The sequence below is a fragment of the Phyllobates terribilis genome, unplaced genomic scaffold (assembly GCF_046119375.1).
Source record: "Phyllobates terribilis strain yellow unplaced genomic scaffold, ASM4611937v1 Scaffold_11__3_contigs__length_659146591, whole genome shotgun sequence".
Taxonomy (NCBI): Eukaryota; Metazoa; Chordata; class Amphibia; order Anura; family Dendrobatidae; genus Phyllobates; species Phyllobates terribilis.
The window spans coordinates 576,637,410-576,709,498 of NW_027362771.1; the positions used below are offsets into that span (position 1 = coordinate 576,637,410).

At 48.4% G+C, this 72,089-nt stretch overlaps 1 long non-coding RNA gene across 1 annotated transcript; it reads right to left on the reverse strand.

The window, feature by feature from the left end:
• Positions 1-8,188: 8,188 nt before the first annotated feature.
• Positions 8,189-44,479, reverse strand: LOC141165346 (uncharacterized). Its single transcript, XR_012251147.1, has 3 exons — positions 44,425-44,479; positions 9,667-9,729; positions 8,189-8,221 (listed from the first exon to the last, which is right to left on the reverse strand). It is a non-coding gene; the product is annotated as an uncharacterized lncRNA (long non-coding RNA).
• Between the last annotated feature and the right edge of the window lie 27,610 nt (positions 44,480-72,089).

The following is a 72,089-nucleotide window of genomic DNA, read 5'->3' on the forward strand; positions in this document are numbered from 1 at the left end:
ACTAAGTAAAAAAATTTTTTTAAAAATTGTAAAAATATTTAAAAAGAAATCACAAAATAATAAAAATATATGTATACAGTGCCTACAAGTAGTATTCAACCCCCTGCAGATTTAGCTGGTTTGATAAGATGCAAATAAGTTAGAGCCTTCAAACTGCATTCGAGAGTAGGTTTTATGAACAGAAGCATAAATCTTACAAACCAAAAAGTTATGTTGCTCAGTTGAATTTTATTAAATTTTAAACATAAAAGTGTGGGTCAATTATTATTCAACCCCTATGTTTAATATTTTGTGGAATAACCCTTGTTTGCAATTACAGCTAATAATCGTCTTTTATAAGACCTGATCAGGCCGGCACAGGTCTGTGGCGTTATCTTGGCCCACTCCTCCATGCAGATCTTCTCCAAGTTATCTAGGTTCTTTGGGTGTCTCATGTGGACTTTATTCTTGAGCTCCTTCCACAAGTTTTCAATTGGGTTAAGGTCAGGAGACTGACTAGGCCACTCCAACACCTTGACTTTTTCCCTATTGAACCAGGCCTTGGTTTTCTTGGCTGTGTGCTTTGGGTCGTTGTCTTGTTGGAAGATGAAATTATGACCTATCTTAAGATCCTTGATGGAGGAGCGGAGGTTCTTGGCCAAAATCTCCAGGTAGGCCGTGCTATCCATCTTCCCATGGATGCGGACCAGATGGCCAGGCCCCTTGGCTGAGAAACAGCCCCACAGCATGATGCTGCCACCACCATGCTTGACTGTAGGGATGGTATTCTTGGGGTCGTATGCAGTGCTATCCAGTCTCCAAACGTCACGTGTGTGGTTGGCACCAAAGATCTCGATCTTGGTCTCATCAGACCATAGAACCTTGAACCAGTCTGTCTCAGAGTCCTCCAAATGATCATGAGCAAACTGTAGACGAGCCTTGACATGACGCTTTGAAAGTAAAGGTACCATACAGGCTCGTCTGGAACGGAGACCATTGCGGTGGAGTACGTTACTTATGGTATTGACTGAAACCAATGTCCCCACTGCCATGAGATCTTCCCGGAGCTCCTTCCTTGTTGTCCTTGGGTTAGCCTTGACTCTTCGGACAAGCCTGGCCTCGGCACGGGAGGACACTTTCAAAGGCTGTCCAGGCCGTGGAAGGCTAACAGTAGTTCCATAAGCCTTCCACTTACGGATGATGCTCCCAACAGTGGAGACAGGTAGGCCCAACTCCTTGGAAAGGGTTTTGTACCCCTTGCCAGCCTTGTGACCCTCCACGATCTTGTGTCTGATGGCCTTGGAATGCTTCTTTGTCTTTCCCATGTTGACCATGTCTGAGTGCTGTTCACAAGTTTGGGGAGGGTCTTAAATAGTCAGAAAAGGCTGGCAAAAGAGATCTTTAATCCACACATGTGAAGCTCATTATTCTTGGTGCCTGAACTACTTCTTAATACTTTAGGGGGACCAAACAGAATTCTTGTGGTTTGAGGGGTTGAATAATAAATGACACTCTGAATTAACTTTTAAAGTTTTTAAAAAAAAAATAAAAAAAAACAAAAACAAAATTTGCTGCAGTGCATTTCCCACTTCCAGGCTGATCTACAGTACAAATGTCACAATGCCAAGTTAATTCCGCATGTGTCAACCAGCTAAATCTGCAGGGGGTTGAATACTACTTGTAGGCACTGTATATTGTATCCATAAATTTGTATTTTTATATTAAAAAAAAGTACAAATGTTTGGTATCGCCACCTCTAGAACGACCTGCCTCATAAAACTGTCACACTAGTTAACCCCTTCAGTGAACATTGTAAAAATAAAAAACAGGACAAAAAAACTGTGTTTTCAGCAAACCGCTGAACAAAAATTGGAATAAAACGCTATCAAAAAGACGAATGTAAATAAAAATTGTATACATGAAAACGTAATCTTGTCCCGCAAAAAAACAAGCCACCACACAGCTCCATCAGTGGAAAAATAGAAAAGCTATAGCTCTCAAAATACAGAGATGCAAAAATTATAATTTTTTCTATAAAATAGTTTTTATTGTGCAAAAGCGGCAAAACATAAGAAAATAATATAAATTTAGTATCGCTGTAATAATGCTGACCCAAAAAATAAAGCTGCCTTATCAATTTTACCACATGCGAAGCGGCATGAAAAAAAAATCAATTCCTGAATTGCTGGTCTTTGTTCATTCTGACTCCCAAAAATTGGAATAAAGTAATTAAAAAACTTTGTGTTCCCAAAAATGTTACCAATAAAAACATTAACTCGTCCCGCAAAAAACAAGCCCTCACATGACTTTGTCGGCCGAAATATGGAAAAATTATAGCTCTCAAAATATGACGATGCCAAGTTTTTGCAATAAAAAGCATCTTTTAGTGTGTGACAACGGCCAAACATAAAAAAATTATATAAATCTGGTATCGCTGTAATCGCACCGACCCAAAGAACAAAGTTGTCTAATCACTTATACCGCATGAGAAACGGCATAAAAAATAAATAAAAACAATTCTTCACCTGCTATTCATTTGTTTCCTTTCCCAAAGATCGCAGTAAGGCTTGGCCCTCATCTATCCTGTGCTCTGCGCTGAGCGCTTACACCACCCCAGTGTAAATCTCTGAAATACGTGATTCAGACAGAACCCCCGGCAGAAGATTCCCTATAATGAGGCAAATGGAGGTACTCTGGATGACGTCTGGCCTATGATCCGACCATTTCCATCTTTTTAGGCATGTATAAAGTGCTGTCAGCCACAGTTTTGTGCACTTCTGAATAGAAGGACAATGCTGAACAGAGGCCAGATGGAGTCCAGAGTAACTCTGCTGCCTCCTTATAGTAAATGGATCCCTCAGGGGTTTTATGTGAATCACGTCACTCGGAAATTTAGATGGAAACCCTGACGTAAGTGCTCTGCGTAGAGCACAGGATAAATGTGATCCAAAATGTTATGTAAAATGTTTCCAATAAAAGCTTCAACTAAATCCACAAAAAAAGCAAGTCCCCACTCAGGTCCGTCATCTGTTATCGGACATATAGGGGGCTTTTACGTTACCGGTAGTACAAGGGCTCTGGAAAAGCTAAATGGCTTCTCGCCCTCCAAAAGAAATTCAGCAAATTCTGCGCTCCCAAATCCAAATGCCCTCCTCCCTTCTGAGCCCTAGTGTGCCTAAACCACATTTAGCGTCCACATGTTTGACATTTCTGTAACGATGAGAGCCCACCTAATTTACGGGTACACGTCTCCAGAAGCAAGAGCTGGGAACTACAACGTACCTGGGACTACAACATACTGGGCACTACAATGGCAGTTTGCAATTTTCACTCAGCAACATTCACTGCTGCTTGTTTCTGGAAAACACCTATGGAGTCAAAATCGTCACTACACTTGTAGATAAATTCCCAGAGGGGTGCAATTTCCAAAATGGAGTCAATTGAGGGGGGATTCTGCTCTTTCAGCACTTAAGGGCTTAGTATATGGAATCTGTTAAGTATTCTAGGAAAATCTGTACTCCAGGAGGCAAATAACGGTCTGTCCCTCCCGATTCTCGCTGTATAGCTCAGCAGTGCTGTACAGCCACATTTGGGGTGTTTCTACATTCAGCAGAAATTGTGAGAAAAATTTAGTGCTATTTTTACCCATTTCCCAGTGTGAAAATGTAAAATCTGGGGCTAAAATAAAATTTTGGTGGTAAAAATGTAATTATTTTTTCTTCACTGCCCAATGGTATAAAATACTGTGACACACCTGTGGTGTCAATATGATCACTGAACTCCTAGATGAATTCATTAGGGGGTGTAGTTTTTAAAATGAGTTCACGTATGGGGGGGGTTTGCTGTTCTTGCACCTCAGGGACTCGGCCAATGAGACATGGCACCCACAAACCATTCCAGCTAAATCTGATCTCCAATATGGTGTTTCTTCTCTTCTGAGCTTTGCACTGTGCCTCAAAAGTAGTTTTTGACCACATATGGGCGTACTCAGGAGAAAATGCAAAACAAATTTTGGGGTCCATTTCATTTTCTGCTATTTTTGTGAAAATGAAAAAAATTGGGTCTAAAACAACATTTTTGTGGGAAAAATATTTTTTCTTCATTTTAACAGATCAAAGTTGTAAAATTCTGTGAAGCACCTGTGGGCTCAACGTGTTAACCACACATCTAGATACATTCCTTGAGGGGTCTAGTTTCCAAAACGCAGTTACTTGGGGTTTTCCACTTTTTAGGCACAACAGGGGCTCTCCAAATGTGACATGGTGTCCGCTAATGACTCCAGCCAATTTTGAACTACAAAAGTCAAATGGCGCTCTTTCCCTTCCGAGCCCTGCCGTGCTTCCAAACAGTAGTTTTCTCTGACATATGGGGTATCGGTGTACTCAGGAGAAATTGCACAAAATATTTTGGGTTCCATTTTCTCTTATCACCCTTGTGAAAATAAAAAATATTTGGAGCTAAATTTTGGGAATTTTTTTTGTGGGAAAAATTAGATTTTTTATTTTCACGGCTCTACATTATAAACTTCTGTGAAGCACCTGGGGGTTCAAAGTACTCACCACACATCTAGACACATTCCTTGAAGGGTCCAGTTTCCAAAATGGGGTCACTTGTGGTGGGGTTTCCACTGCTTAGGCACATCAAGGGCTCTCCAAATGTGACATAGCGTCTGCTCTCGATTCCAGACGATTTTGTGTTCAAAAAGCCAAATGGTGCTCCTTCCCTTCCAAGCCTGCCATGCACCCAAACAGTAGTTTTCCCCCACATATGGGGTATCAGCGCACTCAGGAGAATTTTTTGGATCTATTTTCTCCTGTTACCCTTTGCGAAAATAAAAAAATTGGGGTCTAAAGTAAAATGTTGTGAAAAAAAATGAAATGTTAATTTTTTTCCTTACACATTGCTTCAGTTCCTGTGAAGCACCTGAAGGGTTAATAAACTTCTTGAATGTGGTTTTGAGCACCTTGAGGGGTGCAGATTTTAGAATGGTGTCACTTTGGGGCATTTTCCGTCATATACGCCCATTAAAGTCACTTCAAATGTAAGGTGGTCTCTACAAAAAATGGTTTTATAAATTTTGCTAGAAAAATGAGAAATTGCTGGTCACCTTTTAACCCTTCTAACCTCCTAGCAAAAAAATGATGTTTAAAAAACTGTGCTGATGTAAAGTAGACATGTGGGAAATGTTATTTATTAATTATTTTGTGTGACGTAACTCTGGTTTAAGAGCATAAAAATTAAAAGTTTGAAAATTGCGGAATTTTTAAAATTTTCACCAAATTTCAAATTTTTTTCACAAATAAACACAAGTGATATCGAACAAATTTTACCACTATCATGATATACAATATGTCACAAAAAATAACCTCAGAATCACTGGTATCCATTGAAGAGTTCCAGAGTTATTACCTCATAAAGTGACAGTGGTCAGAAGTGTAAAATTTGGCCTGGTCATGAAGGTGAAAACAAGCTTGGGGATGAAGGGGTTAAATCAGAGCTGGGACGAAGGGTAGGCACATCCCTAGGGTGCCAGTTTCAGCCTACCCGAGGGGGGCGCACTTTAAAAAAAATCGCTGTCTGCGGCTGCCCAGCACCTTCCTCCAGCCGCAGACATTCTGAACAGTGACGGCCGGGGCACAGGCACGGAGGCGAGCGATGTCAGTCAATGACACCCCTCACCCCTCTCTCTGCCTGTGCCCTGGCCGCCATTCCTTTCCTGTGTTCAATTGTATTCATGTCTGTCAGATGCGAATACAATTGCTATGTGCGCTGCCCGGCACAGGAGCAGAGGAGCTGTAATCTCTCCTACTCCACCGGGATCTCCAGTAAGAAGAAGGCCACTTCCTACCTGCACCTTATTGGAGAAGGCACACGCAGGGGATGTTGGATAGCGCGATAGAGTGGCGTCATCGCACCATCCAGCGTCCACTGCTGCATTTCACAGAAGAGGAGACGGTGGACGGGAGCCGGGATTATGTGAGTATAAACTTTTTTTATTATTATTCTTATGTTACTGTGTGGGGGGGAAATAAAATGAGGGAAGGGTCTGTGCTCATGGGGGGAATAAAATGCGTGGCTAGGCAAGGGGATAAAATGAGGGGCTGAGCAGAGGGGGGAATAAAATGAGGGGCTGTGCAGTGAGGGGGAATAAAATAAGGGTCTGTGCAGATGGGGAGGGATAAAATGAGGGGAGGGGCTGTGCTGATGGGGGGATAAAATGAGGTGCTGTGCAGAGTGGGAAGGAATATAATGAGGGGCTGTGCAGATGGGGGGGATAAACTGAGGGACTGTGTAGATGGTGAGTAATAAAATGAGGACCTGTGCTGATGGGAATAAAATGAGGGGCTGTGCAGAAGGAAGGGAATAAAATGAGGGGCTGTGCAGATGGAAGGGAATGAAATGAGGCTTTATTCATTTTCATAACTATCCTTGGGTTCTACATTTAAAATATAGGACGTCAGGGATGAATATAGCTATTTTTTCCCCTGTATTGTGCATATGGTCTGCAAAAAATGATTGATTCTGTATCTAACTTTGAAATAGCACTCCCCATGAAGTCACATTCCTAAAGTACATCACCTTTTTTACTTTTGATGACATTGTTTGGTGAAAAGGTTAAAAATTCTAGTGGAAGCGGACATCAGAGTTTGCTACCTAACCAATCGTTGGGGAAGGGGGGAGGTGCATAAGGGATCCTTTTACCTTAGTCTCTGAGCCATTCCTTTGCTTTGGGGTGGAGGGGGTGCCATTGGCTTCATGTGCCTAGGGCACCAAAATTCCTTGCCCTGGCCCTAGATTAAAGATTCATTTCTTACATTTACATCTAGACTTTTTTCCACCACTGCAGTGGTGATGAGCACTGCGAGAGATTTCACCAACATATTGCGGCTATGGAGAAAAGATATTGAAACTCCCAGGGGGATATGGGGGTTACTCGGTACCCGGGCCTTGACCTTCTGTGGGATGTCACTGCAGTCGGCTCCCGGGCCTGTACCCTGGGGTCACTCTTTAAAAGGGGTTTTGTTAACAGTTTTTGTCTCATGACGCCACATGTGGCTCCTGGTAATGGGTACCAGCGCTGCTGCAGACCTCCGGGGGTGATGGGATGGCAGCTGGGATGTTTCTGCTCCCCACAGGCGGAGCGGGTCCCCGGGGCAGGGTTGATGAAAGGGATGCAGGTGAGAGGTGGCCCGGTCGGGTCAGGAGGAATGATGGACACGCACACAGGGGATTCGCTTCAGTACCTTTACTGGTGTAACGGCAGGTATGGTCCAGGGTGCTTAGTAGGAAGGGTGCACTTCTGGACTCTCCCCAATGAGCGGGTAGTAGGCCTCCTGATCCGTTTCTTCCTCTCTCTAAGCTCCTGGCCAGCCTGGAACTAGGCCTAGCTTCTATGCTGTTTCACTCTCTCACCTGTCTGCTTGGTAATAGAACTTTTCTCCGGCTACCACTATCCCTGGACACTGGGGCCTTCGTGGTTCCTAGTTCTATAAAATGATGGTAGCTGTAACGGGTCTGGGAGGTGGAACCTCTGAGCAACTATACAAAGGGGCAGTCCTTGTAAGGAAGCGGGTGGCTCCCAGGGAGGGCGGGCAGGTAGTCATGGCTAGTGACGGGGACAGTCTCTGGGTAGAAGGGCAGGAGGTCACGGCAAGTGACGGGGACAGTCTCTGGGTAGAAGGGCAGGAGGTCACGGCAAGTGACGGGGACAGTCTCTTGACAGGCGGGTGGTCACGGCAAGTGACGGCTAAGCCTCCAGACAGGCTAGCAGGCGGGTAGCAGTTGGACGCTCCCAGGTGAGCGGGCAAGAGTCTCTGGACAGGCAGGTGGTCACAGCAAGTGACGGCTAAGCCTCCAGATAGGCTAGCAGGCAGGTAGCAGGTGGACGCTCCCAGGTGAGCGAGCAAGAGTCTCTGGACAGGCAGGTGGTCACAGCAAGTGACGGCTGAGCCTCTAGGTAGGCTAACAGGCAGATAGCAGGTGGACGCTCCCAGGTGAGCGAGCAAGAGTCTCTGGACAGGCAGGTGGTCACAGCACGTGACGGCAGAGCCTCCAGGTAGGCTAGCAGGCAGATAGCAGGTGGATGCTCCCAGGTGAGCGGGTAAGAGTCTCTGGACAGGCAGGTGGTCACAGCACGTGACGGCAGAGCCTCCAGGTAGGCTAGCAGGCAGGTAGCAGGCGGACGCTCCCAGGTGAGCGGGCAAACAGATCCGTAGACAGACTGGCAGGGCTGGTAGGCAGACTGTCGGACCGCAGGAATGTAAGCAGATAGACAAGTATCAGGCAGGTATCAAGCAGGATTCTGGCAGGTAACTGGCAGGTATCTGGTTACGGGACCTGAGGGCTGAAGCAGAGTGATAGGCTATGCAACAACATTGCTCGGGTACCTCCATTTTGGAGGAGGTGCCTTATATATGGTGAGGTCCTCCGGCCATTGGCCGGGGACTCCTTAGGATGGCGCGCGCGGCCCCTTTAAGAGAGGGGGAGCGCGCGCGCGCGCCCTAAGCGCAGTGGCCGGGAAGCAACGCGCGCTGCCAGCAGAGCGGGAGGAAAACGTCGGGCACGGAGCGGAGAGGTGAGGGGAACAGCGTCCCTGCCTAGCAGGAGGCAGGGACGCCGATGCTACAGTAGCTTCAGGTTGACCAGGGGTCTGGAATCCTCCTAGTATGCCGGTTGTCCCTACTGGATGTGGAAGACCCTGTAAGCGCGGACCCGGTGTCCGGCTTGTGTCCTGGGGTGAGCTTCAGATGCTCCTCTGCCCCCTTAACTTCTCTCACTCTCCTCTCCTTGCCTCGGCCACACTCGGGGCCCTCAACACAGCAGCTCACGTGCTGCTTCTTCACTGGTCTCAGTGCCAGCACACTCTGCTTACCTAACTCCACCCTCCAGTATATATATCCCTAACAGGGCTCCCTCCGGTGGTATGAGGTGGAAGGGTGGAGGTGTCTGTTATGTAATGAGGGCCTCTTGTGGAGAAGTCCATCCATGCACCCTTTTGGGTCCTGTGGCACCTGTGGTAGCAGGGTGCCACAACATCAAGAAACATGGAATCCATCAATGCTTGCAGATTACTGTTGGACAATTGTAAAAGATAATCCAATGCAGGAGTACAAGAGACAAGCAAAAAACAGTTGTCACTGAATGAGGACCTAATTCAGGAAAACGCTTTCATATCATTAAAACAAGAGCCAACTAAAAATTTTCATTGTCAGATTTGAATTTAGGAGGTAAAACTCATTGAGAAATGGCTCATTTAATAACTGAACCTGACAACTTTTGAAAATATGTAGAACAGTGTCACAGTATAGAGATTATAAACAAAGCGATGTCATAGTACAGGGATAATAAACACAGTGATGTCACAGTATAGGGATAATCAAGTGGTTAGCACTGCCGCCTGGCTCAGTGGTTAGCACTGGGGTGCTGGGTTTAAATCCCACCAAGGACAGCATCTGCAAGCAGTTTGTATGTTCTCCCCGTGTTTATGTGGGTTTCCTCCAGGTTCTCTGGTTTCCTCCCACTCTCCAAAGACTGATAGGGAAACTAGATTGTGAGCCCCAATGAGGACAGTGCCGATAATGTATGTAAAGCGCTGGGAAATTAATGGCGCTATATAAGTGAATAAAACAAATAAATAATTAGTGATGTCAAAGTGCAGAGATGGTAAATAGCTTGAAATTTATTTACCTGAAATTTTAATTTCCTGGAGTCCGTAGGCAGCACACAATGGGTTAACTTGTTAGCTCCCTACTTAGAAACAGAAGACATGTTACACAGCAGTAATAAATAAAACATGCAAATTGGCCTAATGAACCCAGGTGCCCTGCACACAATAAAAGAAGACAGACAACCCGAGGACACCGTATATATGTATGTGTAGCGCCCCAAGGGTTCGGTCGCTACAGAGGTATTGCATCTCACCCAGAGGTGTGATATCTCACTTCCAGGCAAGGATGGAGTGTGGCTCAGGACCCTAACACCCACATGCACTACACCACATTTCCGGGGGGCAGGGCGACAATGCTCCCAAGAGTGAGCACAACTGCCCCTGTCCCTGGCTGGAGTGGGGGGAGGGAACACCTAGAAAGGGGGAACCCAGTAGTGTGTGGGTGGGGAGAGTAGATTCTGGGTGCACTGAAAAGTAGGAGTATATAAGGTGGGCACCATCTTGGAGTCAGTGTAGAAAAAGAGAGAGAAGAAGACTGGGAGCAGGGGCTCTGTACGGGATCTGCTCCGCGGGCAGGCCAAGTCACAAGGTCTGGGCCTGGAGGAGAAGAAAGGAGAGGAACGGAGGAGGCTCCAGGAGTGGAGTGAAGGGACCCCAGGGGTGCGGACCGGCCAGTCGCCACCCTACGCCCGCCACTACCAGAGTAGGGGGGTCAGGCCAAGAAAGGGAACCGGATCACTTATCTAGTGGAGGAGAGCAACTACCCTCAGCTAGTAACCGGAGGACGTGGCATTGCACGTGTTACGGCCCCTCACTACACCTGTTAGGAAGGCACCATATAGGGCCCAGGGAAACGGAACATACGTTTGCCCGCCAAGGCCCGAGGCAGCTGGACAGAAATGTGGTCAATTGTGGGGTACGACAGGCCAGAGAAAGGACACACGAAGGGGGTCCTGAAAAGCATTCCAAAGGTACCTGGGAGTTGGCCGAGCCCCTCATCTGGTGAGCACAGTACGACGTGGGCAGCTATTACCTGCAGAAGTGGCTTGGAGTGTAAAACTGTGAGTAAAGACCCTGGACAGCATCACTGGACTCTGAGTCATTACTGTTGCTCCCACGCACCATCACCCCCACCATCTGCACTCACTGCCCTGAGGCTATACTCCTCCCGTGGGGAGTTATACTACCCTCTGCTGCGCAAACAACATCAGCCTCAGCGGTCTGCCCCGCAGTGGCGGTTCTCAGTGACCGTAATCCACGGGTGGCGTAGTCGGACATTTAAATGTGGCACCCCAGGGGTCTGGTTTCCACAGTAACGGCAATGTTATGTCTGAGAGCAGGTGGGAGGTCTCTTGGTCAGGGATCCTGTGCATGCGACACCTCCTGCCCAGTCCTGGGAGGGGAAGGACTTCCCCTATATAAACCTAGGGCTGAGGCAGGGTTAGTGAGTAGAGAAGAAGTAGAGACAGAGAAGAGAAGCAGATATAGGAAAGAACATCAGGAGCTCTGTGGGAGCAGTGCTACAAGGAGTCAGGGGCTGGCAGCTGCAGAGCTCGCCCTGACTGAGAAGTTATCAGCGGACCCGGAGTCCGAGGCTGTGGGGACTAACTCCTATCCAGCAGCAGAAACCGACCGGCAGGGGATTGCAGGTCCTCTGGCCCAGAAACCCGAAGGCACGGTCACACGCGTGGGACCAGCACCGCCGTCGTGGAGCGGAAGCTACTAGAAGGCCCCGAGTCACCGGCCATACGGGTGAGCACCACACGGTACACTCAGGGACGTGGGCTACTTATACCCGCTTCTAGCAAGGTAGCCAGAAGAGTATCGTTAGTTTGGGAGGCCTACAACTCCGCCTGGCCAGGGGAGATCCCATCTGCTCAAGGACTGACCAGGCCCCAATCGCTAGCCAGTACTCCGGGAGGGTCTATCGTTGTCACCAGTAAAGACCCTGAACTACACCGTACCGTCTCTGAGTGGTTCCTGCTACCCCCATCATCCACGTCGGCTGCCCTGAGGCCATACCCCTCCCGTTGGGGGTTATACTATCACGCTGCACAATCCTACCACCGGCCTCAGCGGTCTGCCCTGCAGCAGCAGCTCCTTAGCTGTACTCAACGGGTGGCGTAGTCGTCCAACATCTACCGCTAATACAGCGCCACTTAGTCTGACTCCCTGGGCACGGACCGGATCACCGCCACGAGACTACAACCCTCAAGAGATCCGGCTCCGGGTAAGCTCCCGCATGCGCAACGCAGCGCGACACAGGCCCAGGGGCGCGTCAACTTTTGGCGTAGTCGGCAGGATTTCGTGCCCGCAACCACCGGGTACTGCGTGCCTGAAAAAGACTGTTCAAACTTACCTGTGGTGAAGATTCCCGCCATCCGGCGCCATCTTCCGCTTCTTCCCGCCATACGTGGAGTTTTCCCGCCATTGGACGCCATCTTGAGGACGCCGCGCGGGAAGAAGAGGGGCGTGGACTCCGAAAGCGCGCGAGAACTGAAGCCCCGCCTCACGTCCGGACGTTGCGTAAGGTCCTGGAAGGAGCCCAGCAGACGCCGACGTCACAGGAGCGCGACGGAAGGTCCTCAACCCTGACGATCCACTGCGGAGCCGCGGCCTACGGAAGAGGATCATCGCAAGGTAGGCCACGGTCCACTAGGGGGGAGAAGGATGTCGGATACGGAGGAGAGCTTCACCGCTTCAACCCCCGCCAGCGCCACCGCTGTTGCGGTCATGCCTTTCACCATGCCCTATATCCCGGGGGCAGCCTGGCTACCCCAGTACTCAGGGGAGTCACATGCCCTGCATGACTTTAGAGAAAAGCTGGATAGCCTCTTCCAGGTGTACCCCCTCACAGAGGAGCAAAAAGTGAGCATCCTGGTGGCCCAATTAACCGGAGCAGCCCAAAGGGAGGTAAAGTCCTGGCCACCTGGGGGGAGGACTGTCGCAGGGATACTAACCCGGCTGAGGGACACCTTTGATACCCGCACCTCAGCCGAGATCAAGCTTAGATTCTACGGGTGCAAACAGCGGGCACATGAGAGTATAAGGGACTATGCCCTGAACCTACAAGAGGCCCTGAGAGCCATTAAGCAGACCGACCCTGACGGCGTGGGAGACGAGGACAGGCTGTTGACTGAACAATTTATAGAGGATTTATATTGCAATGCCCACCGAACCCAGTTGCGGGCAATGGCCTTACAGGACCCTCATCTGGGATTTGCACAGTTCAAGGACAGAGCCATCCGGGTGCTTCGAGAACCGGCACCAGGTGGCGTTGTGACCCCCAGACGCCCCACTACCACTTACCACCAGGAGGCGGCGCCCTTGTCGGCAGGGCCTGTGGGAGCTGATGCGCAGGCTTTGAACAATGACCCGGCTCCAGACCTGCACCATCAGGTCCAAGAGCTAGCTAAAAGCGTTGCTGCGCTAACCCGAACTGTGCAGTCTTTACAGGTTTCCACTCCAGGGAAGATCCAGCTGGCATCCGGACCGGAGGACATCCCGTGGCGTCGACCAAGGAGGACCCCACCGGCCAGAGGAAGACCCAGCGACCGATACAACGAGGACGGACGACCCATCTGCCGCCGCTGCAATCAACCCGGACATATGGCAAGGTACGGTCCTTTAAACTGGCACAACCTGGGGTAGAGGGCCAACCCCCAGGAAAAAGATCACCAGGCCCATCGAACTGGCGCGACAAATATGTGGGAGGACGTCCAGTCTTACCCGTGGTACTGGATGGCATTCCTATGAGTGCCCTACTGGACACCGGGTCACAGGTCACCACCATCCCGTACGTGCTCTTCAAGCAGTACTGGAATGACTCGGATATCACCCGCTACCCTGACGACGACTTGAGTATCATCGCCAGCAATGGTCAGCCCGTGCCACAGATTGGATTTAAAGAGGTGACCATTAAAATCGGTAGAGTCGAACTGGCAGCACAGGGACTGATCATTGTAGACATTGACAAACACGAGAGTCACCCAAAGATAACTCTAGGAACTAATGTAATTGAAAATTGTCTTGCAGAGGTGATTTTCCTTTTACAGCAGGTTGCCAAGAACGCCAGCTCCGGCCAGCAGTGAGTGCTCCAGAAAGAGATCCGGGCACTGATGCGACGGCAACAGCTAGAACTCTCCGGTGGTGAGATTGGTAGCGTGCGAATGTGTGACCCTTTCCCTATTGCCATGCCCCCGAAAAGTGAAATGATGATTTGGTGCCGGGCAGCTATTGGTCTGAGAGGTAAAGATTACCAGGCAATGGTAGAACCAGTTTACTCAGACAGTAGGCCCACCATTTTGACAGCACGGGGGGTGGTCAATGTACGCCATGGGAGGGTGCCCGTTCGCATAATAAATATCGGGAAGAGGGAAGTGTACCTGCCCCGGTATGCCACGCTAGCCAAATTGTATACCATCAATCAAGATTCCATACAGTCCATAGAACCCTTGCCTCCATCTTCCCCGGAGGAAGGTAACGGCTCTCAGAAAACAATGGAGGACTGGTGTCAGCAACTACATTTGGGTACTGACTCCACTCCCTCACACCAGAAACAGGGAGTCTATCAGGTGGTGCAAGAGTACGAGAGAGTGTTTAGTAAACACCCGTTAGACTTCGGGCGAGTCAAGGGGGTAGAACACCACATCCCCACGGGAGACCATCCTCCCATAAAAGAGAGGTATCGACCCGTACCCCCTGCACACTACCAACACGCCAAGGGGATGCTTAGAGACATGAAGGAGGCTGGGGTGATCAGGGATAGCTGTAGCCCCTGGGCAGCTCCACTAGTCTTAGTCAAAAAGAAAGACAACACCATGAGGATGTGTGTAGATTACCGGAAAATCAACCGTATCACACACAAGGATGCGTACCCCTTACCAAGGATAGAGGAGTCTTTGGCTGCTTTAAGATCTGCTAACTTCTTCTCTACCTTGGATCTCACTAGTGGGTACTGGCAGGTTCCTGTAGCAGAGGCGGACCGGGAAAAGACCGCATTCACCACCCCGATGGGACTTAGCAAGTTTACCTGCATGCCGTTCGGACTCTGCAATGCACCAGGAACCTTCCAACGATTAATGGAGTGTTGTCTGGGCCACAGAAACTTTGAGACGGTCCTGTTGTACCTGGACGATGTCATCGTATATTCCAAGACGTATGAGGACCACCTGAAACACCTGGCGGAAGTGTTCGAAGCTCTGGCAAGCTACGGCCTAAAGGTGAAACCCTCCAAGTGTCACCTCCTGAAACCAAAGGTGCAGTACCTGGGACACATGGTGAGCGCTGATGGAGTGGCTCCCGACCCTGATAAGATCACCGCAATTAAGGAATGGCCAAGTCCCTCCAGTGTAAAGGAAGTGCGGCAGTTCCTCGGGTTGGTAGGCTATTACCGCAGATTCATCCCCGGTTTCACCAAAAAGGCAGCTCCTATGCAGGACCTCCTGATAGGCCAGTCCCGGAAGGCCAAGAACCAGAAGCCATCCTTCAGATGGGAGAAGTTAGAAGAAGAGTCCTTCCGCCAGCTGAAGATGGCCCTCACGGGGGATGAAATCCTGGCGTACCCTGATTACAGCCAGCCCTTTATCCTCTACACCGACGCAAGTAACAGCGGGCTAGGAGCCGTGCTGTCCCAGATCCAGCAGGGGAAAGAACGAGTAATCGCTTACGCCAGCCGAAAACTGCGACCCACCGAAAGAAACCCTGAGAATTATAGCTCATTTAAGCTAGAGTTCCTGGCAGTGGTGTGGGCAGTCACCGAACGCTTTAAGCACTACCTCGCTTCTTCCCGGTTCACCGTGTACACGGATAACAACCCGTTGACACACCTGGACACTGCAAGACTCGGTGCCCTAGAGCAGAGATGGATGGCCCGTCTGTCCAACTACGAGTTCACAATCAAATACCGGGCAGGACGCTCCAATACCAACGCGGACGCCCTGTCCAGGATGCCAAACCTACCGGACGTAGGAGAAGATCCAGAGGGACTGGAAGAAGTCGAACTCCCCGCGTTCCACCGTCATGGGACTATCCAGTATTCCCATCGGGTAAGGAGTAAGCAAGCCGCTACGTTTAACCCCTTGCCTCACTACAACTGGGAGGAAACGCAAGACAGTGACCCTGCCGTCCGGCTGGTGAAGGAGATGCTGACTCGGCCAGAGGCTCGCCTTGACCCAGACGCTCCGGAGGAAGCCAAGCAACTGTGGGCTGAGAAGAGTCGACTGTTCCTTTACAAGGGGAAGTTGTGCCGCAGAATGGTTAACTCCCGGACGCATGAACTAATCTGGCAAGTAGTGGTGCCACGGAGAGACGCAGCCATGGTGATGGAAGCATACCACGACGGGGCTGGACACTTCGGATGGAAGAAGCTGGAGTTCCTGCTGCGTGGGCGGTTCCACTGGGTAGGCATGAGGGGAACCATCGAGAGGTGGTGCAGAGACTGTGGCCCGTGCAACCTAAGAAGGAAGGACCGTGCCAGCCAGAAGACTCCCCTGCAGTCCATCGTCACCCGGCAGCCGTTGGAACTGGTAGCCTTGGATCATGTAAAACTGACCCCAAGCAGAAGTGGCTACATCTACGCGTTAACCATTGTGGATCATTACTCCCGGTTCTTGGTTGTCGTCCCCGTTAAGGACTTAACGGCTCAAACAGCAGCTAGAGCCTTCCAGCAGCACTTCTGCCGTCCACACGGGTACCCGGACCAAGTGCTGACGGACCAGGGACCTGCCTTTGAAGCGGAGGTCTTCCGGGAATTCTGCAATCTGTATGGCTGCCGGAAGATAAGGACGACACCCTATCATCCGCAAACTAATGGACTTTGTGAGAAATTGAACCAGGTGGTAATGGATCTCCTGAAAACGTTGCCCCTGGAAGAACGCAGTCTGTGGCCTGAGAAGCTGCCCGATCTAGTGGACCTATACAACCACATCCCGGTAGGTTCCACCAACTGTACCCCGGCTTACCTAATGAGGGCGAGACCTGGTAAGTTACCTGTTGACCTGGAAATGGGAGTCCTGACACCCGAGGACACTTCACCAGAAACAGACTGGGACACAGAGAGGCAGCGGCAGTACCGGAAAGTACAGGAGAGCGTGGAGCGAAGTCTCTGTCAGGCTAGGGAAAGACAAGAGAAAACTTACAACCAGTATGCTCCCGCTGTTCCCCTGGTACCCGGAGAGCAGGTCTTGAAGAGGAAAAGACGGCTCCACAAGTTGGACGACCAGTGGGAGAAGGACCCGTACACCGTACTGCCCTCAAGCCACGAGAACCCGAAAGTCTGTACCATCAGTAAAGACGGAGGGGAGACCATAGCCATTGTATCCCGGGATCACCTGAAGAAGTGTCCTGAACAGCTACGGAACCCTGAAGAGGAACAAGAAGACCATCGACCCGTAGAGGAAAGGGAAGATATGGTTAGTACTGTGCTCGGAGACTTCCCTCGGTCCTGGACTCAAGTCAATGGTGCAGTTGTGGTACCCGTCCTCACGTTCCTCCAACCAGCATCCCAAGTGCCTACGGAGCAACAGGTAGAGCTGGAAGAGCAGCCGGTCCAGGAGGCAGAAGACTCCACACAAGCAGAACAGGAGGATCAACCCTCTGCTTATAGTGAGCCTGCCGTACCCCTAGTGAGTCAAAGAGCCGGTAGACAGCTGCCCAGTTTACCCTTGACAGCTCCTACACCCTGTAGTTCAGGGCTAGACAGTCAGCTCCGTAGGTCCACTAGGGCCACTAGAGGCCAGTTACCCGCACGTTGGAGGATTTGAAGTGTATAAATTGTTTTATTTGTGGTTACCTGTTTTTCTTGTTGCTTGTGTATAATTATGTGTTTCTAGTTATTTATAGGAGTCCTTGGTGGATTTACCGGGAATCCTTTGTGTATAGTTGGAGCGTAACCCAGGACGGACTAAAGACTGTTAAGGACTCGGGGCAGGACAGACCCCTACCTGGTTACGTCTCCCTGTTTTGGTGAAATGGACACCTTGCTTTTCTTCAAAGACTGCACCCGGTTGCGGACACGCCGTAACCATCTTTATGTGTTTTTCTTATTGTATTATTATTGTTTATACCTTGTTATGTTTTTCTAAAAATATGTTTAGTCCCGGAGTACTAAATTTCACTAGGGGGGAATGTGGCACCCCAGGGGTCTGGTTTCCACAGTAACGGCAATGTTATGTCTGAGAGCAGGTGGGAGGTCTCTTGGTCAGGGATCCTGTGCATGCGACACCTCCTGCCCAGTCCTGGGAGGGGAAGGACTTCCCCTATATAAACCTAGGGCTGAGGCAGGGTTAGTGAGTAGAGAAGAAGTAGAGACAGAGAAGAGAAGCAGATATAGGAAAGAACATCAGGAGCTCTGTGGGAGCAGTGCTACAAGGAGTCAGGGGCTGGCAGCTGCAGAGCTCGCCCTGACTGAGAAGTTATCACCGGACCCGGAGTCCGAGGCTGTGGGGACTAACTCCTATCCAGCAGCAGAAACCGACCGGCAGGGGATTGCAGGTCCTCTGGCCCATAAACCCGAAGGCACGGTCACACGCGTGGGACCAGCACCGCCGTCGTGGAGCGGAAGCTACTAGAAGGCCCCGAGTCACCGGCCATACGGGTGAGCACCACACGGTACACTCAGGGACGTGGGCTACTTATACCCGCTTCTAGCAAGGTAGCCAGAAGAGTATCGTTAGTTTGGGAGGCCTACAACTCCGCCTGGCCAGGGGAGATCCCATCTGCTCAAGGACTGACCAGGCCCCAATCGCTAGCCAGTACTCCGGGAGGGTCTATCGTTGTCACCAGTAAAGACCCTGAACTACACCGTACCGTCTCTGAGTGGTTCCTGCTACCCCCATCATCCACGTCGGCTGCCCTGAGGCCATACCCCTCCCGTTGGGGGTTATACTATCACGCTGCACAATCCTACCACCGGCCTCAGCGGTCTGCCCTGCAGCAGCAGCTCCTTAGCTGTACTCAACGGGTGGCGTAGTCGTCCAACATCTACCGCTAATACAGCGCCACTTAGTCTGACTCCCTGGGCACGGACCGGATCACCGCCACGAGACTACAACCCTCAAGAGATCCGGCTCCGGGTAAGCTCCCGCATGCGCAACGCAGCACGACACAGGCCCAGGGGCGCGTCATAAACATTACAAAACAAAAGAAACAGATCCGCCACTGGTTTGACCACCCTGAGCCACGGGACCGGGTCGCCTCCACGGAGACTACAACCCCTAGCGTTACACAGAGACCCGGCTCCGGGTATTCCCCCACACACGGCCCAGGGGGCGCGTCATATGCAGGAAAGAAAAATGTATTAAAGGGAGGGAAGTCTGCGCTGCCTATGGACTCCAGGAAATGAAAATTACAGGTAAATTAATTTTAACAAAAATCCAGGTAACTATAATATAACTTTTACTTAGAATCTTTAACCCTTTTGCAACCCTGGGATTTTCTGTTTTTGCATTTTCGTTTTTTGCTCCCCTTGTTCCGAGAGCCATATTGTTTTTATTTTTTGGTCAATATGGTGGTGTGAGGGCTTATTTTTTGCGGAATGAGTTGTACTTTTCAACGCCATTACTAGTTTTACCATATTGTGTACGGGAAAACGGGAAAAAAATTCCAAGTGCGGTAAAATTGCAAAAAAAGTGCGATACCACAGATGTTTTGTTTTTTTTTACATGTTCAATGAATGCTAAAACTAACCTGCCATTATTATTCTCCAGGTCATTACGAGTTCGTAGACACCAAACATGTATAGGTTATTTTTTAAGTGGTGAAAAAAAATTACAAAGTTTGCTAAAAATAAAATAAAAATAAAAAAATGGCGCCATTTTCCAAGACCCGTAGCGTCTCTATTTTTCGGGCTCTGGGGCTGGATGAGGGCTTATTTTTGCGTGCCAAGCTGAAGTTTTTATTGATACCATTTTGGGGTAGATCCAATGTTTTGATCCTCAGTTATTGCATTTTATTGCAATGTTGTGGTGACCAAAAAACATAATTCTGGCATTTAGAATTTTTTTCTCGTTATGCCGTTTACTGATTGGATTAGTCCTTTTTTTATATTGATAGATCGGGCGATTCTGAATGCGGCGATACCAAATAAGTGTATGTGGGGGGGGGTATTTTATTTTGAATGGGGCGAAAGGGGGGAGATTTAAACTTTTATATTTTTTTAATTTTTTTAATATTTTTAAAAACATTTTTTTTCACTTTTTGCATGCTTCTATAGTCTTCATAGGAGACTAGAAGCAGCACTTGTCTGATCGCCTCTGCTACATAGAGATGATCAACAGATCAACTCTATGCAGCAAAAATGGTCCTGTGCTATGAGCACTGACCACTAGGTGGCGCTCATAGCGATCTGCACATGACAACCACTGGGGTCTGCTGCAGACCCAGGGTTATCATTGCCCACGCATTGGTGACCCGTGATCACATGACGGGGTCACCGATTGGTGGGGTAAGTGACGCGCTTCCGGCGTGGCGATGTTAAATGCCGCTGTCAGAGATTGACAGCGGCATTTAACATGTTAACAGCCGCGGATGGATCGCAATTCCACCTGCGGCTGTTGCGGGCACATGTCAGCTGATTCTTACACTGAACCGGGGGTTACAGCCTTGTGAGTACAAATATGGCACAGGCTGTAAAGGGGTTAAAAACTAGTAATTAAAATACAATTATATACCATTATCTGTGCACGAACAAGCTTGACATATATTGCACACCACCCTTACTTTGGTCCCAAAGCTATTTCAAAAGGTGTGTAAAACTAAGTGGAGAAAACACAGTTGCTTTTCTGCCCAAGATAGGAAAATGTCACATTCATTACTAAAGCAACACAAAGTGGTTTATTTATACTTTGTAAGAAAAGGGGACAATCATTCCCCTCCTACTAAGCTGCCTATACCCATAGAGACTATCCTGAATCAGCTGTGTGTATTATGCAGCACTATGTACATGTGTTCTATAGATCTCTTAGACAGTATACAAATGGTGGAGCTCATCTTTTCTACTCCACTCCACTGAAACCCTGTCCTGGATCATTTATAACATTGAGTGCCTTCATTTGTCTCTGCACTCAGGCCATTGCCTTATCAAAGTAAAGGAACGGTCTCACCCAAGAATTGCTCTCTTCAGGCTTGCGCTTAGGTCCTTATACCCCTCCTGCCAACCATGGGTAAGACCTTCCACAGGATCTCCCAACGCGTTTCATCATAAATATAGAATCATCAGGGGAGTTGTGATCCTGCTTGTGTCCTCATGCGGGCCTTTGCAATTCATCTACCAGCTTTCCTGGCTGCTGCAATCAGCAGAATAATGCTGCTTAGTTTGGGACCAAAGTAAGGGTGGTGTGCAATATATGTCAAGCTTGTTCGTCCACACATAATGGTGTGTTATCGTATTTTAATTACTAGTTTTTAAAGATTCTAAGTAAAAGTTATATTTTAGTTACCCGGATTTTTTCTATATATAGGCTGAAAATATTTCTGGAGAGTTTATTATTCCCTAACATGCTAGTAAATAAATTTTAAGCTTTCCTGGACGTCCTACGGCAGCACACAGTGGGACATGAGAAGCAATAAAAAGAAAGGGAGGGACTAACTGCTCCAAAATGTTTCAGTCAAAGGCCAATCTCTCCGATAACTGATGTTCAACCTGTAGTGTTTAGCTAATGTAGACATGGATGACCATGTAGCAGCTCTGCAGATCTGCTCGAGAGGTACTTACTCAAGTTCAGCTCATAAAACGGAGGCTGACAGAGTGGAATGGGCTCTAACTCCTATCGGCGGATTTTGCCCTTTCTGTAGATATCAGTCCTGAATTAGATTCTTAATTCACCTAGACAAGGACGCCTTGCTAGCTCTGTTCCCTGTTTTTGGTCCTGTAAACTGGAGAAACAAGTTTTCAGCTTGTCTAAAGGCCTGAGTTTTCTGGAGATAAAGGAGACCCATTCTCCTAACATATAGAAGGTGAGCCTGCTCTGGCGCCCCTGAGGGTTCGACCGCCACAGGAATGCTGCACTTCTTCAATGGAGTGTGGTGTCCCTCCTCTGAGGTAAGAACAGTGTGATGGTGGTGACCTAGCCTTTTACATCCAACACCACATTTCCACCAGAGGGAGCTATTATGCACTAGGTGCTGCTCCCCTGGTTACAGGGAGACTGGGGAACACAAAGTGGTAGGAACCAGTTAGTGGGTGTGGGTGGAGGAACAACTAGATAGTGACACTTTAGATTTCATATTTAATAGAATGCCATCTTTGATCTTGGTCCTTCTGTCCTTTTCTGTCTCTTTGGTCGGTCTTTAGTCTAGCCTTTGCTAGTCTGTCGGCTGTCACTGTGCTGTCAAACTACTGTGTGTAATGTGACTTCCCTCCGGGAGCGCAGATCCTATGTGGGCCTGCAGCGGCATGGGACACAGCCCTCGTACCCCGTTCTATGGGACAAGAGGTAGGTTGCAGACAAGGAATATCTCAACCCGGCCGAGGACCAGGATCAAGAAGGCCCGGGAGCTTTAGAGTTTGGCTTCCCAGCAAATGGGTCCCGGGGAGGATGCAGACGAAGCGGGGCACGCCACCTGTCCTCGCCTACCTGATCTATTCAGAGGGATTCCGGCTGCAAGAGGGGTACCGGCCCCCGATACCCGACCTCGTACTCTACGTCCATGACGGGAAAGCCCGGTTAGGCCCTGAGGATCTCATCGGGCGTCGGATGGAGAGGAATTGCCACCCGAGCCCTACACCTGAGAGGAGCTCAGAGGGAGACCCGGCCTATCCACACACGCACAGATGGGAAAGGGTGGAGTCTGTAGTGCAGGAACACTCTGGTGCAGGGTCGCTACCGAACACTGGACTTCCTCGGAGGTAGTGGGACCCTCGTCCCTGGTGGCCGCAGGACTCCGCGAGGAGCAGGGAGTCGCCTTCCCGCTAACATCTCTGAGTGAGTAAAGCTTTGGAAGTTCACCCCTAAGGCCTCCGGACTGTTCATTACGCGCCATACCACGCGACGCGGTGCCCATACTCTCCCGCGCTACTGCTACCCCCCTTCATCCTGTTTGCCTGCCCTGAGGCCTTGCTCCGTCTGTGGGGAGCAGTAATAACTTTAGCCGCCACGACACCGGCCCTCGGCGGACTGCAGCGGCGCTGGTGGCCCTTCACCAGACACCACAGGTGGCGTAGTCGTTAATCAGCCACTCAACCCGAACAAGCCCACACCATCTCTTTCTAATGTGATGGCCCTAAGCACGGGTCGGGCCCGGGCCACGACTGCATCCCATCTCTTCAACACAGGGCCCGACACCGAGTCCCCCAACACCCAGGGTAAAACACGGGCTTTCTGAGTAGAGGCGTCACAACCTGGCGTAGTCGGCAGGATATCGTGGCCGCAGCAACGCAGAAGAGTGCCCATTGCTATCGGGTACTGTGTGCCTTACACCTTGAACTGTTGTTTTACACTTAAAATGGCGCCCGCCCAAGAAGAACAGGCGCCATAATGCTGTGAAAAGACTGTCTTTGAACGCCTCCCATCGTGGGCTGGGATCCCGCTTGGCGCCAAAAATGTGGACTGCCCCTTCCATCAGATACTGTCCGCGGGGTAATGCCCATCAAACTGGATGGGCTGAACGAAGGCGGGCCTGTCAGCATTCCGCCCAGGAACCGCCCCGAAAGAGGAGGAAGGAGAAAAGCAACAAGGTGCGGCCATGTCAGTTGGAGCTTGGCAGTCAACGGAGGCAGACATGGATGCCTCTGGGGAGGAAGACCACGCATCTACTGAACTCGGTTCAGGCCCTTCACCCGGCAGAGAGCAAGGCGGCAGCGTGTTGACCCCGGGAGATATTGCATTTCTCCATCAAGAAGCTCCAGAACTCCTAAGAAGGCAGAAAGAGGCCCAGGAGGCGGCGATGGCTGCGTGGCGGGAAGAGATGCTGCTGCGTATCCGGGACCGCTGCCAAGGAGTTGAGGTTCCACGACGAGTCGACCTGGTGACAGAGGTCGAGGGTGACCTCACGGCGGGTGAGTGTGCAACCCCTGCCCCGGCTGCAGAGCCAACTGAGACTATTCTGGACCTCATGGCGGAGTACTTAGTTCCCCACGCGGTCACCTGGGAGCAAGCGTTAGCTCCTGAGCTGCAATCGGCAGCCATCGGTGGGGACCTGCGATGCCGCCCAAATCCTGATACGGAGGTGCCTGAAGCTGTGGAGGAGACTACCGGCTCCAACCCGGACTGGTCCGCATCTGTAGAGGACTCGCAGCAACCCGTTTTAACCCCGCTACCCACACCAGCAGTAACCTGGCCTGAGGCTGAGGAGTGGGCCTGGGAAAACCAGGGGGGCCACCTAATGTGCTTCCCTCGGGAGACCCGGTCTGAAGCGCGAAGGAGGAGCCAGTGGTCCAGCGATCAGATATTCCAGCTTGCATGGGAGCAACGTCGGCGGGAGCAGCGCTGCGAGCGCTTCGAGGTCAGGACCAAAGCTGCAAAGACTCGGGCGCGTCAGGAGGAGGCCACCCGTCCCAGTCCCCGATACGAAGGCCAAGTCGTCCGATTTCATCATGAGGTGGGGTGGGGTTCATCCGGTGTCCCCTGTTCCAGGACGATGTGTTCGTCAGCCGGCGGGACACTGAGCCGCGCCTCAAGAAGGGACATCCCGGTCGGAACCTCCTCCCGGGCGACACAGTGACTTTCTCTCACCACCAGGGGGAGCGTGGGTGGTACGCCCTGGACGTCCACAAAGTGTCCGGGAGCGACGCCACCCCGCCCTCAGCCTCAGGTGACCGGCTAGCCTCCGTCGGAAGGAATGAGCCTTTTCCTAGACGAGAGCCCGAGGTCTAGGGCAGCCCCCGGCTGCTGTTGTTGTTAAATTTTAAGTTGAATGCTGCTATTTTATGTTTTCCCCCTTTTTACAGAGACTTTGGTCCCTGCGGACTATGGCAGGCGGCGGACTGTGTTTGTATATAGTTATGCATCTATTTAGGTGCTTCCTATTGGTTTTATGTAAAACCGTGCCTCTTCTTCTACCTCAGACCTCAGAAGCAAAACCTGTCTGGAGTGGCTTTTGTGGAGGTCCAAATCCGGATCTTCATGCCCTGCAGCCACCCCAGGGCCCACGTAGAGGGTTTAGGGCAGGTCCCTCTTGCTACTGAACTGACCGTCGCTACTTCTAACCAGTCTGCTGCCATTGTCAAAAGTCTCTTGTCCTAATTTATGTTTTATACTTTTATAATTTTGTACTTTTGCACTTTTACACTTTTATACCTTGTTATGCAACGTTTAAGAAATGTGCCTCCCATAAAGGGATGATAGTTTTGTTATTATAAAAAGAAAATTTCCTGGGTGTTACTTCCTTTGCAGCCCGCGGACGTGCTGTGTTTTACCAGGGGGGAATGTGGCGCCCCTGAGGGTTCGACCGCCACAGGAATGCTGCACTTCTTCAATGGAGTGTGGTGTTCCTCCTCTGAGGTAAGGCCAGTGTGATGGTGGTGAACTAACCTTTTGCATCCAACACCACATTTCCACCAGAGGGAGCTATTATGCACTAGGTGCTGCTCCCCTGGTTACAGGGAGACTGGGGAACACAAAGTGGTAGGAACCAGTTAGTGGGTGTGGGTGGAGGAACAACTAGATAGTGACACTTTAGATTTCATATTTAATAGAATGCCATCTTTGATCTTGGTCCTTCTGTCCTTTTCTGTCTCTTTGGTCGGTCTTTAGTCTAGCTTTTGCTAGTCTGTCGGCTGTCACTGTGCTGTCAAACTACTGTGTGTAATGTGACTTCCCTCCGGGAGCGCAGATCCTATGTGGGCCTGCACCGGCATGGGACACAGCCCTCGTACCCCGTTCTATGGGACGAGAGGTAGGTTGCAGACAAGGAATGTCTCAACCAGGCCGAGGACCAGGATCAAGAAAGCCCGGGAGCTTTAGAGTGTGGCTTCCTAGCAAATGGGTCCCGGGTAGGATGCAGACGGAGCGGGACAGACCACCTGTCCTCGCCTACCTGATCTATTCAGAGGGATTCCGGCTGCAAGAGGGGTACCGGCCCCCGATACCCGACCTCGTACTCTACGTCCAGGACGGGAAAGCCCGGTTAGGCCCTGAGGATCCCATCGGGCGTCGGATGGAGAGGAATTGCCACCCGAGCCCTACACCTGAGAGGAGCTCAGAGGGAGACCCGGCCTATCCAAACACGCACAGACGGGAAAGGGTGAAGTCTGTAGTGCAGGAACAATCTGGTGCAGGGTCGCTACCGAACACTGGACTTCCTCGGAGGTAGTTGGACCCTCGTCCCTGGTGGCCGCAGAACTCCGCGAGGAGCAGGGAGTCGCCTTCCCGCTAACATCTCTGAGTGAGTAAAGCTTTGGAAGTTCACCCCTAAGGCCTCCGGACTGTTCGTTACGCGCCATACCACGCGACGCGGTGCCCATACTCTCCCATGCTACTGCTACCCCCCTTCATCCTGTTTGCCTGCCCTGAGGCCTTGCTCCGCCTGTGGGGAGCAGTAATAACTTTAGCCACCACAACACCGGCCCTCGGCGGACTGCAGCGGCGCTGGTGGCCCTTCACCAGACACCACAGGTGGCGTAGTCGTTAATCAGCCACTCAATCCGGACAAGCCCACACCATCTCTTTCTAATGTGACGGCCCTGAGCATGGGTCGGGCCTGGGCCACGGCTGCATCCCATCTCTTCAACACAGGGCCCGACACCGAGTCCCCCAACACCAAGGGTAAAACACGGGCTTTCTGAGTAGAGGCGTCACACTTCTTTTCTTCATCATCTTGAGATACTTCCTGTGGGCTGGAAGAACAGGTATGTAAAGATAGGCATCACGAAGGTCTAAGGTAGCCATGAAATCATTTTGTTGAAGGTTAGCAACTACCGAGCAAATAGTTTCCATCTTGAATTCTTCTGTAGAAATTGGTTCAGATAGGTAAGGTCGATTATTAATTGCCACTTCCCTCCGGGCTTTGGGACGATGGACACTCTGGAGTATATGACGCGCCCCCGGGGCAATGGGGTACTCGGCAGCCGGGCCTATGGATGCTGGTGGGGGGGGATATCACGGTGGCTGGCCCGGTCCGTGGCCCAGGGCGGTCAACTAAAAGAGAGGGGTTTTGGGTTTATATGGAGTTTTGGAATAGTTTGTGACGCCACCTGTGGAATGTGGCCAAAGGGAGCCGCCGCTGCGGAGCAGTCCTCTGGAGCTGATGTTACTGCAGCAGGGATGGTGTGGCTCTCCACAGGAAGAGCTAGCTCCAGGGCAGTGTAGATTGTGTTGGTTGCGCTGGGCGTTGTAGTGCAGGGGGAAAGATGGCGCAGCTGAAATAATGGACGGATGCAGTGCGGTGCAGTCTTTACTCACAGTTGTTAAGTTCCTCAGGTTGTACTGTCCAGCTTACAGCCTCCCATGTCACGCTGCGCTCACCAGAACGGGGGTTCAGCGCTTCCTCAGGTAATTTAGGCGCACCTGACGGAACCCCGCTTTCTTGTGTTCCTCTCTCTAGACCGTCTTCACGCTGGGTCTTCTCCCTCCTGCCCTGCGCTTCCCCACTCTCAGTCCCGCTCGGGTGCTCTGAAGTCCCTCCTGTCTAACTAGAGTTGCCGGACCTGCTTGATCCTCACGAAGATTAGAATGAGGCTTCGGCAACTGGACTATATAAGCCAGAAGCCTCCGGTTTTTCCAGCAGAGACCTGGAGTAACACGGCTGGTCCAGGGGCCGGTCCCCTTCTTGCAGGCTACGATCCCTCTGTCTTCTGACAGATTCGGGGTGTACGGGTGCTGTCCTGCACTCGCCGTACCCCCTGGGATCCCTTCAATAGAACGGAGCCTTCTTCCTCTGCTCCCCTCCTGGGCCTCTAGCACTAGGTCCCACTTGTGGAGCAGAGCTCCTAAGGAGACTCTGCTCCCAGACTGTTCTCACTCACTTCTTCACTGAACTGAACTGCTACCCTAAAATGGCTTCCCTTTAAATACCTCCTTCTATGGTGCTCCCCTAAACGACTTCCTCCACCCACACCCACTACTGGCTCCCCCTATCTTTGGGTTCCCCCCACTCCAGCCAGGGACAGGGCTCAGCAGGAAACACATTGCATCTTGCCCTTTCAGCCGGCCTGGAGCAGTGTAGTGTTGAATGTGGGTGTTGGGGTTCCGGTCAGCACTCCCTCCTTACCTGAGAGAAGGAGATACCACACCTCTGGGTGAGGTGCAGTACCTCTGTGGCGACTGAACTCTTAGTGGCGCCACATATACCCCCTCGGATTGTTAATGAAGCAGAACAGGCTTCAGGGCCCCTTTGAGTACGAATTCTAGAATGAGCTGGTAAACTACCTTATTTTGCCATGTATTTAGAAGAAATCTGTCTTGAGGAGACTGATTCAGCTCTAGAGAGTAACCCCTCCTTATAATCGAGATAACCCAAGCATCTGATGATGTTCTGAACCAGGCGGGAGAAAATTTTGACAATCTTCCTCCCACAGGTGGTAATGCAGCTTTGGCGTCATAATTTGTTGGTTTTCTGATTAGACTGTCTTCCTTTAAAGGGAGGTTTCTTCTGGAGAGGAATTGTCTTTTTCCCTTAAACCGCCTTTTAAACCTTGATGAATTCTTAAATGAGGTACAAAAAGGTCTGAAAAATGGCTTCTTAATCTTCGAGAAGGATATTCCTTTACCCACACTGAGAGTTTTTAATATTTCCTCGAGAGGCAAAAAGACTTGATGGCTAGAAGGGAAGACTGCAAAAATGATTTTTAGAGAGGATGTCCCTGATCCATTCTTTAATCCAGAAAAAAATAAAGTCAAGTTGGCAACTGTGACGCCCTCCCTGAGCTGAGAAATGGGGTTACTCAGAGCCGGGTCAGTGTAGGTGTCACGGGGATGCAGTCGTGGCCTGGACCCGTTTCGTGCCCAGGGCTGTCACATAAAAAATATTGGGCTTTCAAGGATGAGTGGTATTTCGACTACGCCACCTGTGGTTTCCAGTGATGGACACCAGCGCTGCAACAGTCCTCTGAGGCTGGTGTTATGGGCAGCTAAGATGGGACGGCTCCCCACAGGTGGAGCAGGCCTCAGGGCAGTGTGAGGAGGAATGGTGGGTGCAGTGCCACGCAGGAAATAACAGGCTGAGACGGTGTGTGAAGTCATCCGGGTCTTTACTCACTTTCAGATGAACTTTCAGCCGCAAAGCTTCTCTCTGCTACACACGGCATACTGCGGCCACCAGGAAGGGGGTTCAGCACTTCCCAGGTAGATCAGGAGCACCTGTCGAGACCCCTCTGGTGTGTGTTCCTCTCCTTGGTAAGTTCTCCCACTAAGTCTTCTCCTGACTGTGCGTGGTATGAACGTGGTGTAAGGCCGGGTCCCACTGGATAAACGCAGTGTGAGAGATACAGGTGGTGACTCTGCTCCGTCCGTATCCCCCTGGGATCCACTAAGCCTCCGGGCTTTTCTGACTGAGACGTGAAGTAACAAAGTCAGATATCGGGGGCCGGTCACCCCTCTTGCAGCAGGAATCCCTCTGACTAGGCCAGAGTAAAGAATACAGGTGGCGACTCCTCTCCGTCCGTATCCCCCTGGGATCCTTTTGCCTGTGGAGCCTATCTCCTCTGCTCCCCTCCAAGGCCTTCTTAGGCCTCAAGGGGAGAGAACGAGGACCGTGCATCTTCAGTCAGCTGCAGACTCTTGCTGGACCCTGGCAGAAGACCACAATCAAAGACCTTGAACCTAAGATGGCCGTAGATTAAATATGAATCAATAAGTGTTTCCTAAAAGTGTGTCCTCCACCCTCACCCACTACATGGTTCCCCCTATCTTTGGTTCCCCCCCATCTCCTCTATCCCGGGCTGGGGCAGCACCCTGGTGCATTTAGGCCCCCTTCAGGACAGGAGTGGTGTAGTGTTGAGTGTGAAGTGGGGTCCTGAGAAGTGCCCCATCCTTACTTGGAAGAGGAGATACCACACCTCGAACTGAGGTGCAGTACCCCTGTGGCGATTGAACCTTCAGGGGTGCCACACAACCCTGGCTCCTGATCCTAGACCTGCTTTAGTTGATTTATACTAAAGATATTGCAAGCCAGAGCTCACTTAAGAGACCCTCTACATCCCAGGCCCTGCCAGGCTGCAAAACGCATTGAAAAAATCAATTAGAGGAGTCCATGGAGAGATATCGAGACCCGGAATCTCCCTGTGGCCTATAGCTGTGAAGAACTCCTCCTGACGTGTGGTCTGAATCAAAGGAGGACGTAAGCAGTGCTTTTCCCTTCACATGGTCGCAATTTACCGGCCACCTGCTGAGAGACGTATAGCCTCCCTGGTTGCTGCGCACAGACACACGGAGGTGCAACAAGCTCTCTCACAGCTCAGAAGACCTGCACACAATGATGGGGCAAAACAAAGGGAGGAAGAGGTCCCAGAAGGCAGTAACTGAGACCAGTGCCTTACCCAACTTGAAAACTCTCCTTAACAGCCATCGGTGAGTGAGTCGCTTTGCTAGTTTGGGAAGATTAGGAATTTTCTCTCCGGCATTCAAGCCGGTTGGAGCCATTTTCCCTAATCTATCATCTTGAGAGGGGCCAGGGAGCAACTACAAGCAACCATATACTGTACAGTCCCTAGTTCTATTATAAAAGAATTTAACTCTAATTTTTAAAGCTCTCTTGATCACTCCACAGAAGAAACCTATACATAAAAAGACAGGGTCATTGACTGATTTTTTTTTCTTTCTGTTGAGAAATACAGAAAGATATTACATATACTACAAATTTCCTGTGTAGTTTGCTGCCATCTTTTGGTCATACTTGAATATAGCAACTACCAGACCTCTACTTTATACATTATGAGTGCGTTAATATAGAAATATGAACAGGTTGTGATTCAGAATTCATAAATGACGACTCTGAAAATGAGTCTCAGTCTGCAGACTCAGCACCTATTTCAAGGTAATTTCTCAAAAAAACGATGACACAAGCAATGAAACCTTTAATGAATGAGTTTTCTGACCTAAAACAAATTGGACACCATGTTGAAACCTTGCAAGCTGATCTCACAGAATATGCAGGCATCCTGTGTGCGCAAGTATTCTACCATCAACACCAATTCGTTTCAACTTTTCTAGCTCTGGAAAACCAAGAAAACAGAAGCAGACATAAAAACCTGAAAATCAAGGGAATCCTTGAATCCTTTGCCCAGGAGACCTTGGAAAAGTCTCCAAAGAAATATTTTCTTCAATTGTAGGGTCTGGCCGAGCTGAAAAAATTGTGATAGGCTGTGTGCCCACGATGCGTATTTCATGTGTTTTTGGTGCGGAAATTTCCGCAGCGTAAATGCATGATAAACGCATGGTAAGCCTTCTGCCATGGTCCCCTATGCAATTCCGCACTTTCAATGCCCATGCTGCGGATTTTTCCGCATCGTTTATGCTGCGCTCAAAAATCCGCAGCATGTCCATTAATTTTGCGGAGGCGCAGCATTTTCGCCGCCATTTACTTGCATTAGAACGCGCCAATTCCGCAAGACTGCATCTGTACTTGCGTTATTGGCGCGTTCTAATGTGCGGATGGTACCCGGGTGTAGAGGACAGAAGACTCTCCTCCACACCCAGGTACCATAGAAACTGTAAAAAAAAGAATAAAATAAAAAATAAAGATTATATTCACCTTCTGGCGGCCCGCGCTGCGCTCCTTCTCCTTTGCCGACACATCGCGTTGGACTGTAGGACCTGCAGTGACGTCACAGTCATGTGACGGTAGGTCCTTCAGTACAGGGCATCGCGATATCCTGGCAGCCAGGAACGAGCGCAGCAGCACACCCCGGGCCATCGGAAGGTAAGTATACATTTATTTTTTTTATTTTTAACCATTCTAAAGGTCACACTATATAAATCCAAGCTGTTTTCATGGCTTTATATAGTGTGACCTAGTTGTCAAGCACTTTCCAAGTGATGCTAAAATCGCTTGGAAAGCGCTTGTCAATCCGCCTGCGGAAACGCATGTGAATCCGCATGTATTACGCAGGAAAAACGCATGTACAATCCGCATGCGTTTTTTCTGCCAGGGAGATGCAGAAATACTGCAGAAATTTTCTGCTTCATTTCTGCATCGTGGGCACATAGCCATATAAGGAGTCCACAGAGCCCTATGTCTGATGCCTAGACCTTCAGACTCTCTTCAAGATCTAATCTGTAGCCTGCTGAGCTTTGTTGACACCTCAGCCATTCTCACCAAAGCAAAAGAAACTCCATCGCTATTGACGCGCCCCCTGGGCCATGGGGTACTCGGTGCCGGGCCGGTCGTTGCTAGGGGAGATGTCACAGTGGCGGTGACCCAGTCCGTGACCCAGGGCGGTCAATCAAAAGGGGAATATTTACAGGGGATTTATAGTTTTTGTATATATAGTTCATGACGCCACCTGTGGTATGCGGCTATATGGAGCCGCCGCTGCTGTGCAGAACCTCTGGAGCTGATGTTGGTGCAGCAGGGTTGGTTCAGCTCTCCACAGGCAGAGCTTAGCTCCAGGGCAGTGTAGAGCTCTTGTAGATGTTATAGGTGATGCTGGGCGTTGTAGTGCAGGGGTCATGGCGCAGATAATAATCACAGAGACACTGGGGTGCAGTCTTCAGGGTCTTTACTCACGGTTGTTGCAATCCAAGTTACAGGTACCGGTGTAACTTCCCTTGTCGTGCTGCGCTTGCTCAGGGAGGGGTTCAGCCAACCCCCAGATATCTCTGGAGTACTTAGCGGGACCCCCTTCTGTGTGTTCTCTCTCTCTGGCCGTCTTCCTACACCTCACACCTAGTGTCCCAATCCGGAACCCGCGGGCCTTGTCGGGCGACGTCTGTTCCGTCCCCTGGGTCCTCTATGGCTACCTTCTTGGTGAGACTGATATGGACTGTTGACTGCAGGACTTGAAATACTGCAGCCTCCGGTTTCTAGTTGAGACATAAAGTACTCTGCTAGTTGAGGGACCGGTCCCCTTTGTGTGGCCTGACCCCTCCACCTCCTGGTAGATTGGGGCGTACGGGTGGCCTCCAGCACTTCCCGTACCCCTGGGGTCCCTTCCTAGTTCCTGGAGCCTTTCCTGCTCCTTTCTCTGTCTTCAGTCCTGGGCCTCTCCTCAGGCCCTCCTCCTGAGCAGAGCTCCTGCTCCTTCCACTTATCCTCTGAGACTGAACACTGAACTCTCTTCCTAAGATGGTTCCCTCTTTTATATCACTTCCTTTCATGTGCTCCCCTAATCTTCTTCCTCCTCCCACACCCTCTACATAGTTCCACCCTTCAGCTAGGGACCAGGGACTGTGCTCTCCCTTAAGAGCAATCTCGCCCTGCCCCTACTGATGTGGAATGTGTTGGATGCAGTTGGACAGGGCAGGAGACAGGTAAGACATGCAAGACAATTAAACAAACTTGCTTCCAGGTCATCTTTTTGGCAAACAGTAATCACCATTTGTATCTGTGCCATTTATTTTCTGGTTGCTACAATCATCCACATTCACCGTTCTCCCACAAATGCGGCACACTTCATCCATATTAATCCCTCACTCCTCTCTTCTCCTATGTACAGTTGTCATGCTCTCTTCACAATGTTATACCACGCAGATCCATTCATTCCCACCATACAACGCAGGAAACGCTCTCACAAATCACTCAATCATCTGCTCACTCTCTGTATCTTCCTTCTATTAGTCGCAGGTGATATTTCTCCCAACCCAGGACCCTCCAGTAATAATAACACTAACTCTTTCCCTGTTACATTCAGAAACCCTGCTAATCTCATTAATATTCCCTGCATATCTTCTGTCTCATTCAACTGTGCCCTTTGGAATGCACGCTCAGCTTGTAATAAACTCTCTTACATCCATGACTTTTTCCTCTCTAATTCCCTCAACCTTCTGGCTCTCACTGAAACCTGGATCCAGCAGTCGGACACCACCGCCGCTGCAGCTCTCTCCTATGGTGGCCTACATTTCTCTCATACCCCGCGACCTGACAACAGATCAGGTGGAGGTGTTGGTCTGCTTCTTTCAACAAAATGTACTTTTCAGGTTATCCCCCCTGTACCCTCCCTTATCTTCCCGTCCTTTGAGGCCCACACAGTCAGACTCTACCGGCCCTTCTCCCTGCGAGTGGCGGTTGTCTATCGCCCCCCAGGTCCCCCCCGTCAATTCCTGGATCACTTTGCTGCCTGGCTTACAAATTTTCTATCCTGCGACATCCCCACGATAATCATGGGAGACTTTAACATCCCAATTGGCGATCCTCTTTCCCCATCTGCCACGCATCTTTTATCATTAACCTCCTCCTTCGGCCTTTCACAGCTTGCTAATTCTCCTACACATGAGGACGGGAACACATTGGACCTGATCTTCTCCCGGCTTTGCTCAGTACATGACTTTACTAACTCTCCCCTTCCACTCTCTGACCATAATCTTCTTTCATTCTCTGTCAAGAACTGTGACTTTACTCAAGACACTCCCACCGTCCACACTTATAGAAATTTACGCGCCATTAACACCCAGAAATTTATAAAAAGGTTGCAATCATCATTGGCCCCAATCTCCTCCCTCTCATGTCCCGAATCTGCATTGAAGCATTATAACAAAATAATGCTATGCGCCCTGGATGAAGCCGCACCTCCTACACAAAGAACAATTCGGCATAGACGGCGACAACCCTGGCACACGCCTCAAACACGTCTTCTCCAGAGGTACTCCAGGTGCGCTGAACGGCTGTGGAGAAAATCAAATCTGCCCGAAGATTTCCTCCACTATAAATTTATGCTGAAAACATATAACTCTGCCCTTCACCTCTCCAAACAAACCTACTTTAACAACCTCATCATCTCACTTTCCAATAATCCTAAACGACTCTTTGACACGTTTCATTCTCTCCTCAATCAAACAGCACAGGCCCCGACCACCGACCTCAGCGCTGACGATCTGGCTAACTATTTCAAAGAAAAAATTGACCATATCCGACAGGAAATTTTCTCCCAATCCCCAAATGTTATGCATGCTCCCCCCCGCCACATTGTATCTTGCTCATTTTCTGACTTCGAACCAGTCACGGAAGATGAAGTGATCAGGCTCCTTGCATCTTCTCGCCCTACCACCTGCACCAGCGACCCTATTCCCTCACATCTCCTTCAGTCCCTTGCTCCAGCTGTCACCTCTCACCTAACTAAAATTTTCAACCTTTCCCTCTCATCTGGTATCTTTCCCTCTTCTTTTAAACACGCCAGCATACAACCATTACTTAAAAAACCATCCCTCGACCAGAACTGCAAGGCCAACTACAGACCTGTTTCCAATCTTCCCTTTATCTCTAAACTCCTGGAACGCCTGGTCCACTCCCGTCTAATCCGCTATCTCTCAGACAACTCTCTTCTTGACCCTTTACAATCTGGTTTCCGCTCTTTACATTCTACTGAAACTGCCCTCACTAAAGTCTCTAATGATCTACTAACAGCTAAATCTAATGGTCACTACTCCCTGCTGATTCTCCTGGATCTCTCTGCAGCATTTGACACTGTGGACCACCAGCTCCTCCTCACTATGCTCCGCACTATTGGCCTCAAGGACACGGTTCTCTCCTGGTTCTCCTCTTATCTCTCTGACCGCTCCTTCTCTGTGTCTTTTGCCGGCTCCTCCTCCTCCCTACTTCCTCTTACTGTCGGGGTTCCTCAAGGATCAGTCCTAGGCCCCCTTCTTTTCTCCTTATACACCGCTCCTATTGGACAAACAATCAGTAGATTCGGTTTTCAGTACCATCTCTATGCTGATGACACCCAATTATACACCTCTGCTCCGGACATCACCCCTGCATTACTACAAAAGACCAGTGATTGTCTTTCTGCTGTGTCTAACACTATGTCCTCCCTCTACCTAAAACTGAATCTGTCAAAAACTGAACTACTCGTCTTTCCTCCCTCCATTAATCTACCTGTGCCCGATATTGCCATCTCCGTTTGTGGCTCAACCATTACTCCCCAGCTACAAGCCCGCTGTCTTGGGGTCATTTTTGATTCAGATCTTTCTTTCACTCCTCACATCAAATCACTCGCTCGTTCATGTCATCTACACCTCAAAAACATCTCAAGAATCAGGACTTTTCTCACCTTTGACTCGGCAAAAACTCTTACTGTCGCTCTTATTCATTCTCGTCTTGACTATTGCAACGCTCTACTAATCGGTCTCCCTCTTACTAAACTCTCCCCTCTCCAATCCGTCCTGAACGCAGCAGCCAGGATCATATTCCTCGCCAACCGCTACTCAGATGCCTCTTCCCTGTGCCAGTCATTGCATTGGTTGCCCATCCAATATAGAGTTCGTTTTAAACTTATCACGCTTACCCACAAAGCGCTCCATGCTTCAGTACCCCCCTACATCTCCTCCCTTGTCTCAGTCTACCACCCTACACGTGCCCTCCGTTCTGCAAATGACTTGAAACTAAAATCCTCCATAATCCGAACTTCCCACTCCCGTCTCCAAGATTTCTCGCGTGCTGCGCCAATTCTCTGGAATGCACTACCCAGGACAGTTCGATTAATTCCCAATACCCACAGTTTCAAGCGAACCCTAAAAACACATTTCTTTAGACTGGCGTATCACCTAAACACACTCTGTCCATCCCAGCTTTCCCCCATATTAAAATCTTCTTCAACTTCGGGTTCAAACCAACCATGCACATAAAAGCCTCTGTCAGGACTGCACACATACTGGCTGGCGACCAGTCCATGTATTATTATTTATCCTATTCAGTAAATCAAGGCTGCATTATACAATATATGTACTTTTTACCTTTTGTGTCTCCCCCACTTCCTCATAGACTGTAAGCTCGCGAGCAGGGCCCTCACTCCGTTCGATATGAGATATGCTTATTCTGTATTGTCTGTATAAGTCCCCCCTAAAATTTGTAAAGTGCTGCGGAATATGTTGGCGCTATAAAAATAAACTATTATTATTATTATTATTATAAAAATAAACTATTATTATTATTATTAGGGTCCCGGGCAGTACTCCTTCCTTACCTGAGAGTGAGATACCACACCTCTGGGTGAGGTGCAGTACCTCTGTGGCGACCGAACCCTCAGGGGCGCCACATACCCCCTGGTAAAACACAGCACATCCGCAGGCTGTAACAGAGTAAAAACAGGGTATTTTACTGACATGCAATTTTTAGAATGCATTCGCATATAAGATCATAAACATAACATTTCTTCCTTTTATGGGAGGCACATTCCCTTATACGTTTCATTTTCCTTATTAAAACATTATAAAACTTTTTAGAGAACACTTTTTTTTTTTTTTTTGCACTCATAAAGCATTTCTCTCATAAAACATTTCTCACATAAAACATTTTTATCAGGTTACAGCGTGATCTGCAACCGGGTGTCCATGTCACTGACAAAGGTGCAACTTGGTGAACATGAGGGACCCGCCCGAAAACCTCAACGTAGGCCCTGGGCATGGCTGCAGGGCATAGGTGATCCAGGTGTTGGACCACGTCTTCGGCCACGCCAAACAGGTTTTTGTTCTGCGATCACTTTTGTATGTATAAAACCAATAAGGGGCACTTTAAGAAGTGCAACTATGTACAACAGAAAGTTTTTTGGTTATTCACCGTCCATAACCTGACAGTTCTTTTAAACGGGTAACTATAAAACTTTAAAGCACACAAATTAACTTTGTAAACTGGCAGAGTTGTACCCTTCCTGGTAACTATAGACAGTCTTTTTCAACAAACAGTTTAACAGGTGTGCTCCCTCCGGGGGAACTCCTGGTTCCTGCAGGCTGACCCAGCCGGGTCTTCAGCCTCGTACTGCAGGGAAATGTGTCTCCTTTTTGCCACTTGGTACGCTTGGGGGCATTCCCCCCGCGCTCGCCCTTGTGGCGGGTAAAGGTGACAGTCGCTGGGGTAAAGGTCTCGGCCGGGATGACCTTGTTGGAGGTGGGGTTCTACATCCCGCCGGGTGACGAAAATGTCCTGATCGGTGTGCAGCTCCCTCACAAAGCCCCACCCAGCGTCCAGATCAAATTTGACGACTATCCCCTCCAGACGGGGACTTGTGGTGGCAGCTCTCGCCTTGCGGGCCCGGGTTTTAGCCGTCATGTTCCGGGCCTCCATCTGTTCCCACCGCACCTGCCGGTCGTGACGCTCCTTCTCCAACTGCAAGAGCTCCCTCCTGCAGTGCTCTTCCCTCCTGCGGGCCTGGGTCTGCATTTCCCACGGGAACCCCATTAGGTCCCCCTCCCGGTTGTCCCACCGAAACTCCTCTCCTTCTGGGCAGACAACCGGGAGTGCAGGTGTCGGAGGGGGTCCTTGCTGGTCTTCATATTTAGCAGACCAGTCGTAGGTGGTGCTTCCGTATACCCACTCGGGTGCGGGGGTAGGTGGCTCCGGTTGGGGGCCCAGGAGCAGATCGGCAGAGCAGGCACCCGGGATCAGAGGTGCCGCCAGGGGCCCCAGGAGTAGGTTGGTGGAGCAGGCGCCCTGGATCGGAAGTTCCGCCAGGGAGCCCAGGAGCAGGTCAGCACTCTCAGCGCCCGGGACAGGGAGTATCTCCTTACCTGCTCCCGTGGCCGCGCTGGTGCCGTCCTCTGCCTCCTGGCTCCGTTCAGGCTCCTCCAGGGCTGGGACGCTGCTGGTGGAGTGCAGCGCTGGCTGCTGCCGGATCATCAGCTTCTCCAGCAGCTCCTTTTTCCAGCCGGCAATGGCGTCCTGCTGGGCCCTCTCCATCCTCCGGCCTAGCTCCTGGATTTCAGCCTGGAGGAATTCGGTATCCTCCAGGGATAGCTCTGCCATTGCCTCCTCCAGGGTGAGAGGCGTTGCTGACCGCTGCCGGCCTTGGACAGGAGCTGGCTCCTGACTCTCCATCTTGCCTGCCGGGTGCGGTCTGTCTAGACTGCCGGAGACTCCGCCCTGTCTCCTAGGTTTCTTTTCTCCTCTCCCCTTTCGGGGGCGGTTCCATGGCAACTTGCTGTCGGACCCACCTTGGGGTGGCCCCCCCAGCTTGATGGACACATCCACATACATGGTCACTGTTGCTCGGGGCGGGCCTCGCTTTTGGCGCCATTCTGGAACCCGGCCCACGATGGGAGGCGGTTTCTTGTTGTCTTTTGGCTCGCACACAATGGCGCCCGTTCTTCTGGGGTAGGCGCCACATTCTGTATAGAACACAGTCTCTAGGCGCACAATACCCGGTGATAACAGGTTGGTTCATATCCTGTTCATGACGCCAAATATGACGCGCCCCCTGGGCCGTGGGGTACGCGGTGCCGGGCCGGTCGTTGCTAGGGGAGATGTCACAGTAGTGGTGACCCGATCCGTGACCCAGGGCGGTCAATCAAAAGGGGAATATTTACAGGGGATTTATAGTTTTTGTATATATAGTTTGTGACGCCACCTGTGGTATGCGGCTATATGGAGCCGCCGCTGCTGTGCAGAACCTCTGGAGCTGATGTTGGTTCACCTCTCCACAGGCAGAGCTTAACTCCAGGGCAGTGTAGAGATGTTGTAGATGTTATAGGTGATGCTGGGCGTTGTAGTGCAGGGGTGATGGTTCAGATAATAATCACAGAGACAGTGGGGTGCAGTCTTCAGGGTCTTTACTCACGGTTGTTGCAATCCAAGTTACAGGTACCGGTGTAACTTCCCTTGTCGTGCTGCGCTTGCTCAGGGAGGGGTTCAGCCAACCCCCAGATATCTCTGGAGTACTTAGCGGGACCCCCTTCTGTGTGTTCTCTCTCTCTGGCCGTCTTCCTACACCTCACACCTAGTGTTCCAATCCGGTACCCGTGGGCCTTGTCGGGCCACGTCTGTTCCGTCCCCTGGATCCTCTATGGCTACCTTCTTGGTGAGACTGATATGGACTGTTGGCTGCAGGACTTGAAATACTGCAGCCTCCGGTTTCTAGTTGAGACATAAAGTACTCTGCTAGTTGACGGACCGGTCCCCTTTGTGTGGCCTGACCCCTCCACCTCCTGGTAGATTCGGGCGTACGGGTGGCCTCCAGCACTTCCCGTACCCCTGGGGTCCCTTCCTAGTTCCTGGAGCCTTTCCTGCTCCTCTCTCTCTCTCTCTTCAGTCCTGGGCCTCTCCTCAGGCCCTCCTCCTGAGCAGAGCTCCTGCTCCTCCCACTTCTCCTCTCAGACTGAACACTGTACTCTCTTCCCAAGATGGTTCCCTCTTTTATATCACTTCCTTTCATGTGCTCATCTAATCTTCTTCCGCCACCCACACCCTCTACATAGTTCCACCCTTCAGCTAGGGACCAGGGACTGTGCTCTCCCTTAGGAGTAATCTCGCCCTGCCCCTACTGATGTGGAATGTGTTGGATGCAGGTGTTAGGGTCCCGGGCAGTACTCCTTCCTTACCTGAGAGTGAGATACCACACCTCTGGGTGAGATGCAGTACGTCTGTGGCGACCGAACCCTCAGGGGCGCTACACTATCCTATGACAATAATTTGATACAGCTTTTCCAGGACATCGCTACATCCATCTTGGCAAAGAAAAGGAAGATCAGACCTCTTCTGCATGTTCTGCATGCAAACAAACTAAACTATCAACGACTATTTTTTTTGGACCTCAATGTCCTAAAAGATGGGAAACAAGTCTCTATTCGCACCCCAGAAGATCTCCAAAACGCTTGGGACATTCTGCAAATCACCCCAAGATAGATCCTTCTCCATTAGAAGATAGCTTTATTCTCTCACAACTGCAGAAGACCAGAGACTGGTCAGTGAACAGAAAAATTACCACTCCTAAAGCTAAAAAACAAGCATTGAAGCATCCCGTTTCTTGAAGACAATAGCAGACCTTAGAGTAGAAGCCCTTGACATCCTTTCTCATACAAGTTAGTGCAACATCCGGTCTCCTTACATCACTGTATGTCAGAAAGTATAATTGCTATGTTGTTTATATGATGTTTTCTTACCATTCTCCATACTGTTGATCTCTGTACTCAAATACAGGATGATTCACTACTTTGGAATTCCTCACCTGTTACATTTTGGAATCATAGAATCATAGATTGTTAGAGTTGGAAGGGACCTCCAGGGTCATCGTGCCCAACCCCCTGCTCAATGCAGGATTCACTAAACCATCTCAGACAGATGTCTATCCAGTTTCTGTTTGAAGACTTCCATTGAAGGAGAACTCAAAACCTCTCAGCCTGTTCCCCTCATTGATCACCCTCACTGCCCAAAAGTTTTTTTCTAATACAGATTAGATATCTTCTCCCTTTCAGTTTCATCCCATTGCTTCTCATGTTTCCATGTGCAAATGAGAATAAGGATGATTCCTCTACACTGTGACGTCCCTTCAGATATTTGCAAACAGCTATTGAGTCTCCTCTTAGCCTTCATTTTTGCAAGCTAAACATTTCCAGATCCTTCAACCGTACCTTATAGGACATAGTTTGCTGTCCGCTCACCATCCTGGTAGCTTTTTTCTGAACTTGCTCCAGTTCTTCAATGTCTTTTTTAAAATGTGGTGCCCAGAACTGGACACAGTATTTCAGATGAGGTCTGACCAAGGAGGAGTAGAGGGGGATAATTACTTCTTGTGATCTAGACTCTATTCTTCTCTTAATACATCCCAGAATTGTGTTTACCTCTTTTGCCGCTGCATCACACTGTTGACACATGTTCAGTCTGTGATCTATTAGTATACCTAAGTCTTTTTCAGACGTGCTGTTGCTTAGTTCTATTCCTCCCATTCTGTAGATGGAATTTTCGTTTTTCTTGCCTAGATGTAGAATTTTGCATTTCTCCCTATTAAATACCATTCTATTAGTCGCTGCCCATTATTCAAGCTTATCTAGATCCTTCTCAATTCTTTCTCTGCCTTCTCTAGTGTTCGCTATCCCTCCTAGCTTTGCATCGCCTGCAAATTTTATTAGTTTACCTTCAGTTCCCTTATCTAGATCATTTATAAAAAAGAACAACACTGGGACCAGGAGAGAACCTTGTGTTTCCCCATTTGAAGCACTCTTCCAATTGGATGTGAAACCATTTATTACCACTCTTTGAGTATGATCATTGAGACAGATGTGAATCCACCTAACTGTAGCCTTGTCAATCCAATACTTAGTTATTTTTTTAATAAGGATAATATGAGATACTTTATCAAATGCTTTGCTGAAGTTGAGATATACTATATCTACCCCCATTTCCCTGATCCACCCAGTCAGTGATTCCATCATAGAAGGAAATTAGATTCGTCTGGCATGACCTGTTTGCTACAAACCCATGCTGGCTCTGGTTAATTACTGTATTCTTATTCAAGTACTTACATATATGCTGTTTAATAATTTGTTTAAAGATCTTTCCTGGTATAGAAGTAAGGCTCAATGGTCTGTAATTTCCTCCATCTTCTTTCCTTTTTTGAAGATACAATATTTGCCCTTCTCCAATGTTCTGGGACTTCTCCAGAACACTCCAGAAATTTTCAAAGATTCTGGCTATCTCTTTAAGTACCCTAGGATGCAATTCATCTGGACCAGGAGATTTAAATTCATTTAAATTAGCTAAGTGTCCCCTCACCTTCTCTCTGTTTATAGATAGTGTGGCTTATTTCATTCCTTCGAAGATCAGTGAAGATCAGTTGATGTTACATTTGCTTTATTAGAGAACACAGATGCACAATATGAATATAAAAGTTTGGTCTTCTCAACATAATTTTTGACCACTTCACCCTTTTCATCATTTTCTTCACTAAACTTTCTTGTGCTTCACATCAGGCTTTGCAAGTAGCCCAGTGTGCTCCCATGTGGTGAGATTCTCCTACCAAGAAGCACACCTGTGTCTTGGTATTAAGACTTTTAGTTTGTCTGTGCACAGTTTGCTGTCTGCAGTCTACAGGACTTCTTCTGTCTGCCTGAGGCTTCCAGTACCTCTGCTACCTGTCTGTGGTCCCCCAGATGTCTCTAGCCCATCTGCAGCTTTCAGTACCTCTGCTGCTTATCCCCGGTCTTCCGGCACCTCTATTACCTGTCTGTAGTCTTCCAGAAGCTCTGCTACGTGTCCGCCTGTGGCTTCCAGGATGTCTCCTGTCCGTCTGCGGCTTCCAGTACCTCTGCCATCTCCTGGCCGTCGCTGGTCTGCTTTCAGCTTACAGTACCTCAGGTGCCTGTCTTCCTGTGGCTTTGAGTACCTCTGCTAATCGTCTTCTTTCTGCTGTGTCCTACTTGTCTCAACTGTGTGCTGCACCAACACCCTTGGCCCATTTGCCCACCTAGACCTTGGGCTTAGAGTATCCCCCTCACCTTGTGAGCCCTTGACACATCCACTCCTGATACCACCGTGGTGGCATTGTTGTACATTCATCAATTCCCCCATAAAATATAACCAAATTCTGAACCTTTTAACAACAAAATAAAACATCTATAGCCTACTACAAGAAACACACTTCAAAGCGAACCAAATCCCTAACCCTTCCCATTTTGAATTCCCTTTATGGTTTCATATTTGCAGCTCTACTTCCTCCACTTTTCACAGAGGCATTGCCGTTCACGTTGAAAGACTCTCTTTCAGACTCATGTAGTAGAGAGCAATGAGCCAGCAGGAGGATTCTTGCAGAATGTGCTGGAGATGAGGAAAGATTGCCATCTGCTGGCCAGACAAAATCAAGCGGAACCAAGTTATGCTAGAAGAGTTGAAGGGGGAGAAAATTCAGATGCTGGACCTGATCAGGTGACCTCCAGGAAGGATTTCCTGGATATAAAAGTCTAGCGCGCCAAGAGACAGGCAGATTTGGTGCCAGGCTGCAGAGTGGAGCAGACGTGCTCCAGAGGGACAGCAGAGCCCAGGACGACAGGCCTCAGCCAGAGGCCGGCGCTGTACCAGAGTTGGACATCACATGAGAGGCTCCGGACTCCTCACAGAAGCGCCCTGAGCCCCGCGCATATTGGTCAGAGTTAGGCCTGCGCCCCACACTGAGTAAGTTCCCGGGATCTGATGCCGCCTGTCAAGAACCGAGGTCTGGACCCCCTTACCCGAAGCGTCAGAGACTACCGTCAATGGTCAAGCCGAGAAGAGCTGAGAGAGGACTGCGACAGGAGAGAAGCGTCAGCAACCGCGGAGGGATTGCGCAAGTGAACAGGGCCGTCACTTCCAACTCTCACCGGTACCGGTGACAGTTGGGATTAGGACTTCAGGTTGGGAGGGGGCCGGTTGGTGTGTGGGAGGCTAAGCGGGATCTGATAGACTCCATCCGGAAGAGACTTGCAGTCTAGTGGGAATAACCGGTGACCCCCGCTAGGGCCATACAAAGAGAACTCAAGAGGTGACTCCCACGACTGGGTGCATCACACTTTTGCAAAGAACTTTACCGTTATTCGCTGAAACTATTTCTTATTGTTATTCCAAGTTGTTGTTTATTATGCCTGTTACTAACCCACTTGCATAATATTTGTTATACATATAAAGTGGTTATATCAATCCCTGACTGTTCCCGCCTGGTGTCTCTGTGCGCTGCATTCCGGCACCTGTGTTACACTCAGATGGAAGATATGTTCTTGCTTGTTAAAGGTCTTATTGCTAATATTATGGTAACCAGAGTCGTAACTAGAGGTTCAGCTCAGGGGAGGAAGCAAAATGTCTGAGTGGGCCGCTAACTGATTACAACTACTATGGCACACCCTGATTGTAGGTTTAGAAGAACCTCAGCAGATAACCGTGCTGATACTAAAAATAAATCTCTACACAAAGATCAACACTGATATTACCACCATATGGTGAACATACTGTATAGTGGTAGATACCAATCCTGCATGTAAGGGATTACAATACAGTTATATATAGTAACTTACCAATGACGTTCTTTCTGATGGAGTTCTTTATTTTTCCAATCTTTTCCATCTGGCCCAGACCGACATGACAACTTCTTCCAGGCACGACTCTGCAGAGATTACAACAAAGACACATTTGACTTCTCACATTTCCATCACAATCCCCATCTTTTCCCAACCTGCACAAACTCCTCATCCTGCTGATACCCCAATGCTGAGCTGCATGTGTCCCTATTACTGCACCTGCTCTATGGCACAACAACAGCTCTCCGCTTACTGTCCCACATAGTAATGCCACCACTGTGCCCCTTACATTTTAACAATGCCTTCTTTGTGCCCTCTAGATGGTAAAATTTCCCCCTAGAAAATAGTAATGCCCTGTGCAAGTGCCCTAGAAAGCATTGTCCACATTTTGCCCCATTGATGCCTACAATACTCCAAGTGCGCCCCTATAACAATAATATTTCCTAAGTGCCCACATAACATTTAATGATGTCCATTGAGTCACCCAATGTACAGCTCCTCTATACACAGTATGTTGGGCCCATAGCTCCCTTATACAGAGTATTATGTCCCCACTGCTCCCCCAAAACACAGTATCATGGCCCCCACAGTAAAACCCACACTGCATAATGGCTCCTAGACTGTATAGTGGCCTCCACAGAAGTCCCCACACTAGTCCCCAAACTTTATAATGGCCCCCCATTGGCCCACAAAGTGTATAAAGGCCCCCAAACTGTATAATGGCCCCATATTAGCTTCTATGCTATATGATAGCTACCGTATTTGCCCACACTGTATAATGGCCTCCACAAAAGTCCCCACACTAGTCCCCAAACAGTATAATGGCCCCCACATTAGTATCCAAAAGTGTATAAAGGCTCCCACATTAGCCCCCAGGCTGTATAATGGCCCCCTTATTAGCTTCCATGGTGTATAATAGCCACCGCATTAGCCCCCACACTGTATAATGGCCTCCACAGATGTCCCCACACTAGTCTGCAAAGTGTACGAGTGTCCTCAAAACATCACTGCTCTAGAGGAGATCTGCATGGAGGAATGGGCCAATATACCAGCAACAGTGTGTGCCAACCTTGTGAAGACTTACAGAAAACGTTTGACTTCTGTCATTGCCAACAAAGGATATATAACAAAGTATTGAGATGAACTTTTGTAATTGACCAAATACTTATTTTCCACCAAAATTTGAAAATTTTTTTTTTCCAAATCAGACAATGTGATTTTCAGGATTTGTTTTCTCATTTTGTCTCTCATAGTTGAGGTCTCCCTATGATGGCAATTACAGGCCTCTCTCATCTTTTTAAGTGGGAGAACTTGCACAATTGGTGGCTGACTAAATACAGTGGGGAAAAAAAGTATGTCAAATGTGGACAAATGTAAATGTATATATATATGTATCACAAAGAATATAATATTGAAGCCATATTGTTATGTTTTTGGCTGTGATAGAATGAGGACATATACAATGGGTACGGAAAGTATTCAAACCCCTTTAAATTTTTCACTCTTTGTTTCATTGCAGCTATTTGGTAAATTCTAAAAAGTTCATTTTTTTCTCATTAAAGTCCACTCTGCACCCCATCTGGACTGAAAAAAAACAGAAATGTAGAAATTTTTGCAAATTTATTCAAAAAGAAAAACTGAAATATCACATGGTCATAAGTATTCAGACCCTTTGCTCAGTATTGAGTACAAGCACCCTTTTTAGCTAGTACATCAATGAGTCTTCTTGGGAATGATGCAACAAATTTTTCACACCTGGATTTGGGGATCCTCTGCCATTCTTCCTTGCAGATCCTCTCCAGTTCCGCCAGGTTGGATGGTGAACATTGGTGGACAGCCATTTTCAGGTCTCTCCAGAGATATTCAATTGGGTTTAGGTCTGGGCTCTGGCTTGGCCAGTCAAGAATGTTCTGAAGCCACTTCTTTGTTATTTTAGCTGTGTGCTTAGGGTCATTGTCTTGTTGGAAGGTGAACCTTCGGCCAAGTCTGTGGTCCAGAGCACTCTTGAAGAGGTTTTCATCCAGGATATCTCTGTACTTGGCCGCATTAATGTTTCCTTCAATTGCAACCAGTCGTCCTGTCTCTGCAACTGAAAAACACCCCCATAGCATGATGCTGCCACCACCATGTTTCACTGTTGGGATTGTATTGGGCAGGTGATGAGCAGTGCCTGGTTTTATCCACACAAACCGCTTAGAATTATCACCAAAAAGTTCTATCTTCGTATCATCAGACCAGAGAATCTTATTTCTCATAGTCTGGGAGTCCTTCATGTGTTTTTGAGCAAACTCTATGCGGGCTTTCATATATCTTGCACTGAGGAGAGGCTTCCGTCGGGCCCCTCTGCCATAAATGCCCGACTGGTGGAGGGCTGCAGTGATAGTTGACTTTGTGGAACTTTCTCCCATCTCCCTACTGCATCACTGGAGCTCAGCCACAGTGATCTTGGGGTTCTTCTTTACCTCTCTCACCAAGACTCTTCTCTCACGATTGCTCACTTTGGCTGGATGGCCAAGTCTAGGAAGACTTCTGATGGTCCCAAACTTCTTCCATTTAAGGATTATAGAGGCCACTGTGCTCTTAGGAACTTTGAGTAATGCAGAAATTCTTTTGTAACCTTGGCCAGATCTGTGCCTTGCCACAATTCTGTCTCTGAGCTCCTCGAGCAGTTCCTTTGAGCTCATGATTCTCATTTGATCTGACATGCACTGTGAGCTGTGAGGTCTTATATAGACAAGTGTGTGCCTTCCCAAACAAAGTCCTATCAGTTTAATTAAACACAGCTGGATTCCAATGAAGGGGTAGAACCATCTCAAGGAGGATCACAAGGAAATTGACAGCATGTGACTTAAATATGAGTGTCTGAGCAAAGGGTCTGAATGCTTATGACCATGTGATATTTCAGTTTTTCTTTTTTAATAAATTTGCAAAAATTTCTACATTTCTGTTTTTTTTTTCAGTCAAGATGGGGTGCAGAGTGTACTTTAAGGAGAAAAAAAAGAACTTTTTAGAATTTACCAAATGGTAAAAAAGTGAAAAATTTAAAGGGGTCTGAATACTTTCCGTACCCACTGTATATATTAGTCTACCAAATTCCCCTTTGTCTATAGTCAAACAACTTATCTCTCACACAGCACAGGATTCAACAATATGGAGGACAGAAACCCAAAAATATTGCACCAAATGGAGGCCACATGGGGATAAGTCCATATTAAATGCCAAAAGTCAGCATTCGGAGAGTGACAATCATGGCACCCTGCAGAGGGGGTTCTGCTCATCTTGTGCAAGTAAATGGGAGTCAGGTAGGTTTGATATACAATATAAATCTGAGTCAGATTACTATTAATTGCCGGTGATACTGCAAGATGGGAACACATCACATCCTGCCCGTCCAACAAGGAGGGGATTAAAGCTTTCCTCCTTGCTTACACTTGGATCAGGGAGGAACCAACCTCAACCAACAAAAGATGCCTATATAGAGCAGTAACCATCCATTTATGGCTCTGGGATCTAATGACACCAATAAGGGGGTATGAGGAGATGCGAGCAGTAGGCGCAGTGAACTGTGCATTTAATGTCTCAGTTGAAAGTATCTGAACATGTATGAGGAATAATAAAGGCCTCCTGAAGTTGAGCAAAGGAGGAAAGAACATTATTATCAATAACATCACCTACGCATCTAATTCTCTGAGCATCCCACAAGTGGGCATCAGGAACTGTTAATGGAGAGAGAAAGGTTGGATTGTTCCATATGGGAAGGTCAGGGATAACAGAATTAAAGTGTAGTAACTTTTCAAGAATCTGATCAAATCTGAAGCGATAATTTGTGAATGGGTAGGAGATCACTACTGTTCATATAGGTTAGTCGATCCAAAGAACTAAGCAAACAATTGCCCACCACCATGATAGTAAGTAAATAATCTGCTATGGTCAAAGGGGAAGGATGAAACCAGGTCATACGTTTTTATTGTCTTTCTGCAGCGGAAACGCAGGAGAACACATAAAATCCACACACCTGGCGGCTACCTCACACACGACTTTATCAATTAAGTTTTATCAAAATTATGTATCAGGAAGTTTCCAAAACAAAGGTCCTCTCAGAATAAAGTGATGAAAAAATATTTTTTTCTATAAAATAATTTTTATTGTGTAAAAGCGCCAAAATATGAAAAAAACAATGTAAATGTGGTATCGCTGTAATTGTACGGACCTGAAGAATAAAGCTGTCTTATCAATTTTACCACATGCGGAATGGCATAAGAAAAACACCCAAAAAACAATTTCTGAATTGCAGGTTTTTGTTTATTCTGCCTCCCAAAAATCGGAATAGAAAGTGATCAAAAAATGTCATGTGCTCGAAAATGGTACTAATAAAAACATCAACTTGTCCCGCAAAAAAACTACTCTCATATGACTGTCGGACAAAATATTGAAAAATGATAGCTTTCAATATATAAGGGTGCAAAAATTTGTTTCTGCAATAAAAAGCATCTTCTAGTGTGTAACAGCAGCCAAACATAAAAAAAACAATATAAATCTGGTATCGCTGTAATCGCACCGACCTGAAGAATAAAGTCGCCTAATCACTTATACTGCATGAGGAATGGCGTAAAAGATAAATAAAACCAATTCTTCACCTGCTGTTGATTTTTTTTCATTCTGTCTCCCAAAGATCATAGTAAGGCTTGGCTCACATTTATCCTGTGCTCTGTACCCAGCGCTTACACCGGGGTTTCCGTGTAAATCTGTGAAATATGTGATTCAGACAGAACCCCAGGCAGAAGATTCCCTATAATGAGGCAGACGGAGACACAGTGGACGCCGTCTGCCCTGTGATCCGGCGGTGTCCGTCTTTTTAGGCTTTAGGAGTGCATAAAAGTGTCGTCGGCCACAGTTTTGTACACTTCTGAAAAGAAGGACAAAGCTGAACAGAGGTCAGTCTGAGTCCAGAGTAACTCTGCTGCCTCATTATAGTGAATGGAATCCTCGTGGGTTTCAATTCAATCGTGTCACTTGGAGATCTAGATGGAAACCCTTATGTAAGTGCTTAGCATAGAGCGCAGGATAAATGTGATCCAAATGTTATATAAAATGTCCCCAATAAAAGCTTCAACTCAATACATAAAAAAAGCCTCCATTCTGGTCCGTCATCTGTCAACGGAAATATAGGGGGCTTCCACATTACTGGTAGTACAAAGGCTCTAGAAAAGTGAAATGGCATCTCACCCCCCAAAAGAAATTCAGCAAATTATGCGCTCCCAAAATCAAATGCCACCCTCCCTTCTGAGCCCCAGTGTGCCTACACCACATCTAGCGTCCAGACATTTGGCATTTCTGTAGCGATGAGAGCCCGCCTAATTTACTGGTGCATGTCTCCAGAAGCATGAGCCGGGCACTACCATTTATTGGTCACTACAACGTACTGGTCACTACAACATACTGGACACTGCAATGACGGTTTTCAATTTTCCCTCAGCAACATCCACTGCTGTTTGTTTCTGGAAAACACCCATGGAGTCAAAATTGTCACTACACCTGTAAATAAATTCCCAAAGGGGTATCATTTCCAAAATGGGGTCACTTGAGGGGGGATTCTGCTCTCCTAGCACCTAGCACTCCAGGAGGCAAATAGCGCTTCGTCCCTCCCAAGTCTCGCCGTATGGCTGTGCAGTACTGCACTGCCACATATGGGGCATTTCTACATTAAGCAAAAATTGTGAAATGAATTTTGGTGCCATTTTTACCCATTTCCCAGTGTGAAAATGTAAAATCTGGGGCTAAAATAATTTTTTTGTGGTAAAAATTTAACCCCTTTACAACCCAGGGTGGTTTGCACGTTAATGACCAGGCTAATTTTTACAATTCTGACCACTGTCACTTTATGAGGTAATTACTTTGGAACGCTTCAACGGATCCCCCTGATTCTGAGAATGTTTTTTCATGACATATTGTACTTCATGATTGTGGTAAAATTTCTTCGATATCACTTGCGTTTATTTGTGAAAAAAACAGAAATTTGGCGAAAATTTTGAAAATTTTGCAATTTTCAAAATTTTAATTTTTATGCCCTTAAATCAGAGAGATATGTCACACAAAATAGTTAAGAAATAACATTTCCCACATGTCTATTTTACATTAGCACAATTTTGGAACCAAATTTTTTTTTTATTGGGGAGCTATAAGGGTTAAAAGTTGACCAGCAATTTTTCATTTTTCCAACAAAATTTACAAAGTCATTTTTTTACGGACCACATCATATTTAAAGTCACTTTGAGGGGTCTTTATGACAGAAAATACCCAAAAGTGATACCATTCTAAAAACTGCACCCCTCAAGGTGCTCAAAACCACATTCAAGAACTTTATTAACCCTTCAGGTGCTTCACAGGAATTTTTGGAATGTGGAAGAAAAAAAAATAACATTTAACTTTTTTCGCAAAAATGTTACTTTAGACCTAATTTTTTTTATTTTCGCAGAGGTAACAGGAAAAAATGGACCCCAAAATTTGTTGTGCAATTTCTCCTGAGTAAGCAGATACCCCATATATTGGGGAAAACCAGGGTTCGGAAGGGAAGGAGCGCCATTTGACTTTTTGAATGTAAAATTTGCTTGAATAATTAGTGGACACCATGTTGCATTTGGGGAGTCCCTGATGTGCCTAAACAGTGGAAACCCCCCACAAGTAACACCATTTTGGAAACTAGACCCCTCAGGGAACTTATCTAGATGTGTGGTGAGCACCTTGAACCCCCAGGTGCTTCACATTGAGCCGTAAAAATACAATTTTCACATTTTTCCCACAAACATGTTTTTCAGCCCCAACTTTTGCATTTTCATAAGGGTAACAGGAGAAATTGCACCAAGCAGTTTGTTGTGCAATTTCTCCTGAGTAAGCAGATACCCCATATGTGGGGGAAAACCACTGTTTGGGCGCGCAGCCGGGTTCGGAAGGGAAGGAGCGCCATTTGACTTTTTGATTGTAAAATTTGCTTGAATAATTAGCGGATGTGCCCCTGATGTGCCTAAACAGTGGAAACCCCCCACAAGTGACACCATTTTGGAAACTAGACCCCTCAGGGAACTTATCTAGATGTGTGGTGAGCATCTTGAACCCCCAAGTCCTTTACAGAAGTTTATAACATGGAGCCGTGAAAATAAAAAAATCAAACTTTTTCCACAAAAATGATGTTTTAGCCCCAATTTTTTTATTTTCACAAGGGTAAGAGGAGAAAATGGACCTCAAAAACTTTTGTGCAATTTCTCCTGAGTACGCCAATACCCCATATGTGGGGAAAATACAGTGTTTGGGCGCACGGCAAAGTTCAGAAGGGAAGGAGCACTGTGTGACTTTTTGAACGCAAAATCGGCTGGAATCGAGAGTGGACGCCATGTCGCATTTGGAGAGCCCCTGATGTTCCTAAATAGTTGAAACCCCCCACAAGTGACCCCATTTTGGAAACTACAACCCTCAAGGATTTTATCAAGGGGTATAGTGAACATTTTAAACCCAGAGGTACAACACAGAATTTTATGACATTAGGTCATCATATTGAATAAGTTGTCATTAGTCTTGAGCGCAAGTGCTCGCTACTTGAGTTTGCATCGGGTACTCAGGTATGCACCATGTATCACTGGTGCTCAAGTGAAATGCTCGAGTCCCCGCCCGCATGTTTCACGGTTATTAGACACCCCAAAAAAAACATGCGGGGATTGGTCGTGCATGCAGGCAATCCCCACAAGTTTTTTTTGGCCGCGAAGCATATGGGGCGGAGACTTGAGCACCCACGATACTCAATGCATACCCGAGCACCCGATGCAAACTCAAGTAGCGAGCACTTGCATTCAACACTAGTTGCCATATCGTCATCTTTTTTTTTAGCTTTTGAAAAAAAAAACAACCCTAGCCCAACCCTAACATTAGCACAACCCTAACCCCAACCCCAGCCCTAGCGTTTATTTTTTACGCCGTTCCTAGTGCGGTATAAGTGATTAGACGACCTTATTCTTCGGGTCGGTGCGACTACAGAGATACCAGAATGATATCGGGTTTTTATGATTGACAGCTGTCACACACTAAAAGACACATATTTTGTAAAATCTAGTTTTTGCATCTCCATATTTTGAGAGCTATAATTTTTCCATATTTTGGAGTACAGAGTCATGTGATGGCTTGTTTTTTGCGGGATGAGTTGACGTTTTTATTGGTGCCATTTTCAGGCATGTGACATTTTTTAATCGCTTTGTATTCCAGCTTTTGGGAGGAAGAATAAACTAAAAACAACAATTCAGGAATTGTTTTTTTTTTTATTTTTTTATTCTACTCCGCGTGTGGTAAAATTGATAAGGTAGCTTTATTCTTCGGGTCAGTACGTTTACAGCGGTACCACATTTATATTGTTTTTCTATGTTTTGGCGCTTTTACATAATAAAAGCTAATTTATAGAAAAAATTATTTTTTTGCATCGCTTTATTCTGAGAGCTATAACTTTTTGATTTTTTGGATGATGGAGCTGTATGGCAGCTTGTTTTTTGCGGGACAAGATGATGTTTTCATTGGTACCATTTTTATTTATATTCGCCCTTTTGATCGCGTGTTATTCCATTTTTTGTTTGGCGGTATGATGATAAAGCATTGTTTTTTGCTTCGTTTTTTATTTATTGTTTTTACCGTGTTCACTGAAGGGGTTAACTAGTGGGACAATTTTATAGGTCAGGTCGTTCCGGACGCGGCGATACGAAATATGTGTACTTTTATTGTTTGTTTGGGTTTTGTTCATAATAATATTTATTGATGGGTAGTGTTGAGCATTCCGATACTGAAATATCGGGTATCGGCCGATATTCGCGGTATAAGAATTCCGATACTTAATTCTGATACTTTTGCAATATCGTATACCGGAATCGGAAGTTCCCATAATGCAATGAGCCATTTTCATTTTATTCAGCCAATGAGGATCCTAAGAAGTGTGGGCACATCCTGTTAGGCATGTAGGCATCTTAACTAATGGCATGGCTGTGATTGGCTGCTGAAATGATGTCATGATGCACTATAAAAGCCGCCGCCGCCATTTTGAGCTCACTCTGCTGTGAATTCAGTTAGGGATAGGACGCTGTTGTTCTGAGGGACAGTTTTAGCTACCTATTTGGTCTATTCTGCTTTACCCAAGCTACTTTATAAATCGCTGTGCCTTGCAGTGCTAGTGCACAGTTCTCTGTGCTGTTCACCGCTTTCTGCAAGGTCTCTGTGTGTGAGTGCAGCTCACCCTGTAGTGTGTGCTTCAACCCCGTCTGGTTGTAGTGCACTCAGTGTGTGTCACTGCCTCATACATTGTCCTTTTTTGCCAATTCATAATTTTTCCTGATATCTCCTATTAGTGTGGTGGTTCCATCCGTATTCAGCTAAATTGGTTCCAAACACACTATATAGGAGTAGATAGAGAAATTTTTTTGGTCTTGCAGCGCTAGTGCACAGTGCTCTGCATCTGTACTGTTCACCGCTGTCTGCAAGGTCTGTGTGTGTGAGTGCAGCTCACCCTGTAGTGTGTGCTTCAACCCCGTCTGGTTGTAGTGCACTCAGTGTGTGTCACTGCCTCATACATTGTCCTTTTTTGCCAATTCATAATTTTTCCTGATTTCTCCTATTAGTGTGGTGGTTCCATCCGTATTCAGCTAAATTGGTTCCAAACACACTATATAGGAGTAGTTAGAGGAGCCTTTCTGCAGCATTGGGCCCTGCAGCCCCAGCCAGATTAGTATTAGCCTATTTTTTGTAGCCTCATCTATTGCATTGTAGGTTACCTTCCTACATTGTAATAGCTACAAAAAGTTTGTGATACTATCGTTATTACATCTTTAGGCACATCCAGTGTCTTTTTGTGACAAAAAAACCCTAAATAAAGTTCACCAAACACTCCACTTTACAGTTGTGTAGGCCACATTAGCTCATATTAAAGTCTAGTCCACACTTTATAAAATTAGTGTTTCTTATACCTGTTAGCAGCTGTTCAGGAATAAGCACACTAAGCCCTTAGTACTTTTCTGCCTATCTTTATCAGTCTACCAAGATGAAGAAGGCAGGGAGTAAGGCATGTGGTCGTGGGCGTGGGCGTGGGCATGAAGTTTCTGCAGGGAGAGGACGTGAGGATTCTGTGCCTGCAGGGAGAGGACGTGGGGATTCTGTGCCTGCTGCGGGCACCAGTGACTCAGCATCCCCCAGTTTTACCAGGGAACAGTCCTTTATGTGCAGCTTTGTAGGAGCTAGCCGTACCCCACTGCTGCGGGAGGACCAAATTGAAGCCGTTGTCGGATGGATGGCAGCTAACGCATCGACTTCAATTAGTTCCAGATCCTCTCAGGTCCTGAGCACTAAAGAGCACCCATCTGTCTCTTCACCACCTGCCAAATTGCCCAGGCAGTCAGAGAGCCCTGGACAGGAGCCATCTCTACTTCTGTTCTCTGAATCTCTTGGCTTGGAAAGAGGGGGCCAGCCAAGCAGAATTCGAGAATTTGAAGAAGAGGTAGTATGCAGTGATGCGCAACCGTTTTGTCTCTCTGAATCTGAAGAGGCGGGTGGGCCAGTGCCTATGGTCAGCAGCACACCTCAGTACGCATCTGATGATGAGACTCAGGTGCCACTTTCTGGTGCGTACTGTGCTGTCGAGACTACCCAGGAGAAGCAGTTGTTTGAAGAGGGTGGTGTAGATGATGAGGTCCTTGACCCATCATGGCGTGAGGGACAGGAAGGTGGTGGGAGCAGCTCTGAGGAAGAGATTCCCCGAACAGCCCAAAAAGGAGGGAGAGGGAGGGGGCAGACTTGGTTGCCTGTAGCCTCCACTTTGGCACCCATTAGGAGCATGGCTCTTCCAAAATCCAAAGCGGGCGCTCCCAAGACTTGCAGTGCCAGGTCCTTTTTTGACACAGTTGCAGATGACATTTGCTTTGTCAAATGCAAGCTGTGTAATCAGAAGGTGAAAAGAGGGAAAAGTGTCAGCAACCTCAATACCACAAATATGTGGAAACATGTGCGGACCAAGCACGTGGTGGAGTTACAAAAACGCACTGAAGACCTAGGCCAACCTACAGCGCCACCTACCACCTCTTCAGCTCGTGTTGTAGCCTCTTCCTCCAGCTCACACACAGCTGGTTCGGCTTCCTCACAAAATCGCCATGGAAGAATCTCTGGCACTGTTGTACAGAGACACAGTGTAATTCCACCCACAGCACCACTTTCCCAGTCATCCTCACACTCCCAGGCCAGTCTACAGCCATCGTTAGCAGAGGCATGGGAGAAAAGGCGCCCATACTCGGCAAACCACCCCGGAGCACAGGCTCTGAATGCTGGCATTGCTAAACTACTGGCCCTTGAAATGCTATTATTCAGGCTGGTGGAGACTGACACATTCCATAACTTTATGGCATTGGCAGTCCCACAATACAACGTGCCCAGCCGCTTTTATTTCAGCAGGCAAGCCGTCCTTGCCCTGCAACATCATGTGGAGGGAAAAATTAAACATGCGCTACAAAACGCCGTCAGTAGCAAGGTCCACCTGACCACCGATGCGTGGACCAGTAAGCATGGACAGGGACGATACCTTTCCCTCACTGCCCATTGGGTAAATGTTGTGGAGCCGGGTACAGATCTTGAGAGTGGCGCTGTACGTGTTCTGCCAACTCCAAGGATTGCAGGAATCCAGTCTGTACACATTGACTCCTCCTCATACTCCAGTTCCTCTGAATCAGCGCTGCAGGAGCCGTCACGGTCTACCTCCACATCGACCCGTGAACGGTTACCTGTTATGGTGATCAATATGAGCACAGCCGTGGCCAAACGTCAACAGGCCGTATTAAAATTAATTTCTTTGGGGAATCGAAGCCACACAGCGCAGGAGCTCTGGAATGCCATCAAGCAGCAGAGCGACATGTGGTTTGTGCCAGCGAATCTCCAGCCAGGCATGGTAGTGTGTGACAATGGCCGAAATCTGGTGGCAGCTCTGGGCCTAGGCAACCTCACTCACATCCCATGTCTGGCACATGTGCTCAAGTTGGTCGTGCAGAGTTTTTTGAGGGACTATCCGGATCTTGATGCACTGCTTCACAAGGTCCGCATAGAGTGCGCTCACTTGCGGCGTTCCAGCAATGCAAGATCACGCATTGCAGCTCTGCAGCGCCGATTACGTCTTCCGGAACATCGCATCATATGTGACCTACCCACCAGGTGGAATTCAACGTTACATATGTTGGAGAGGTTGTGTGAGCAGCAGGCAGCAGTAATGGAGTACCAGCTGCAGCAGGCACAAACAAGTCGCAGTGCGCGCCGTTCACACTTCACCACCACTGAGTGGGCCTCTATGAAGGACATTTTCCACGTTTTGCATGCCTTCGATTATTCCACGCGGATGGCGAGTGCAGATGATGCACTAGTCAGCATGACTATCCCCCTTATCTGCCTGCTTGAAAAAACACTGCAAGCACTAAGGGACAAGGTTTTGGAAGAGGTGGAGGATGAGGAGTCACAAATGCCATCTGCTTCTCTACAGTCTGCGCAACGTGGTTCCTCACAAAGGCCTAGGCAGGGGACACTTTGTGAGGAGGATGAGGAGGAGTCAATGGATGAGGAAGACATCTGTCCAGAGGAGGGAGGTACACAATGCTCTAGTAGTCAGTATCTAGAGCGAGGGTGGGGTGATGCAGAGCAGGCAGAGAACACGCCTCAAGCAGGGGACAGCGTTTCTTGGCCAGTTGGCAGTCTGCAGCACATGGTTGATTTCATGCTGCAGTGCCTGAGAAACGACCGCCGCATCGCCCACATTCTCAACACGGCTGATTATTGGGTGTCCACCCTCCTAGATCCTCGCTACCGGGACAACTTACAAAGCCTCATAACACCGTTGAACCGGGAGCGTAAAATGCGGGAGTACCAAGACGCACTGGTGCATTCCATCATGTTCTCCATTCCAACCGAGAGCAGTGCTGCTAGTGCTTTACAAAGCAGCTCAGTGCGTCGAGGCAGTGGAGGAAGCTCTGCACAAAGAGGGAGCAGAAGTAGCGCCTCAGCACAAGGCAAGACCAGTATGGCCGAAATGTGGCAAAGTTTTGTGTCCCCACCGCCACAAATGTCTACACCATCACAGACGGCTCCAGTCAGCAGGAGGCAACGTTTCCGTCAGATGGTGACAGACTACATGTCTTGCCCTCTTAGTGTACTCCCAGACGGCTCTTCTCCCTTCAAGTTTTGGGTCTGTAAGCTGGATACATGGCCAGAGCTTAGTCAGTATGCATTGGAGGTGCTAGCTTGCCCTGCTGCTAGTGTATTATCGGAACGCGTCTCTAGTGCCGCAGGTGGTGTACTAACAGACCGTCGCATGCGACTATCCTCCGATAACGTTGACCGGCTTACTTTTCTCAAAATGAACAAGGCCTGGATCTCTCATGAATTTGCCAGTCCTCTTCCAGAATAAATAATTGGTTGGCAACAGTATCCAGGTCTCCTGTTCTGTTCATGTTTCTACCACCTGAACTGTAATCTCTGAGCTCCAACACCGCCAGTTGGCGCTCGGAAGTGCCGTCTGCACAGTCAACACTTGCTGCCGTGTCATTGGGGTTCAGTAACGTCAGCTGTTCCCCGGCTGTGCGGACGGCAATTTCTCCTGCTCTGTCCACATTCTCACTACTACAGATTTTAAAGTTGCTCCAATTACACCTCTGGCTCCTCTGTTTTCAGTATTATCCCTGAGCTCCAACACCGCCAGTTGGCGCTCGGAAGTGCCGTCTGCACAGTCAACACTTGCTGCCGTGTTATTGGGGTTCAGTAACGTCAGCTGTTCCCCTGCTGTGCGGACGGCAATTTCTCCTGCTCTGTCCACATTCTCACTACTACAGATTTTAAAGTTGCTCCAATTACACCTCTGGCTCCTCTGTTTTCAGTATTATCCCTGAGCTCCAACACTGCCAGTTGGCGCTCGAAAGTGCCGTCTGCACAGTCAACACTTGCTGCCGTGTTATTGGGGTTCAGTGACGTCTGCTGTTCCCCTGCTGTGCGGACGGCAATTTCTCCTGCTCTGTCCACATTCTCACTACTACAGATTTTAAAGTTGCTCCAATTACACCTCTGGCTCCTCTGTTTTCAGTATTATCCCTGAGCTCCAACACCGCCAGTTGGCGCTCGGAAATTCCGTCTGCACAGTCAACACTTGCTGCCGTGTTATTGGGGTTCAGTAACGTCAGCTGTTCCCCTGCTGTGCGGACGGCAATTTCTCCTGCTCTGTCCACATCCACTGTACTACTGATTTAAAACCTCCTCCAAATACACCTCTGGCTCCTCTGTTTTCAGTATTATCCCTGAGCTCCAACACCGCCAGTTGGCGCTCGGAAGTGCCATCTGCACAGTCAACACTTGCTGCCATGTTATTGGGGTTCAGTAACGTCAGCTGTTCCCCTGCTGTGCGGACGGCAATTTCTCCTGCTCTGTCCACATTCTCACTACTACAGATTTTAAAGTTGCTCCAATTACACCTCTGGCTCGTCTGTTTTCAGTATTATCCCTGAGCTCCAACACCGCCAGTTGGCGCTTGGAAGTGCCGTCTGCACAGTCAACACTTGCTGCCGTGTTATTGGGGTTCAGTAACGTCAGCTGTTCCCCTGCTGTGCGGACGGCAATTTCTCCTGCTCTGTCCACATCCACTGTACTACTGATTTAAAACCTCCTCCAAATACACCTCTGGCTCCTCTGTTTTCAGTATTATCCCTGAGCTCCAACACCGCCAGTTGGCGCTCGGAAGTGCCGTCTGCACAGTCAACACTTGCTGCCATGTTATTGGGGTTCAGTAACGTCAGCTATTCCCCTGCTGTGCGGACGTCAATTTCTCCTGCTCTGTCCACATCCACTGTACTACTGATTTAAAACCTCCTCCAAATACACCTCTGGCTCCTATGTTTTCAGTATTATCCCTGAGCTCCAACACCGCCAGTTGGCGCTCGGAAGTGCCGTCTGCACAGTCAACACTTGCTGCCGTGTCATTGGGGTTCGGTAACGTCAGCTGTTCCCCTGCTGTGCGGACGGCATTTTCTCCTGCTTTGTCCACATCCACTGTACTACTGATTTAAAACCTCCTCCAAATACACCTCTGGCTCCTCTGTTTTTAGTATTTACCCTGGGCTCCAATACCGCTAGTTGCTGCTCAGAAGTGCCGTCTGCACAGTCAACGCTTGCTCCAGTGTTATTGGGGTTCAGTAATGTCAGCTGTTCCCCTGCTGTGTGTCCGGAAAATTCTCCTGCTTTGTCCACATCCACTGTACTACTGATTTAAAACTTGCTCCAATTACACCTCTGGCTCCACTGTTTTTAGTATTTACCCTGGGTTCCAGCACTGCCAGCTGGTTCTCGGTAGTTCCATTTGCTCTTGTACCTTCTACCACCCATCCGGGTTCCAGTACCGTCAGCTGGTTCTCGGCAGTGCCTTTGGATTAGGTGCCTCCTTCTCGGTATCCAAGTTCCACCAACGTCTGCTGGTCCTTGGTAGTGCTTTCTGGCACAGATACCTCCTGCTTAGTAACCGAGTTCCAGTACCGTCAGCTGGTCTTCGGCAGTTCCATTGGCTCTTGTACCTTCTGCTACCCATCCGGGTTCCAGTACCGTCAGCTGGTCCTCGGTAGTTCCATTTGCTCTTGTACCTTCTACTACCCATCCGGGTTCCAGTACCGTCAGCTGGTTCTCGGCAGTGACTTTGGCACGGGTACTCCCTCCTGCCCAGCCTGGTTCCAGCACGCCAGCTGTTTCCGGGTAGTGTCAACGTCACTTTGCCTCCAATGCGTTGTCCTGTCGTGTTGCGGTCGGGTTAGCCGACTCTATGGTGCCTGCAGTTTAGGTGACTCCTATGTGGGCTGCGGGATCTGGCAATGAAGGCTGGTACCATAGTGCCAATAGGACAAGCACCCCCTGTAGGACTGTGGGTTTTGGTAACTGCGGCCGGCTCGCGGCCTTGAACTTTTTTTTACATGGGTACCTTCTGCTACCCATCCGGGTTCCAGTACCGTCAGCTGGTCTTCGGCAGTTCCATTGGCTCTTGTATAGTGTTGAGCCACCCCCGTAGTGTTCGAGTTCGGTTCGGTTCGTCGAACACCCGTGTGTTCGCCGAACTGTTCGTCGAACTGTTCGTCGAACACCTTCGAACACCGTTAAAACCAATGGCAGGCAAACAAAAACACATAGAAACACATAGAAAACACCTTCAAAGGTGTCCAAAAGCTGACAAACTGCTCAGAAGACATAACTAACACATGGAAAAGTGACAAGTACATATAGTCATGCGAAAATAAAAGAGGTGGAGGAGTAAAAGGAGGGGGAGACACAGATATAGGCATGTCATGCCCTTCTAAAATCCAAAAAGTGAGAAGCCGACACGGCCAGTCCGCTCCTGCCCGTGCCACCTCCGTGTCGCCGGGTTTGTGCCAGAGCCGCGGTGAACCCTGACGGCCAGCCCCCCTCTCCCAATACTGGTGCCTGTCCGCTGGTGGTTCGAGCGAGCCCCCCTGTGGTGGAGGCAGCTCTAAGCTTTTTAATTTAAATTGTCTCTCTAATTTGAATGAATACACTTTAAATCCATTTACAAGGATCTATTGGAGGGCAAGTCTCATGCCAGCAGCCGCGGTAATTCCAGCTCCAGTAGCGTCCACTAAAGCTGCTGCAGTTAAAAAGCTTTTATAAGGATCGAGCTCGGCTGTCCACCGCAAGGCATCCTACTGCCAGTCCCAGCCCCTATGCCTTGGGGTGCCTCCTGATGCTTTTCACTAAGTATCCCATGGTCCCGAAGCATTTCCTTTGAAAAAATTAAGTGTCTAAACTACAGGTGGTGCAGCTTGCTTAACAGCCGGGATAATCCGCTTACTAGCAGACACTGCTACTAGGCACAAAGTATTTCCTGGGCTAGATGCAGTTAAAAATTTGTAATTAGATACTCTCGTTGGATGCTGAGAAAGCATTCCATAGAGTCTCCTGGCACGCCATATATGATTCTCTTAAAAAGCTTAGGGTAGGGGTCTAGGGGACCCTTTTATAGCCAAAATCACGGCCCTGTATCGCAATACGTCACCTAGGCTGAAGATAAATGGAACTGTAGCACCCTGAGGGCTCGGTTGCTAAAGACGTATTGCACCTCACCCAGAGGTGTGATATCTCACTCTCAGGTAAGGATGGAGTGTGGATCAGGACCCGACACCTGCATGCATTACACCACATTGCCGTGGGGCAGGGCGACCAATATGCCCCTGAGATGGGCACGACAGTCCCTGTCCCTGGCTGGAGTGGGGGGAGGGAACACTGAGGAAGGGGAACCCTGTAGTGCAGGAGCAGGGAGGAAGCAGTTCCTGGGTGCATTGAGAAGGGAGTATAAAAGGTGGGCACCATCTTAGTTCAGTGCAGAGAAGTCTGAGCAGAAGTGGCAGGGAGCAGGGGCTCTGCATGAGCTCTGCTCCGGAGGCGGGCCTAGTAACAGAGGCCCAGGCCTGGAAGAGGGAGAAGGAAGGAAGAGGAGCGGAGAAGGCTCCAGGAACGAGGAATGAAGGGATCCCAGGGGTGCGGACGGGCGAGTCGCCACCGCACGCCCGAATCCACCTGCGTGGAGGGGTCAGGCCAAAGGGGGAGACCGGTCCCCGAACTAGTGGAGGCAGGAAACGACCCTCAGCTAGAAACCGGAGGCTCTGACATTTTATGTGGCGCAGCCCCTCGCTACACCCGCTAGGAAGGCACCACATAGGGTCAGGGAAACTGGCGCCAAGTTTACCAAGAGGAGGCCCGAGGCAGCCGGACAGAAGTGTTGGTAAGAAAGGCCAGACAAAGGACACACAAAGGGGGTCCTGTGAAGTGCTCCAAAGTTATCTGGGAGTTGTCTGAGCCCCTCACCTGGTGAGCACAGTACGACGTGGGCAGCCGTTACCTGCAGACGTGGTCTGGATAATAAGAACTGTGAGTAAAGGCCCTGAACTGCATCACTGACTCCGTGTCGTTACTGCTGCTGCCCTGCACCATCACCCCCATCCTCCGCATACACTGCCCTGAGGCTATACTCCTCCCGTGGGGAGTTATGCTACGCTCTGCTGCACCCACAACACCAGCCTCAGTGGTCTGCCCTGTAGCGGCGGTTCACTCTGACCGCAATCCACGGGTGGCGTAGTCGGACATTTAAACATGAAAACCACATAAATAGTTCCGCCACTGGTTTGACCGCCCTGAGCCACGGAACTGGGTCGCCGCCACGAAGACTACAACCACCAGCATCCACCAAAAAGGGTCCGGCTCCGGGTGTCCCAAGGCCCAGGGGGTGCGTCAGAACATTTTCATCACCTTTCACAATCACCAATGGGACAAGGCAGTGATGTCCTCTGTCCCCTCTCTTATACATCCTAGTGACGGAGCACCTGCTCTCATCAATTCGCCATAACCCCAATATTAGGTGGATTGAGGTGGGAGGCACCGAGTACAAGTGCTCTCTATTTGCTGATGATGTCCTAGTATATATCACTCAATCACATATACCCATCCATGCTGTTATGGCTGAAATAGATCACTTTGTTACATGGTAAAATTTTAAAATCAATGCAGCGAAGTCTGAGGCCCTCGATGTCTCCCTCCCCAAATCCATATAGGATTCCATCCAGTCCAACTTTCCCTTTGCCTGGCCCTCACAGGGTATCAAATACTTAGGAATTCCTATTCATAGAGACCTCTCCCATCTATGTTATCTTAATTTTGGGCCCTTTATTGAACAACTCCATACAGACCACGGTTGGCAAGTTAGAACTGTAAGATTCACTACGTGAACCACTGGTGTTTTGTGGAAAAGCACATGTACACTGCGTTCCAAATTATTATACAAAAAGTGTTTAGGAGTGATAAGGGAAGAATTTGTTTGTTTGTCAGTTAAACTCATTGATGGTGATGTGTGTCAGGGCTCTTTATATCACTGTAAGCAATTGCAGACACCTGTGCTAATTAGTTTGGCAGGTGTGTCCAATGAAAGGCAAGACTACTTAAGAAGGCTCTCTCACATTATTAAGCAGCCTACATTTTCTGCCAAAATGGGAAAGAAAAAGGATGTGTCGGCTGCTGAGAAGCAACAAATTGTGGAGTGTTTAGGTCAAGGCATGACTACAATCAACATTGTGCGATGATCAGGATGAAGTGTCCTGGCAATCAAGAAGTATGTAGCTGATTCACAGTACACACGTGTGCATGCTGATAAGGGCAAATTGAGGACTCTTTCCTACAGGCAATTACGTCAGGTTGAAAGAGCAGCGGCAAAAAAGCCTTGTCATAGCAGCAGACAAGTTTTTGAAGCTGCTTGTGCCTCCAACGTCCCCCGAACAACAAGATGCAGGGTCCTTCAGAGGTTTGCAGCTGTGCATGCGCCATCCTGTCGACCTCCTCTATCCACTTCACACAAGCAGAAACGGCTCCAGTGGGCCAAACATTACATGAAGACTGATTTCAAAACTGTTTTGTTCACGGATGAGTGCCGTGCAGCGCTCGATGGTCCAGATGGATGGAGTGGAGGATGGCTGGTTGATGGACACCCCACGCAAACACGGCTACAGCGCCAACAAGGAGGAGGTGGAGTAATGTTTTGGGCTGGAATCATGGGGAGAGAGATTGTCGGCCCCTTTAGGATCCCTGAAGGCGCTAAAGATGAACTCCATAATGTATGTGGATTTTCTCAAACAGCACTTCCTGCCATGGTTCAAGAAGAAGAACCGTGTATTTCACAGCAAGATCATTTTTCTGCATGATAATGCACCATCTCATGCTGCACATAAAACATCTGCATCTCTGGCTGATATGGGCATAAAAGGGGACAAACTTATGGTGTGACCCCCATGCTCCCCTGACCTCTACCCCATTCAGAACCTTTGGAGCATCATTAAAAGGAGTGTCTATGATGGCGGGAGGCAGTTCACATCTAAGCAACAGCTCTGGGAGGGTATTCTGTCCTCATGCAAAACAATTGAAGCAGAAACCATCCAAAACCTGACAAATTCAATGGACGAGAGAGTTCAGAAGCTCCTTTCGAACAAGGGGTCCTATGTGAAAATGTAACATCACCTAGAATAAAGTTTTGAGTTGAAAACTGTTTGATTTCAGTTTCTAACAACCTGCTAATGCTTATAATTTCAAAAATGACCATTTTTTTGGTCTTTATTAAAATGAAAAGGTTGATCGAAAAGTTTGGGGGATCTAAGAGTGTGGCAACCCAGTAGTCATGATTACTTCAAATTCTGACAATATGAGGGTCATGCTGCAGGTAGTGCAGCAAGAAGGCACTTATGTGCCTTGCGCATCTCGGAGCCCCAAAATTATTTTCCGGGCTAGATGCAGCTAAAAATTATTTTTAATTTTAAATCTGGTGAAGCTTTAGTATAGATGGCCTAATAGGATCAGTGCTGCACACTGCTACAAAGCCCAAATTATTTTCCAGTCAAGATACAGATAAACATGATTAGTAATTTGAAAGCTTAAAACGGTTGGTAGGGTGATTTTAACCAATCATCAAGCTTTTACTCTCCCCAGGATGACACAGGGGTAGAAAAGTCGTTTCGGATCCATGATTTGTTCATCTTTATGAACGTGAGTCTGTCTACATTATCAGTGGAGAGCCGCGTGCGCTTATCTGTCAGCACACCACCAGCAGCGCTGAACACACGTTCAGACAGAACGCTGGCTGCGGGGCATGACAAGATCTCCAAGGCGTAAGTGGCTAGCTCCGGCCATTTATCCAGATTGGAAGCCCAAAAAGAGCAAGGGTCCAGTGACACAGTCATGGCTTCAATGTTTACTTGGAGATACTCCTGTACCATCGTCTCTAGGCGTTGACTATGTGTCAGACTTCTTGTCTCCTGTGGCCTTGCAAAGGATGGGCTAAAAAAGTGGTGAAATGATTCCGCAAAATTGATGTTACCAGCAGATACTGTGGTTCTGTTACGGTTTGAGTGCTGAACACTTGACGGTCCCACGGTTGGCAAGTTGGAACTATGAGATTCACTACGTGCACCACTGGTATTTTGTGGAAAAGCACATGTAAGATTCTGCAACAGTCTCTGCTGATACTCCTGCATGCGTGCATCCCTTTCTATGGCAGGAATAATTTCTGCAAATTTACTTTTGTACCGGGGATCTAACAGTGTGGCAACCCAGTAGTCAGGATTATTTCTAATTCTCACAATTCGAGGGTCATGTTGCAGGTAGTGCAGCAAGAAGGCACTCATGTGTGTTGCGCATCCAGGAGCACCAAGTCCCTGTTGTGTTGGTGGCGAGGTAACAATCATGCTTCCTTCCTCTGTCCTCTCCCCCCAACCTCGCACAACAGAAATGTGATCAAGGTCTCCCTCATCTGATGAGTCTTCCATCAGTTCGTCCTCCACTTCTTCCTGGGCTCCTGCACCTTCCTCACTAGTTTGGCTGCTACCATGCGCCCTGGTAAAACCATCTCCCCCACCCTCACATGCCTGCCGCCTTGGTGCTGCCGACCGTCTGGACCTTGCAGATGTTAGCCCTTCCGCATACAACTCCTCCTCCTCTACTTCCTCCACCTCCTCTTGTGCCACCACCTGACTCCGAATTCTGTTTAACATGTGCTCCAGCATGTAAATCACCGGAATAGTCATGCTGATAATGGCATCGTCAGCACTAAACATCTTTGTCGCCATTTCAAAACTGTGCAGAAGGGTGCATAGGTCCCTGATCTGAGACCACTCCTCCAGCGTGATTTGCCCCACCTCTGAATCTCGTTGGCCCAGGCTATACGTCAGAACGTATTGCACCAGGGCTTGTCGGTGCTGCCACAGTCGCTGCAACATGTGCAGAGTTGAATTCCACCGGGTAGGCACATCGCATTTTAGCCGGTGAAGTGGCAGGCCCAACGACTTCTGTAGAGATGTAAGTCGCTGAGCTGCGGGATGCGAACGGCGGAAGTGAGCACACAGCGACCGTGCCCTCTGCAGAAGGCCATCTAGTCTGGGATAGTGGGCTAAAAATTGCTGGACAACCAGGTTCAACACGTGAGCCATACAAGGCACGTGTGTGACATTGCCCCGGCGAAGGGCCGCACCCAGGTTTGCAGCATTGTCGCACACAGCCTTCCCTGGTTTCAGGTCCAGTGGAGACAACCATTCATGAAATTGGTTCTCCAGAGCTGACCACAACTCCTCAGCTGTGTGACTCACATTTCCCAGACATTTCAATGTAAAAACCGCCTGATGACGTTGAGCCCTACTGCCAGCATAGTAAGGAGGTGTGCAGGATCCCTTCTGCGCAGTTAGAAAGCTTGTGGCATGACCAGACAGGCTTTGGGTGCAGGTGGAAGACCGAGAGGAGGTTGAGGAGGCAGAAGCAGTGGAGGAACTTTGACATAAAGAGGATTGACGCACAACTCGTGGGGACGGCAAGACTTGGACAGCAGCCCCTTGTCCTGCTGTCACCATAGTTACCCAGTGCCCAGTCAGCGACATGTAACGCCCCTGTCCATGCCTACTCGTCCAAGTGTCTGTGGTGAAATGCACCCTGTCACACACAGAGTTTCTCAAAGAAGCGGTGATGTTGTGTGCGACATGCTGGTGGAGCGCAGGCACACCTTTCTTTGAGAAGTAGTGCCGACTGGGCATCTGGTACTGGGGCACTGCGACGGACATAAGGTCTCGAAAATCCTCTGTGTCCACCAGGCGGAAAGGCAGCATTTCTGTAGCCAAGAGCTTGCAGATGGTGAAATTCAACCTCTTAGCTTTCTCATGGCTAGGAGGAAATGGTCTTTTACTTGTCCACATCTGAGGGACCGAGGGCTGGCTATTGTGCTTAGACGGGGTTGATAAGGGTGTCCCCGGCAAACTGCCGGTCTGTGAGGAAGATGCAGGCGGACATGTTAGGTTGCCTTGATCCAAAGGTGGTGCTATCGATGTCGGACAGCGCTCAACACCAGCTGGTGTTACCACCTCCAAAGAAAATGATGACCTGCCAATCACGCTGGCTGTTGCGGGTAAAGAGGTGGCAGGTCTGCGCCCCAAAACAGGTGTGACTGCTGTCCCCCCAGTCACAGAGGATGAAGAGGCCGCGGATGCACAAGATATGGCAGACGGTGATTGGCCCGGCCGGCTAGGCCGCATTGTAGCACACTGAGCTTCCCACTGCAACTTATGCTTCATGTCCATGTGCCGGTTCATGCATGTGACGCGCCCCCTGGGCCAGTGTTGTTGGGGATACCCGGAGCCGGATCAGATGGGGGTTGTAGTCTCCGAGTGGCTGTGACCCGGTCCGTGCCCAGGGTGTCAAGCTCAGTGTGTGGCAGTCCTTACTGATGTTACTAAAGTTCTTTATGTCGACTACGCCACCCGTTGAATTGCGGTCACTACGGCCGCCGCTGCAGCAGGGTCCGCTGAGGCTGATGGTATTTGTGCAGCCCCGGTAGTATAACCCCCAACGGGAGGGGTATAGCCTCAGGGGGTCAGGTGCAGAGGATGGTGGTTGTGGAGGTGCAGTGAGGATGGTAATGAGAGTCAGAGTCGGGCTGTGCAGTTCAGGGTTTGTTTACTTACTGCTGTTCTTGTACCGGTCACTCCGGCCTTGAGTGACCACCCGAGCCGTGCTGCGTCCACCAGGTCCTGGACTCGGCCAACCCCCAAGTAGTTCTGGAGCGTGGTTCTGAGCTCCCTTTCTGTCCTGTCCTCGTCTCTGGCCTTCCCCACCAGGGATCCACCTAAGTCCGGCTCCCTCGGGCCTCTTGTTGGTGAACCCTTGTCTCTGGGTTCCCTGACCCTATGCGTGGTCTGCCTTCCGGGTGGATATAGTGGGTGATCGTGGCAGATCGATCCTGCCCACGACCTCCGGTTCCTGGCTAAGGTGTGCTGTAGCCTCTGCCAGCTTGGGATCCGGTACCCTGTTGCCAACTCTTCACCCTCTGGTCTAATTTGGGCTCTTGGAGTTCCTTCTTTCTCCCCCTCTGGGTCTTTCTTTCTCCTCTCTCACTCTTGGCCTTGGGGCTGCTCTGCTCCTCTGCTTTCCTCCACTGCTCTGCAAAAGACTGACAGACTGACCAGCCTTCTGCAAAAGACTCCTCTGCAAAGACTGACCCTGATCTAAGATGGTTCCCACCTTATATACTCCCTCTATGTGTGAGCTCAGGTGACCAGCACCCAATGAGCTCCTAGCACTACCCAGACTGCTCCCCCTATCTGCCCCTACACTACTGGGATGGTCCACCCCCCCTCCCACTCCAGCCAAGGACAGACTCGATCGTACCTGCACATTTCTAAGTGGGAGTACCGTTGGTCTGCCCTCCGGAAATGGAATGTGTGTAGTGCATGCAGCTGACTGAGCTCAGTTCCACACTCCATCCTTACCCGGGAGTGGAATATCACACCTCTGGGTTGAGGTGCAATACCCCTGTAGCAGCCGAATCCTCAGGGTGCTACACATGAAGTACTCAAACTATGTATTTTTTGGCCTCTACTTAGCTTTTGCTGACAAATGTTACAGATAACACGAGTTGGGTCATCTTTATCGATCTGAAAACATGCCCAGGCTATGCAAGGCTTAGCACCCATGCGACCTGAAGAGCCACCACGACTTGTGGTGAGAGGCAGAGTTGTGTTTGAGGATGCAGTTGTTGACGTGCTTCCAGTACTACGTCTCTGTCCAGGAAGGCGCAACCTGACCTCGTCGTCACTAGCATCTTCCTCCACCTCCTCTGCTGACCTCATCTCTTGGCTGACTGTGGGTTGACAGTAAGTGGGATCTCCGACCTCATCATCATCACCCTGTGCGTTATCACACCCGTCGTCCTCAGAGCCAACCTGTTCCTGCCCTGACAAAAAACTAAAGTTGTCGCTCCAATCAGGTATTTGAGTCTTATCATCGTCTTCCTCATTGTCTCCACCAACAGGAGTTACAGTTTGGGAATGAGGGTCTACATTATGGTCAGAACCTTCTGCGTCTGGTCCTGGATCCGACTCATAAAGATTCTGGGCATCAGTGCAGATCATTTCCTCGTCTGGATTCACAGAAGCGCTGGAGTCGACCTCTGATTCCCAGGCTATAGTATGAGTAAACAGCTCTGCAGACTCAACCATCTGTTCTACCTCACACTCAGACGGGCAGCTGGAGATTTGGGAGCTGTGAGGAAGCAAGTGTGATTTGGGTGACACCTTTGAGGACTGGAGTATTTGTGATGTTGAAGTTGATGTGGAGGAGAGCCCACTTAAAGGAGCACTTGATATCCGTTGAAGCACCTGCTGTTTTTGTGCCTCATCTGGAATTTGTAGCGATTGGCGTGGCCGTAAGAAAGGGATCTTATCACATTGTCCGCTAAAAGAAGTAGACATTTTAGTTTGGCTGGAAGATGGTCTTTCTTCTGCACCTACCCCACGGACACAACCTTTTTTCCCCTTCCCAACACGCCTATTCCCCTTTCCACCAGCAGCAGGCCTTTTTCCACTCATTTTGGTGGTTAACTAATTCACAACTCTGGAGTTGTTTGCACAAAAAAACAATGGATGGTAACCGAGCAGAGCTGAGTGGCCAAACTGTGGTATTAGGCCAAAACTATTGGCTGGGTTAGATGCAGAAAAAAATTATTTTTAATTTGCAACCTGATGGAGGTCAGTATAGATGGACTAATAGACCAAGTCCCACACACCGCTAGAAGCCCAAATATTTTTTCAGAGCTAGATGCAGAAAATTTTTTTATTCAATTTGCAACCTGATGGAGGTCAGTATAGATGGACTAATAGACCAAGTCCCACACACTGCTAGAAGCCCAAATATTTTTTCAGAGCTAGATGCAGAAAAAAATTATTTTTAATTTGCAACCTGATGGAGGTCAGTATAGATGGACTAATAGACCAAGTCCCACACACTGCTAGAAGCCCAAATATTTTTTCAGAGCTAGATGCAGAAAAAAATTATTTTTAATTTGCAACCTGATGGAGGTCAGTATAGATGGACTAATAGAACAAGTCCCACACGCTGCTAGAAGCCCAAATATTTTTTCAGAGATAAATGAAGAAAAAAATTATTTTTAATTTGCAACCTGATGGAGGTCAGTATAGATGGACTAATAGACCAAGTCCCACACACCGCTAGAAGCCCAAATATTTTTTCAGAGCTAGATGCAGAAAAAAATTATTTTTAATTTGCAACCTGATGTAGGTCAGTATAGATGGACTAATAGACCAAGTCCCACACACTGCTAGAAGCCCAAATATTTTTTCAGAGCTAGATGCAGAAAAAAATTATTTTTAATTTGCAACCTGATGGAGGTCAGTATAGATGGACTAATAGACCAAGTCCCACACACCGCTAGAAGCCCAAATATTTTTTCAGAGCTAGATGCAGAAAAAAATTATTTTTAATTTGCAACCTGATGGAGGTCAGTATAGATGGACTAATAGACCAAGTCCCACACACCGCTAGAAGCCCAAATATTTTTTCAGAGCTAGATGCAGAAAAAAATTATTTTTAATTTGCAACCTGATGTAGGTCAGTATAGATGGACTAATAGACCAAGTCCCACACACTGCTAGAAGCCCAAATATTTTTTCAGAGCTAGATGCAGAAAAAAATTATTTTTAATTTGCAACCTGATGGAGGTCAGTATAGATGGACTAATAGACCAAGTCCCACACACCGCTAGAAGCCCAAATATTTTTTCAGAGCTAGATGCAGAAAAAAATTATTTTTAATTTGCAACCTGATGGAGGTCAGTATAGATGGACTAATAGACCAAGTCCCACACACTGCTAGAAGCCCAAATATTTTTTCAGAGCTAGATGCAGAAAAAAATTATTTTTAATTTGCAACCTGATGGAGGTCAGTATAGATGGACTAATAGACCAAGTCCCACACACTGCTAGAAGCCCAAATATTTTTTCAGAGCTAGATGCAGAAAAAAATTATTTTTAATTTGCAACCTGATGGAGGACAGTATAGATGGACTAATAGACCAAGTCCCACACACTGCTAGAAGCCCAAATATTTTTTCAGAGCTAGATGCAGAAAAAAATTATTTTTAATTTGCAACCTGATGGAGGTCAGTATAGATGGACTAATAGACCAAGTCCCACACACTGCTAGAAGCCCAAATATTTTTTCAGAGCCAGATGCAGAAAAAAATTATTTTTAATTTGCAACCTGATGGAGGACAGTATAGATGGACTAATAGACCAAGTCCCACACACTGCTAGAAGCCCAAATATTTTTTCAGAGCTAGATGCAGAAAAAAATTATTTTTAATTTGCAACCTGATGGAGGTCAGTATAGATGGACTAATAGACCAAGTCCCACACACTGCTAGAAGCCCAAATATTTTTTCAGAGCTAGATGCAGAAAAAAATTATTTTTAATTTGCAACCTGATGGAGGTCAGTATAGATGGACTAATAGACCAAGTCCCACACACCGCTAGAAGCCCAAATATTTTTTCAGAGCTAGATGCAGAAAAAAATTATTTTTAATTTGCAACCTGATGGAGGTCAGTATAGATGGACTAATAGACCAAGTCCCACACACTGCTAGAAGCCCAAATATTTTTTCAGAGCTAGATGCAGAAAAAAATTATTTTTAATTTGCAACCTGATGGAGGTCAGTATAGATGGACTAATAGACCAAGTCCCACACACTGCTAGAAGCCCA